This window comes from Oncorhynchus clarkii, chromosome 29, assembly GCF_045791955.1.
Source record: "Oncorhynchus clarkii lewisi isolate Uvic-CL-2024 chromosome 29, UVic_Ocla_1.0, whole genome shotgun sequence".
Taxonomy (NCBI): domain Eukaryota; kingdom Metazoa; phylum Chordata; class Actinopteri; order Salmoniformes; family Salmonidae; genus Oncorhynchus; species Oncorhynchus clarkii.
In genome coordinates, this window is record NC_092175.1 from 2,108,967 (window position 1) to 2,181,055 (window position 72,089).

General features: G+C 43.8%; 1 pseudogene; it reads right to left on the bottom strand.

Moving 5' to 3' along the window:
- Positions 1-16,648: 16,648 nt before the first annotated feature.
- Positions 16,649-53,370, bottom strand: LOC139387788 (protein crumbs homolog 1-like; annotated as a pseudogene).
- Between the last annotated feature and the right edge of the window lie 18,719 nt (positions 53,371-72,089).

Below are 72,089 nucleotides of genomic sequence, written 5' to 3' on the forward strand. Positions count from 1 at the left end.
GAGTTTGCTAGTTAGCTTCAGTGTTGTTAGCACCGGTTAGACATGGCAGCGAACATTCCCCCTCCCGCCGTTATGAAGTTCAGTGGGGATTGGAGCACGAACTGGGATACGTTTAGAGGTGAATGGGAGGACTATGCGCTAGCAACGGGACTTGGAAAAGGAAAAGGAAAGATGAGGTAGTGGCTGCCACTTTGAGGACTATAATGGGAACTGAATGCCGACACGTATACAAACACAACCTGAACCTAACAGCAGCACAGCAAGGTAACGCTATAGCTATTCTTGATGCTCTTGAACATTACTTTACGCCAGCAAAGAACGTCATCTACGAGCGTTATGTTTTCGGTCGTTGCAAACAGGAGGACGGGGAGTCCATTGACAGCTTTGTCACTAGGTTAAGGGAAAAGGCAGCTGCATGTGACTATGGTGCTTTAAGAGATGAACTGATCAGAGATACGATTGTGCTTGGCATAACGGATGAGGGCACCCGCAGACGTTTGCTGAGAGAACGTGACCTGACGCTGGCCTTGGCAGTGGAGACATGCCGTGCAGCAGAGCTTACTGACATACGGATGAGGTCCATGGAGCTAGAAAGGCAACATACGGACAATGTAAATGCTACATTCAGGCAGCCAGTAAAGAAATTCCCCTTTGCCACAGCTAATGCTAATACTACAGCCAACTCTGCAGTAGACAACCCCAATACATGCCGATATTGTGGCATTTCTCATGGACGAGGAAAAGAACACTGCCCAGCCTATGGAAAAATATGCAAATCCTGTGGTACAGCTAATCACTTCGCAAGGGTCTGCATGAAAAGCAAGAGAAAGGAGGGTAAAGTGCACTCCATGGAAACAAACACAGATGAAGGGAACGACAGCACAGAGGATGTATATGCTAGCGAGTGCATAGGGGCAGTGAGGGCAAAAGGACAAAAGTGGTTTGTCACTCTGCTACTTAATAATAAACCACAGCAATGCCAGCTAGATTCAGGGGCCACATGCAACGTTATGAGCCTTAAAGACAAAAGGAGGCTCGCGCCCAGAGACAAACTCACACAGAGTAGCACCAAGCTGAAACTGTATTCAGGCCAGTTCATGACCTCTTTAGGCCTGTTTGTGACAGAGTGTGTTTTACGTGGCCAGAAATACACCCTTGAGTTTGAAATAGTTGAGACTAGTCAACAGCCATTACTGTCAGGTTCTACATGCGAGCGCCTTGGACTTATTAACTTCACCATCCCAGCTGATCTTAACATTATAGACAAAGTCCAGGCTGGGCCCCTGAGCAAGGAGACACTCCTAAGCAAGTACCATGATGTCTTCAACGCACCGGTCGAGTCAGTTCCTGGGGAAGTCCACTTTGAGTTGGACGCAGAAATCCAGCCTGTCCAGTGTGCACCCCGCAATGTACCAGTGGCCATGAAAGCAGCTACGAAGGCTCAGCTTGACAAATACGAAGCAGATGGCCACATCATATCCGTCACCGAGCCTACGGACTGGATAAGTAATATGGTTATCGTCAAGAAACCAGACAAGCTACGGATATGCATTGATCCTAAACACCTCAACCGGGCTCTGCGACGTTCACATTACATTATGCCCACGTTGGAGGATGTTCTTTACAAGCTCCCAAAGGCCAGAGTCTTCACGCTCGTGGATGCCAGAGATGCCTTTCTGCAGTGCAAGCTCGACGAGCCCAGCAGCTACATGACCACCTTTTGGACACCCTGGGGCAGGAAGAGGTGGTTGAAGCTTCCGTTTGGTGTCTCCATGGCTCCAGAGGTGTATCAGCGAAAACAGCATGAGCTGTTGATGGGACTTAGTGGCGTGGAACCCATAGCAGATGACATTCTCGTAGTGGGCTGTGGGGACAGTGATGAGGAGGCAGAATGTGACCATGACGCCAAGCTACTGGCCCTGATGGTCAGATGCAGACAGGTCAAGCTAAGGCTAAGCATAAAAAAGCTTCAGTTTAAAGTGCCAGAGGTCCGCTTTCATGGGCACATCTTGTCCTCCACCGGATTGAAGGCGGATCCTGAAAAAGTGAAGGCTGTCTTGGAAATGCCCCACCCATCTGACGTGAAGGGAGTGCAGCGCTTCGTCGGATTCGTCACCTACCTGGCCAAATTCCTACCGCGGCTCTCTGAAGTGTGTGAGCCACTGAGGAGGCTCATGGACAAGGACACCATCTGGCATTGGCTCCCAAAACATGACGCAGCGGTGAGGGAAATAAAACAACTGGTCACCCAGACACCTGTACTGCGATACTACAATGTGTCAAAACCTGTCACGATTCAGAGTGACTCAAGCCAGTATGGACTTGGCTGTTGCCTCATGCAGGAGGGCCAGCCTGTGGCATTCGCCTCTAGGGCACTCACCCCAACAGAGCAGAACTATGCCCAGATAGAGAAGGAGTGCCTCAGCATTGTGTTTGCATGCCAACGCTTCCACCACTACCTGTACGGGCGCGACAATATTACCGCAGAGACCGATCACAAGCCCCTTATTGCTATATTCAGCAAGCCTCTCCTGAATGCCCCAAAACGACTGCAGAGCATGCTACTGGCCCTACAAAACTACAACCTCAAGGTGGTGTATAAGCCAGGGCCAGAGATGTATGTGAGTGACACGCTCAGCAGGGCTACTGCATCAGGCACTCACACACGCTCCATGCATGAACAACAGGCAGTGTGCAGCTTGCAAACAGAGCAAGTGGATGTTGAACACATCAACCAGGCTGACTACCTTAATGTTACGGACCAGCGCTTTATACAAATCAGACAGCACACAGACAGGGACGGGCAACTCCAGGCATTGAGGTCTGTGATTCTGATGGGCTGGCCCGACTGCAGGGAAGAAACTGCTTTAGCCGTCAGAGAATATTGGCCAATCAAAGAGGAGCTCAGTGTTCAAAACGGAGTGATATTCAAGAGTCAGAGAGTCGTTATTCCCCGGTCTCTGCGCCCTGAGATGTTGGCACGCGTGCACTCAAGTCACATAGGAGGTGAGGCCTGTTACAGACAAGCGCGTGACACACTGTATTGGCCAGGAATGCAGAGTGAAATTAAAGACTATGTCAGTAAATGCACAATCTGCAATGAATATGCCATTGAGCAACAGAGAGAGACGATGATGTCCCACGAGCTACCGATGCGCCCCTGGCAGATAGTGAGTCTAGATCTCTTCCAGCACAGTGGCAAAGACTTTCTGCTGGTAGTCGATCATTACTCAGACTTTTGGGAGATCGACCTCCTCCCCGACCTCTCAGCAGAGACAACGATCAAACGCTGCAAGGCTCAGTTTGCCCGCTATGGCCAGCCAGATAGGGTAATTTCAGACAATGGACCCCAATTCTCCGGAGTTGAGTTCCGAAAATTTGCTGCAGGATGGGAATTCGAGCACGTCACTTCATCACCACGACACCCAAAAGCTAATGGGAAGGCAGAGTCCGCAGTAAAAATCGCAAAGAACCTCTGCAAAAAGGCTCTGCGAGAGGGCAAAGATGCCTGGAAAGCAATCCTGCAGTGGCGCAATACCCCGACAGAAGGCATGGACAGCAGCCCGGCACAGCGCCTCATGGCACGGCGCTTAAAAGCAGCTCTGCCAGTAGCCAGCACTCTCCTGGAGCCATGTGTGGTGACAGACGTGCTGGTGAAGCTACGTCACAGAAGACAGGTCTCCAAGTTCATCTACGACAAATCAGCAAAAGACTTACCTGAGCTCAGGGTGGGTGAAACGGTGCGAATGAAGCCACTACCAGGGGACCGGACAGGCCTCTGGAGACTCGGATCCTGTGTACAGAAAGTGGCACCACGTTCCTACTTGGTCGAAGTGAATGGATCACTGTACCGTCGTAACAGGGTTGACCTTCGGATTGCTGAGCCAGCACCTACTCAGAACCCTGATGGTCAAAGGGGTCGCATGACAAAAGACAGAACCCCAGCAAGTCACATGGGGCCTGAGGCACTGGGCGAAGAGCCAGGGGATCACAGGTCGGCCGCTCCCTCGCCCATCAATTCTCCCCTTAGACATTCAGGTGACACGCCTGTGCGGGAACCCGCAGTCCTCGCAGACAAGCCCCCTGTTTTTTCACGATGCGGGCGTCTGTCCCAGCCACCAAAAAGACTTAATCTGTAGGTTTCCCATCAGGGATTGTTGACAGAGATAAAGGTGAAGAGAATATCAAAATGTGTTGTTGTTGTGGAAAAAAAAAAAAAAATACTAAACTGTTCATGTTGGAAATTGTTACTAGGTTTGTTTTGTTAGTGAATTGACACCTCCTGTCCTATTTTATTAAAGGGAAGATGTTATGGGTGGAAGATGGCACAGTGATGCCATCTGTTGGTAAATGTTCATTACTGCAACTCTTGGGTTTTACCGGGGTGCTTGAGATACCCGGATGTGTTGTGATGTACTGACTGGTTACTCGCATCAATGCCTCTGTCTCGTCATTTAGCATTCAAACAGTAAGTTGTTGTATTGTTCAGTATTTATCAATGAAGAACAATATGTCACCAACTAAGACTGAGCGTGGTCTTTCTGAAACCATCTCTCCTTTCCACTTATTCAATCATCTCTCCCTTTCTCTCACCTCATTGAAAAACAAAGTAATTGTTTTATCAGTATACTGTTCTATTCCATATCTATCAGTTCTACATACATGAATGAACAATTATGATTTTTTTAAAGATCAAATATCAGACAAAATCTGAAGATGATCCAGCTACAACTCTGTCTGTCTTTCCTTCTCCCCCTCTTCTCTCTCTCTGATCTGTGTGTGATATGGGATCTCTCTTTCTCTCAGTTGTGTCCGTCCCACACGTCACTACAGTCTTTCTGTCCGAGGACTCCTCAGGCGACGAGCTGCAGCACAACGACGACTCCATCACTGGCTTCCCCGAAAGCTTTCTCTTCTCCGTCCTGTTTGAATGGTCACCCCTGTACGCTTCACTCCTACCAATGATAATGCATTTGCTTCATTATAGTACTTTGTTAATTGACTTCTCGGCCCAGTTGGAAGCATGATTGGGTGGCTGGTCTGCACTCTTCCTTTGTTTTCTCTTTGATTGATTTCCAATTGTCTAAAGACATCTCTTTCTGCTGTCGGCTGAGATGAGGTCCATCTCTCAAATGTTTTTTTCACCCCTTTGCAAGCAAATGGTTTTATCTGCTGCAATAGTATCTTATAATGTAGCTAAAAAAAAGCAGGCCTGTCATGCAAGTGTAGATACAATCAACGTAAATTCTGTATCTCTATGCTGGGACTATAATAATGTAATTGCTAGAGCGTCATGTCAACAGTTTATTGTACTGTATGTGACAATATTATTGTCACATTGTAACTGACGGAACAATATTTCCAACAGGCCGCAGCCTTAACGCTCCCTGGAGGAGGCAGAGTTTGCAGAGGAACCCAGCAGTGGCCCCTCCTACACGGCCCCACCCAGCCCGGTGATGGAGAAGTTTGCGTGACATCAACCTGCTACGGACATGTTCAGCTGCTTGGATGAGACCGAGGGCCAGCAGCTCAACCATGCCAGGAGCCTGGAGGACCTCCGCATTCCCAACGACCACTGGGAGCAGCAGAAATTCACCTACCAGGTAGCACTCGGAGGCTACAGACCTGGTTCAAATATCTATTTCAGGGTCTGAAACCGGGCCACGGTCCACTTCTGTTGTCCAATATCTATACTTGTGATGTTACACAGCTCTTGATAGTACTGGTTATCAGCTGTTTTGTTTTCTTGTGTCTTCCCTCTGTAGCGCATGGACCTGAGCGGCAGCGAGCACACGTGCACCCTCCCAGGCCTCAAAGACCCCAACCCTTACAGCAAGATGTGGAGTGTGCATGTGCAAGATCACATGGCCGTGGCCAGCCGGTTGTCGCAGAACTGGGACGGACCCCTGTCGGTGCCCCCACCTGAGCTTGAGGAGCCACTGCCCCCCCCAGCCGAGAAAGCTTCGGTCCCAGGGTCCCTGAACTGCCAGATCCCTCTACCACCCCTAGCCAAGGGGGGTGCATAACCATCCCCCGCCCCCAGGGGAGGAAAACCCCAGAGCCATGGAAGGTCTTGGCTGCGCCACCAGTGCACGAGCCACAAAACAAGCCAGGAGTGGCGGGAGGGTGGGACCAACACGGCAGGGGGTCAGGAGTTCCGGCAGGCCCTTGGGATGGGGGGTAACCTGACGCTGCAGCCCACCGAGATAGACTTCAGCGAAGGTGAGGACGTGGATCTGCTCAGCCTCCTTGACCCCCTGAACAACCCAGCCCAATCCACCACCACCCCAGCCTCGGCAGGGGAAGGAGCAGACACCCTGCCCCTCCATCCTCCAGGACCATTTTCCCGTCACGGCGCTATCCCCAGAGCCTGCCCCCCTTCCACCAACACATGCCGCTCAACCCCTTCACCACTCCCCTCGGCTACCCTACCCACAGACCCTACTTGCCCACCGTGGCGGGGAATCCCTTCAGTGGAGGCGCATGCAGGCCTCCTGCCTCTGCCTATTTCCATGCCACCCCCCATGGTCATCCTCCTCACCTTCTCTCCACAATTCCGGGGCTCTACAGACTGTCCTCTCCTGTAGGGTCGACACTCCCCCCTGGCAATGGCTCTATGCGGCCTGCCTTCCCCAATCATGGCGGTCCTCCCCCCACCTCTTCAGACAACCTGTTGAACTCCCCCCTCAGCCCCCAGCCCTAAGCCTCCCAACACTACAGAGGACTCTGAGACTCAGGATCCCTTTGGGGACCTACTGGCCATGGCCACGCCGGCCATAGCACTACCTATAATGAGGGACCTTCGGGGGAAGTGGGAGACTTTTGACTAACCCCCCCCCAACGCCACTAAGTGACTTTCCACTTAGTGGCATTGTCTTATTTACCCCTTCCCTGCACCAGCTTATGCTGCTGATCAATGAGGAACAGAGTCTGTGTGTCAGGTGACAGATCGAGAGGCTGGTTTCCACACGGTCCCCTTCCCCAGTCACTTGGACAAGTCCGTTTCCCCCTCTGCTGAGCCTCTTTCCTTTTCTCTTTGTCTGTCTCTCACCCTCTATCACTCTCTTTCGTCCTTTAGCCAGGAATGGGACTCTAAACCTGGCTTTACTTATTTCAGTATGCTGATACATCAACCTTGCAGAGCCCATGCTAGCGCGCTCTTGCACATTGTCTTGCACATTGTCTTTTAGCTTAGCCTATAGCTTTGCTTAGCTTGTGTGGCCTCTAAAACGCATCTTGACTCTATCCTGAGACCAAGCACCAAAAGGCCAGCACGTCTCAGAAACTGTCAGAGCCGTGTCTGTCACTACAATGAAAATGCTAATCATTAGAGTAGCCAGTAGTCTGCATTTGTGGATTGCCCAGGTTAACAGCGCATTCCAAGCATGCAGTCAGTCTACCCTCGATGTCTTCAGCTGTGTCATGCTAAACAATTTATTTTAGAGGAAACACTTAAACGATACATGATTTTGTTTGTCTGGACTCACCTCTGTACAAACTAATAGACTGTACTCATTCACTGAAACAAATCTGCCGGAAAATATCCCACATTTAAAAACATTCTAAGGTTTAATACAGTTGAAGTCGGCAGTTTACATGCACCTTAGCCAAATACATTTAAACTCAGTTTTACACAATTCCTGACATTTAATCCTAGTAAAAAATCCCTGTTTTAGGTCAGTTAGGATCACCACTTTATTTTAAGAATTTGAAATGTCAGAATAATAGTAGAGAGAAGGATTTATTTCAGCTTTTATTTCTTTCATCACATTCCCAGTGGGTCAGAAGTTTACACATACACTCAATTAGTATTTGGTAGCATTGCCTTTAAATTGTTTAACTTGGATCAAACGTTTCAGGTAGCCTTCCACAAGCTTCCCACTATAAATTGGGTGAATTTTGACCCGGTTTGTAGGCCTCCTTGCTCGCACAGGTTTTTTCAGTTCTGCACACACATTTTCTATAGGTTTGAGGTCAGGGATTTGAGATGGCCACTCCAATACCTTGACTTTGTTGTCCTTACGCCATTTTGCCACAACTTTGGAAGAATGCTTGGCGTCATTGTTCATTTGGAAGACCCATTTGCGACCAAGCTTTAACTTCCTGACTGATGTCTTGAGATGTTGCTTCAATATATCTACATCATTTTCCAACCTCATGATGCCATCTATTTTGTGAAGTGCACCAGTCCCTAATGCAGCAAACCACCCCCACAACATGATGTTGCCACCGTGCTTCACGGTTGTGATGGTGTTCTTTGTCTTGCAAGCCTCTCCCTTTTTCCTACAAACATAACGATGGTCATTATGGCCAAAGAGTAAAAATTTTATTTCATCAGACCAGAGGACATTTCTCCAAAAAGTATGATCTTTGTCCCCATGTACAGTTGGAAAACGTAGTCTGGCTTTTTTATGGCGGTTTTGGAGCAGTGGCTTCTTCTTTGCTGAGCGGCCTTTCAGGTTATGTCGATATAGGATTCGTTTTACTGTGGATATAGATACTTTTGTACCTGTTTCCTCCAGCATCTTCAGAGGGTCTTTTGCTGTTGTTCTGGGATTGATTTGCACTTTTCGCACCAAAGTACGTTCGTCTCTAAGAGACAGAACGTGTCTCCTTCCTGAGCGGTATGACGGCTGCGTGGTCCCATGACGTTTATACTTGCATACTATTGTTTGTACAGATGAGCACGGTATCTTCAGGCATTTGGAAATTGCTCCCAAGGATGAATCAGACTTGTGGTGTACAATTTTTTTTCTGAGGTCTTGGCTGATTTCTTTTGATTTTCCCTTGATGTCAAGCAAAGAAGCACTGAGTTTGAAAGTAGGTCTTGAAATACATCTACAGGTACACCTCCAATTGACTCAAATGGTGAAGATTAGCCTATCAGAAGCTTCTAAAGCCATGACAAGATGTTTTCCAAGCGGTTTAAAGGCACAGTCATCTTAGTGTATGTAAACTTCTGACCCACTGAATTGTGAAACAGTGAATAATAAGTGAAATAATCTGTCTGTAAACAATTCTTTGAAATATTACTTGTGTCATGCACAAAGTAGATATCCTAACCAACTTGCCAAAACTATAGTTTGTTAACAAGAAATTTGTGAAGTGGTTGAAAAACGAGATTTAGTGACTGCAACCTAAATGTATGTAAACTTCAGACTTCAACAGAGTATAATTATGTAGTTTTCTGTAGAATACTATACTACACACTATTGTATCCCTCGATCATGTGTAGTACTTGGTGTATAATTTTGTTGTATACTGTAGAATAGTATAGTAAATAACACTGCAGTCTGCAACAATATATTTTTTTTAACTATAGTAAATACAGTATTTCATTTGTATATACCCTGTCCATTATCCTCCCCCAAATTTGTGCCACCTGTAAGTGAGAAACCTATACTGAACAACAATATAAATGCAACATGCAACAATTTAAACGTTTTTAGTGAGTTACAGTTCGTATAAGGAAATCAGGCAGGGGCACAGCCATGGGTGGGCCTGGCAGGGCATATCAGAATGAGTTTATCCCCACAAAAGGGCTTTATTACAGACAGAAATACAGTTTCATCGGCTGTCCAGGTGGCTGGTCTCGGACGATCCCGCAGGTGAAGAAGCCGGATGTGGAGGTCCTGGGATGGCGTGGTAACATGTGGTCTGCGGTTGTGAGGCCGTTTGGACATGCTGCCAAATTCTCTAAAATTACGTTGGAGGCGGCTTATGGTAGTGGAAATAACATTAAATTCTCTTGCAACAGCTCTGGTGGACATTGCTGCAGTCAGCATGCCAATTGCACGCTCCCTCGAAACTTGTGGCATTGTGTCACAAAACTGCACATTTTAGAGTGGCCTCTTATTGTCCCCAGCATCAGGTGCACCTGTGTAATTATCATGCTGTTTAATCAGCTTCTTGATATGCCACATCTGTCAGGTAGATGGGTTATCTTGGCAAAGTATCTTGGCAAAGTATAAATTCTCACTAAAAGGGATGTAAACCAATTTGTGCACACAATTTGACAGCAATACACTTTTTTCTGAGTATGGAAATCTTCTGGTAGCTTTTATTTCAGCTTATGAAACATGGAACCAACACTTTACATGCTGCATTTATAATTTTGTTCAGTATACATGCCAAGCATGGTTATAGAAAAGAGCAGAAGCTCTGAACTCTTCTTTTAGAAGCTAGTCCTAACTACTTACCGGTTATAGAACATTTCTTTTTTTAGTATTTCTCCTCAAGGAGAAAGCCCCCCCACTTGCAAGTGAACGATAATACACTGCTCAAAAAAATAAAGGGAACACTAAAATAACACATCCTAGATCTGAATTAATGAAATATTCTTATTCAATACTTTTGTCTTTACATAGTTGAATGTGCTGACAACAAAATCACACAAATTATCAATGGAAATCAAATGTATCAACCCATGGAGGTCTGGAGTCACACTCAAAATTAAAGTGGAAAACCACACTACAGGCTGATCCAACTTTGATGTAATGTCCTTAAAACAAGTCAAAATGAGGCTCAGTAGTGTGTGTGGCCTCCACGTGCCTGTATGACCTCCCTACAACGCCTGGGCATGCTCTTGATGAGGTGGCGGATGGTCTCCTGAGGGATCTCCTCCCAGACCTGGACTAAAGCATCCGCCAACTCCTGGACAGTCTGTGGTGCAACGTGGCGTTGGTGGATGGAGCGAGACATGATGTCCCAGATCTGCTCAATTGGATTCAGGTCTGGGGAACGGGCGGGCCAGTCCATAGCATCAATGCCTTCCTCTTGCAGGAACTGCTGACACACTCCAGCCACATGAGGTCTAGCATTGTCTTGCATTAGGAGGAACCCAGGGCCAACCGCACCAGCATATGGTCTCTCAAGGGGTCTGAGGATCTCATCTCGGTACCTAATGGCAGTCAGGCTACCTCTGGCGAGCACATGGAGGGCTGTGCGCCCCCCCCAAAGAAATGCCACCCCACACCATGACTGACCCACTGCCAAACCGGTCATGCTGGAGGTTGTTGCAGGCAGCAGAACGTTCTGCACGGCTTCTCCAGACTCTGTCACGTCTGTCACATATGCTCAGTGTGAACCTGCTATCTGTGAAGAGCACAAGGCGCCAGTGGCGAATTTGCCAATCTTGATGTTCTCTGGCAAATGCCAAACGTCCTGCACGGTGTTGGGCTGTAAGCACAACCCCCACCATACCACCCTCATGGAGTCTGTTTCTGACTGTTTGAGCAGACACATGCACATTTGTGGCCTGCTGGAGTTTATTTTGCAGGGCTCTGGCAGTGCTCCTCCTGCTCCTCCTTGCACAAAGGCAGAGATAGCGGTCCCGCTGCTGGGTTGTTGCCCTCCTACGGCCTCCTCCACGTCTCCTGATGTACTGGCCTGTCTCCTGGTAGCGCCTCCATGCTCTGGATACTACGCTGACAGACACAGCAAACCTTCTTGCCACAGCTCGCATTGATGTGCCATCCTGGATGAGCTGCACTACCTGAGCCACTTGTGTGGGTTGTAGACTCCGTCTCATGCTACCACTAGAGTGAAAGCACCGCCAGCATTCAAAAGTGACCAAAACATCAGCCAGGAAGCATAGGAACTGAGAAGTGGTCTGTGGTCACCACCTGCAGAACCACTCCTTTATTGGGGTTGTCTTGCTAATTGCCTATCATTTCCACCTGTTGTCTATTCCATTTGCACAACAGCATGTGAAATTTATTGTCAATCAGTGTTGCTTCTTAAGTGAACAGTTTGATTTCACAGAAGTGTGATTGACTTGGAGTTACATTGTGTTGTTTAAGTGTTCCCTTTATTTTTTTGAGCAGTGTATAACAAAAACACTTCAGTAAATACTACAGCAATGTTCCCAAAAACACTACAGTAAATACTAAAGTATACTACACTAGTCTGCAAAAAAGACTACAGTAAATACTACAGTTCGCAAAAAACTACATTAATTACTAGTATATTATTAGTATATATTACTCTTTATTTACTACTGTGTATATATACTATAGTTAACTGTAAATACTATAGTATACTGCAATAAATACTACAGTATTCACTGTATTTCTTTGCAGACTATTTTTAATGTGGTATATCGTTTGGGCTAAAGGAGGTTGGTTGTGGACCTTCAAATGGGCATCTTTAATTTATGTCATGTCTGTTACTGCAATCTTTCAGGTGAAAAACATTTGATAATTAATTTGTCAAAATCAATTCCTTAGTAGTAGGGGAGGAATATAGACCCACCGTGTTTGCTATTTCAACTCATCCCATGTATTCCCTTTTCCCCTTTGTTTATTTAGGATTATTATCATGTTTTCTGTGTCTGAGGACAGTGATCACCTACTACTGAGTCACTGGCTGCTTGCTGAGTGTTTTGCTACTATGTGTGCAAGATTGTAAAGTACATTCTGAAAAAATGGGTACCATTGTCGGTTACGATTGTAATTGCTTGCCAGTGCACTTCCGGTTTGACTGAAATCAGGGCCTACACTAGTCTGTGACACTACCGATCATTTGTCTAGAGAGCTGCTACAAATGTCTCCCCCCACTGCCTTGTGAGTATTCACACAGATGGAGTCATAGCTTTCAGCATTAGCATGAAGCCACTAACTGTGTGCAAGAAGATTACAGAGGAAAAATACAGAGGAATGTTTTCTTAAGCATGGTGTTAGTGACATATTGATTAACTAGTCATAAATTACCCAAAGTGCCGATATTTAGCTGTCTATTTACCTAGCTATATCTAGACGTACTTAAGTATTAATTGTATTTATACTGAAATAAACCTTGGATTGACCAGAACCAAGAATCATTAGTACTGCGCTCACCCCTAGTATTCATTCAATAACTTCAAACTTTTCCACTCTCCATGGTTTGTACGTACCTTTCTTCAGGGCTATGGTTACTTTTGATCGACAATACATTGTAAGTGTGCTTTAAGAATCAGAGCAATGCATTAAATTAAATCTCACTCACACTTGATCAAGACACTAGCAGTATTTTATTGAATCACTGAGCTTTCAAATAACAGTTGTTGCCTTACCGTAAAGGATAATCTGATGTTTTGATCCATATCTACGTTGGAAAAATACCTTTGTGTGTCTATTTGTTGCTGATGTAGATTGTGTCCATACCCCCACCTCCCCTCCCTTCTCAAATAATGTTTCCTATAGAAATGTGATGATATTTTTATGTACAATTGAGCTCTCTTTTTTGAGTTTGGATTGATTTTGTTCTGTTTTCTTTTCCTCATTTGTGTATCCCTCACGATTAAAAAGAGCAGTCACACGATCACTGCCTGGCTTATTTTGATTCACTTCTTGGTAGCCCTGGTCGTTGTACTGACTTTGATTTGCTGCTTAATGTTCTGTTTAAGCTCAAATATTTTTCCATGTTTCCACTCATCTGTCTGTTATTTAGTTGACAAAACTCTCTCAATTCAATGTAATTGAAATGGGCTCGCTCTCTCTCCCTTCTCTCGAGCCATGTTTCTGTCTCTCACTCTTTTTGGATTTGCAGTGTGGTCTGGTCATTCATCCCTGAAGTCCAGGACAAGTGTAACTATTCTGGGGGTAATGGCTCTTCTAAAGACTCTTTGTAAAACAGTCTAGCATAGTGTCTCTTGGACCATTCTCACCCCACGCAGATCCTGTTGGCATGGGTCCATATCAGAAGAGCGGCAAGACCCAGATATTCAGGTATGCTATCTACAGTATATTCTTGAGTTTATACAGTACGGGTGGCATTTCCTTCGCAAATCTGAACCAACAAAATGACCAGGTTTTACTAAGTTCAGCAAAGCTAGGCTGATGCTAAAAGCTAAGCTAGGCTAACGCTAACTAACTTCAAGTCCTCGTTAAGTTGAAGTGACACTTGAGTGACCCATCGACTAAAATGTGCTGACTCAGATTTCCCTTCAGTGTTTTATTACAAGAATCTACACATTTCACACATTTTTACAGTTTAATAAAAACAAGGTTATGTTTGTGTAGAATCCTCTACAGCGCTGTCTTTATTGGATATTTTGAATGCTTTTAATGCGAAACCTATGAACAGTATCAATATTTGAAACGGCCAGCGTCATTGAGGCTAGAATGCCAAAACAGTGTAAACTAATGCAGATATCGAACAACCCAGCAATTAACAAGTCATATCAATTAACATTCACGTGTGAACAATGAAATACAAATGTTTAGCTTTCACTCAGTAGTTAAAAGAACAAAGAAATATGTACAGTAGTATTTTCTGTTTACAGTTCATATTTGTATCACATTGCTTTTCTCTAAGAGATTTGATGGAACTCATGCCTGTTATTTTTCAATTGGTCTTGCTGAGATTTGATGTTTGCATTAAGAAACAGTGTTTCATACGAGACAGTCAAGAGTCCGAGGGACAATGTTTGAGAATGGGACAAGAAGATAAAGGCATAGTGGAATTTGGCTTACTTTTGTCATTTCCAGTCACATACAGTACCCTATATTTTGGTGAAAGGAACAATTTTAAGCCAAATAAGGACAGATGAATTTACTGTACCATCGCAGGCTTTATCACAGATATCTACAGCACCAGTTTGAGTGCCATACATTTTTTTTATTCTAAATCAGAAACTTTCATCAAGTTATCTAGCTGCTCAGATACACGGTTGTCTTATCCTCTGTTTGGAAACAAAAGTGAGCATGCCGCGTTAAGTCTAACCAAAATTGGGTGGAAGAGCTCTCTCTGTGAGGTACTTAAAACCTGTTAAGTCTACCCCCTCCTTTTTCGAACATTCTGTTAAAAATCGCGCAACTTTTCAGCGTCCTGCTACTCATGCCAGGAATATAGTATATGCATATGATTAGTATGTGTAGATAGAAAACACTCTGAAGTTTCTAAAACTGGTTAAATCACGGCTGTGACTATAACAGATCGTGTGTTTCATTGAAAAGCGCAAGAAAAACTGCTCTCTGAAAGCTAAAAATTATTTCCATGCGTCACTTTCATGGGTTGTTAAAAGGGCACAAAATTTATTATCGACCTGCATGCAATTCCTACAGATTCCACACGATGTCGCCATTGTCGTCATTTTCAAGGGAGTTTTTTCTTGGAAAATCCAACTAACTGGATTCCGTTTCTTCCGGTCTCCACCAGGATGTTTTGAATGTGCACATTGGCAGCCATTGATTTGAAAACGAGGAGCTATTGAATATACATCGCCCTGTAATCATTTTGATAGATTATAAACGTTTACTAATACCTAAAGTTGGATTACAAAAGTATTTTGAAGTGTTTTGTGAAAGTTTATCGTCGACTTTTTTAATTTTAAAAAATGACGCAGCGTTTAAAAACAATGTTTTTTTCTGAATGACACAGCTTCCATAGAAAGCTATTTTGGGTATATATGGACCGATTTAAACGAAAAAAAGACCCAATAGTGATGTTTATGGGGCATATAGGAGTGCCAAGAAAGAAGCTCGTCAAAGGTAATGAATGTTTTATATTTTATTTCTGCGTTTTGTGTAGCGCCGGCTAAGCTATATCTTTGTTTACATCGCATTCAGGCATTTTGGGGTGTTGCATGCTATCAGATAATAGCTTCTCATGCTTTCGCCGAAAAGCATTTTAAAAATCTGACTTGTTGGCTAGGTTCACAACGAGTGTAGCTTTAATTCAATACCCTGCATGTGAATTTTGATAAAGGTTTGAGTTTTAACGAGTACATTTAGCATTTAGCGTAGCGCATTTGCATTTCCAGGTGTCTACTTGAGACATCTGCGTCTCAAGTAGGAGCAAGAAGTTAAAATGTCAACCTATAATCAAACAACCAAAGTTGGTGATTGGGATTGTAGAGTGCGACAGAACGATTTCTCGTAAGGCTTCATTTATTCTCCAAAATGCATACTCTGCCATTTTTGCAGCGGTTATAGAACTGTGTAACCTTGAGTGCATAGCAATACCACAATTTGAGGATGCATGAGTCTTAGGAGCAGAGTTTTTTGGGGGGAAATGTGTCCTTACGAGGCAGTGCATCGTGGGGTATATTGTTTGCTAGCAGAGACTAAAGTTAGCTGAAGTTTGTAGTGGCTGTTTTAAAGAAAACCAAACCATGGATTACAGTTTCTTTTGAACCATAGACTGGAAAATACTCCCCTTTAATACCTCCCCTTTAAGATTGTTGCCCTACCTAGAGTAAAACTGTTTATCAAAACATGAACCAAAAAGTGTAAGGGTGGGGGTAGTGGGTGCCCACTGTTCATGTATTTCTTAAAAAAGAAAAGTCCATCCAGTCCATCTTCAACGCTCGATCGAATGGCATATGCCGGTGTTACACTGGAGCCTCCTCTGTCTATCGGAGACCAAAGGTTGTCCTTGGACCTTTGACTTCCCGCCCAGTTTTCAATGACTTTGGAACGCCCCCACCACCAACCGGGATGCTCCTTCAGACATCCAACTCAATTCTTTACCAACCACCCCGCACTGCCCACCCCCACTACTCCAACCTCTACTCCCTCCCCAAGATCCTCCAAACTACTCACACATAAGATTAGGGCAAACAAAACACAAAAATAAAAAAAAATAAAATATGGCACCACTGGGCCAGTAACATATCCATCCAGCATGGGGCAGCAGCTCATGTCGTCTCCCCTGTGTCTCCCTCCAGCGAGCTAGACCGACTATAGAGTCTATTGTCTCAGTGAGTCTTGCGCACCTGCCAGCAGTGCTGTGCTCTCAGATGAGCTTTTGCAGATTTTTGCGTGACGCAGCCAAGCCACATGTCCCGAGCACAGTTCTTGGATCAGATCTAGACTGATCAGATGAGTTGCCCCTCAGTGGGGACGTTAAGCATGCTGTCCGTTTCCAGGCGCGCCCCGGCCACCTCCTGAGCGCTGGGGCTGTAGGATCCCCCCGACTGGCGCTTCTTGCCTACTGTGAACACCAGAGCACCAAGGCACACCAGGGGGATGGCCATCACCAGCCACGGCACCCACTCTTTCTGGGGCTGTTTCTGCAAGGAGGAAACAAGCAAGGAACCAAGGGATAAATGTCAGTGATGAGTGACTAATTCTAAAATTACCGTAATGCTAAAAATATACATTACAAGTCTTAATAGTCTTCATGAATAAACCAATATAAATCCAGAGATTTGAATGAATAACTAACTATAAATGCATTGGAAAGACAATTTGTTGTTTACTAATGTTTACTAATAATTCACTATTTTTTTATTGTGTATACATAGACGATGAATGCAAAATGACTTGGAAGAGGAGGAGAAGAATGAAGAAGTCAATAGTTCTTACTTTTGTATGGCAGAATGGGCCGCTGTAGCCAGGTAGGCACACACACCAGAACCTATTGAGTCGATCGATACAGGATCCACCATTCCGACAGACTCACACTCATTTATCTCTGTTTCACGCCTGAGGAGGAAAACACAATGAGGACATTTTAAACAGACAGAACAAGCATGATATACAGTGGGGTCTGAAATGATTGACACCCTTGATAAAAATGAGTGAAAATTACTATATAAAATAAATGATTCAAATACCTTTTGTATATTGTTGGGAAATTATTTTATTGCTCACAGAATGAGAAATTGTTTAATAAGTAATACTTTTCTTCTCTCAAAAAGGTATTGTAGGGGTCATAATTTCCAATGCCTTTCAATACCTCACCTTTCAATGATAATGGCACTGAACCTTTTTCTAAAATGTTTTATGAGATTGGAGAACACGTTGGGAGGGATCTTAGACCATTCCTCCATGCAGAATCTTCCCAGATCCTTGGTATCCTTTGTCTGTGCTGGAAGTGCCAATGCCGTTTATTAAACTCCTGACGGTGCTATGGTCAGATGACATGACATGACATGAAAATCATCTAGCAAGACAATAACCGCAAGCACTAATCAAAATCCGCAAAGAAATCAATATTTTTCTATGGCCATCTCAGTCTCCAGACTTGAACCCCATTGAAAACGTATGGTTTGAATTGAAGAGGGCAATGCATTGTGGGGTATATTTTGAGATAGCAGAGACTAAAGTTAGTAGTGGCTGTTTAAAGAAACCCAAACCATTTCCACGTACGGGAACATAAGAGCAGACAAAGGATATCAAGGAGCTGGAAAGATTCTGTATGGAGGAAGGGTCTAGGATCCCTCTCAATGTGTTCTCCAACCTCATAAAACATTTTTATCGAATATCGAATCATGCAACTTATATTTATAATATCTGTTTGTCACTTCAATTCAATGTATTTGATTTGAAAGGATTAGCAACTCAATATAAAACTTGGTATAAAACCTAAATATATGCTAGCTAGATACAAATGGTCTGAGCATCTATTATTCCACGTGACAATGGTCCCTGACCACTTACTGTTACACTATTTGGTTGGCATAAAGAGGGAGGCTACTCACTGGCAGAGTGGGCCGACAAAGTTATCTGTGCACTCACATCCACACAGGTGCCCCCGTTTTCACAGCTGTGTTCCTCGCACTTATTCAGGTCCTCCTCGCAGGTATCACCCCCCGAACCCCGGGTCACATGCGCACTTGAAACCTGCCAACTCATCAGTGCAGATGCCGTAGACGCAGGGCGCAGTCATCTGTGTCCACCTCACAATGCTCTCTCTCTCCCAACCCGGCTTGCATACGCAGTCAAACTTGTTAAAGAGATCCTTGCACAAAGCTCCGTTCCGGCAGGGGTCCGAATGGCATACATCAGCACTCGTACAATCCGTTTGGATATCCTTGTCGCCTGTTCTGTGGAAGCGGGCAGGCTGCAGCGGGTATTGGGCATCCACGAATGGTAGATAGACCCCAGCGACTCGCATGGCGCCCAGGCAGCCCAAGAAGCTCTCGGTGATAGCAACCTCTGCCCCTACCTCGTTGAGGAAGTGCAGGACACCCTCCTCCACAGGGGTGCTGCTGTAGTCGGTGATGCCATTCACGGTGATAACCCAGTGGGAAGTCTCGCTGTCCGGGTCGGCCATGGATATGTGCAAGCGGTGCCATCGGCCCCATGGCGCACGTCAGAGAAGGTCAGCACCTCCACACTGAGCCTCCCATGCATCTCAACGCGGATCGAGGAGTCCAGCAGTCCCATCAGCAGGAGCTTCAGAACAGCACAGTCTTCTCTGAGCCGGTGCGGAGCTCCAGGTACTTGGGTCAGCGGCAAGCCCAGGGAACCCTCTGCACTGAGCTGCACTGGGTTGATCTCGAAGGTAGTGTTGGTCACACCTGAGGGTTAACAGACGGGTTAGACATTAGACAACAAAAAAACTCACTATATAACGTAAACTCACCCCATTCCGTACAAATGTGCACAACCGCGACATTCAAACGAGGCTGCAAATGTAACGGATGTGAAACGGCTAGCTTAGTTAGCGGTGTGCGCTAAATAGCGTTTCAATCAGTGACGTCACTTGCTCTGAGACCTTGAAGTAGTTGTTCCCCCTGCTCTGCAAGGGCCGCGGCTTTTGTGGAGCGATGGGTAACGATGCTTCGTGGGTGTCAGTTGTTGATGTGTGCAGAGTCCCTGGTTCGCGCCCGGGTATGGGCGAGGGGGCGGTTTAAAGTTATACTGTTACATTTGCAAAGAAAACTAATGTTTTGACTTCAAAATCGGGGGTGTGAACTACGTTTCTATTCAAGCGTTGATCGGCATGGTAATGGCTCTATAGTATTGGAGAAAAGTTGAAAAAATGGACTCTCTGTTACATCATGACGTGTGATGCCGTAACTTACAGCACGAATAAAGCAACTATTTCTGTCTTACAATCTCTCTCCACCAGGTGTAGCACTTCTCTCATAATTTAAAAACAAGAAATGGACAGTGACGGGGGTAAGGGGGGGATACCGACTCCTTTTTTCCGTTATCACTGCAAGCATCATGACTCTCAAAGCCGCTGTTCACTTCTGAAGATCACTTTAGCACCGCACTAAAAGCCTGATTCAAATTCGACACAAACCTTCATTATATAAACTCTTTATCGTGTTTTATTTACATTTTAGAGGCGATAAGGTGATAAATTGGACAGATCGAGTGAAAAAAAAAAAATTTCCCACACGATATCTGTCCTTCTCACGCATTAGTTTTTCTTCCCCGCCCACCATTTTTAAAAAGACTCGACGGAGCTCATTGCCTTCTTGAATTATGCAGAAACTGGCAGCGGGAGCTCATGTCATTGATTTTGTTGGAAAGGGGAGAAATTGTGCTTTACAATGGTATTGACATTATGTTTTTGGGGCGCTAAAATAAGGTAAATTGTACAGACCAAGGCGATGTACAAAAGTGAGTGAGTTTACGTTATATAATATAATATACTAATAAACCTATCTAGTATACATTTTGTGCGTGTGGGAATTGTTTTATTCATGCAAAGACAGATACACACACATTTTTTTTATTTTTAAGGCTTTTGCAAGAAAGCAAATGTGAAGAAACCCTAAAGCGCTTTTCTGACAGCCAGCAGAATATCACAGAGTACTCCACTAGTACACTACTTGTCACCCTAGTCACACACAAGGCGACAGCACACAGTCTATGCGAATGTCGGCGGTGATAATAGTAACAAAATAAAAAAAAGAATATCACTATAAAACCCTAAGCATGCATACAAACGTAATTACATATAACAGCAATTGTTAATCCAAAAATGGATTAACAATTATTTTTATTGTTAAACGTAACTCTGTCAACTGATAGTATTAGCCACCTAGCTAGCTAGTGGGCAAGTTAGCTGGCCCTGCTGTTGTTTCGTTCCCCACCCCGTCCAGTGATGCCAACTTAGCAATTTTATTGCTAGATTTAGCAACTTTTCAGACTATCCTGGCAACTTTTTTTTCAAACAGCACCTAGCAACAAATGTAGCTACTTTTAAAAATGTATTTGGAACTTTTAGCAACTTTTGAAAAGTGACTCAAACACTAAAATGCACACGTTTTCCCTCTAAATGACACAACAACTATTTTCTCTGTCACACACCAGGCTGCAAAAATACATTGTGAGTGACGTCAGCAGCAGGCGCTCAGCCAGCAGAAGGCCAGCAGCAAATTGCAAATCATTGTTGGCTGACTGCAGCAGCAGTAGTACGGGTTCGACTTGCCAAACCCAATGAATATAGTTGGTCACAAATGCTTGAACTTACAACATCAATCAACATGTCTCAATTAAAATTGTACAGCCAGAAGTACAGAAAAGAATCGGAGTCTGTACCTGAACAAATGTCAAATCATATATTTTGCCGAGATGGCCAGTCAATTTGAGCAATGTTATTGTGTATTTCACGTAATGACGTAGACTTACGTTATCACGCAATGACATCACAACGTCATTTAGCAACTTTTAGCAACAAATCAACCTGCCTCTTAGCAACTAACCCCGAAAATTAGTTGGCAAAACTGACCCCGTCCACCATGCACTGTCTGTCAGCACCCTAAGAAGTGTTGCTAGTCTTGAGTTCTTTTATTTCAACCTAAGAATTTGCTTAATATTTACTCACACTCATATCCGTCAGCCAGGTCCACACAATGGCCACCATTGACACGTGTCTCGCAGGTCTTCCTGGTGAAAGCAACACGAACACACAAAGTAATTCCATGTAGTAGTACACTCTCCTCCGTTCTGGCAATGCTCCGCCTTTAGACCAAAACAACATTTAGTCCATTATACCCCAGTCACAAACTACTGATTTGTCTTAATTTGCTACTGACCATGTCTTTCCATTTTTTTATTAATCCGAATTGATACAGTTGACATTATTTACATTTACTGCCTACGCCTAATGTCTAATATTTCCCTCTAATGTTGATAATCATAGGTCAGTATGGAATATTAAAACCTCTTAGAGCTACCCCCTACTTTTTTAAATTTACGCCTGAAGACATACCCACATCTAACTGCCTGTAGCTCAGACACAGAACCAAGGATATGCATATTCTTGGTACCATTTGAAAGAAAACACTCTGAAGTTTGGGTAAATGTGAATTGAATGTAGGAGAATATAACACAATAGATCTGGTTTAGATAATACAATGAAAAAAAAGTTTTTTTTATTTTTATTGTTGTATCTTTAAAGTGAACAAGATAAAACAAACATTCAGATAGGATGGTGAGGACAATTTCAGTGAAAAACATAAGAGGGCAACAGTACTTGTGCAAAGTTTCAGAATGATAACTTCCAAAATTAGTGTGCTACATGACATTTATCATGATGTCACCCAGGTGTCCCACACAAGTAGCCCAAATGTACCCAAGTGGCCAAATTGGTGAAGTTATACATTTTGAATGGAATAACTATATACAAAATACCAAAATGGTATTCTAACAAACCAGACTGTTACGGATACAGTTATCCTGTGTGTGTGTGTGTATCCTGTGTGTGTTTCTTTTCTCTCCTTCTCCCCTCACAGGTGAAAATCATCTCTCCCCAATCAGTCAACAATCAACCCATCAATCAGAAGACACACCTCCTCCTGTTTCCTACCCTATCACAGTTCCTTCCCCATGGTTTAAAAACCCCATAATTTGTTTGCTCTAGAGCTCAATCTCTTTGTAGATCTCTGTTCTTCATAGATTTCAGTAGCTCAATCTCTTTGTAAATGCCATGTTTGTAGATCTCTGTTTTTCGACTCTCTCTTTGTGTCTTAACCTCTCTTTTGTTGGAGCACCTCCAAATCACTTTGTCATCTCCTGTGAGTATTGTTTTGGTTATGGTGTTTGTTTGTTGCTGGTGGGAAAAGGGGAAACCAAGACAAGTCGCCCATGGGCATACACTACCCGTAGGTGAACTTTTGTTAAATACACTAGTTAGAACTGGGCGGACCACCCACTGTATTTTTGGTTAGTTAGTTAGCTGTTGTTAAAGTAGGCTAGTCTAGCTTAGGGGTGTTTTTGTATACTTGTTTCTTTCCTTGGGTCCAGCTCAGCCCCTTTTCCTGCTCCCCCCATTACCGTGTGTTTATAAATAAACCCTGAGTTTGACGGTATTATTTCAGTTGTCGTGGTTATTTCGTTCACACTTACTTTGTCACAACTATAATTTGCATGAGATATGTTACGGGTCTCATTACCATCCCCCCTAGACTGTCGGGCCAAAAGGGATTCGTAACACACCCCCTCAAATTTAGAAAAAACAAGAAATAAATATACATTTACAAAATAACACTTTCAATATTTGGAAGACCCTCAGTCCTCTACACAATATTGTGTTGCTGATGCCAGGTGCCATAGCAGTCTCTTTCTGCTGTAAAGCAGAGGGTCACCAAGCATGTGGTGCAGGTGATGGGGGACTTCATTTTGCAAAGAACACAGCGACGCCTCCATGCTGTGCCGTTTTGGCCCTGAGGCACATCCATGCCTGCAGAAACCAGCTTCAATGGGGGATGGACACCTTGGCACTGGGGGCTCCCATTCGGAGTCAGTGTCACTGTGAAAGAATTTTCAGTTAGAATAGTTTCACATATGAGCCCTGTATAAACAGATATAATAAACAGATATATAGAGCGTACAGGGAACATAAGGTTGAATATATTATTATAGACCTGCTAGATCTACTGTCTCATTTATATTATGACATTTCAGCTAGATCAACTGTCTCTATTATATTACAACAGACCAGCTGTATCTACTTTCTCCATTTCACTTTGGCCATTGTTGTGGGCCTGCCCTCCCCTCAACAGCCTCAAATAGGCTATTTCATTTCACAAATAATATTTTATATTATTAATTTCAAACAACGACATTAGCATGAGAAGAACTTACCAGTCCAAAACGATGTCCTGTCCGTTCAAAAAATATTCCTCCATTTTGGAATCGCTAAATGAATCGTCCTCGATCAATTTCTTCTAAAATTGTGTGTACATCTGGATATCTAGACTTAGATTTAGCTTTCCCTGACTTAGTCGCCATACTGATTGATATATAAACAGCTGAATATGCGCCTTACCAAAACAATGCTGTGCGTAACAATCGTTGGTCCTTCCGGTATGAATCGTCAATGGCGGATGAACCTCTTTACACCGGCATTTACTACATGGATTGGTCTTCCAACACACAAACATTACATATTGCCGTTTACCTCAGCTCATTGGCTATCTACCCAGCTAGATTTCAAGACGATCAGTGGTCATTGGGTTAAAATACAGTCAATCAACGAAACAGCGGTCTTATCATTGGTGCACAATGATGTCATTACTTGTCTTCAAATCGGTTTCTTTCAGTCAATACGTCCCGTGAAATGACCTATCAGGTTTGGTTGTGTTACAAACAAACCAGTTGATTGCAATGAAACCAAACATGACTGGAAAAGTCATGTTTTGTGTGTGTATTTCGTCAAATAGAATGAGATGGAATTCACGACACAAGCGGTTCACAAAATGTTTTGTGTTCGGCTATAAAAATGTTTATCAAACAAAAGACCATTCATTGTATAACAATGAACATTGGGATTGCAAACAGAGGAAGATCGTCAAAGGTAAACAATTAATTTTATTGCAGTTTGTGATTTTGTTACGCCTGTACTGGTTGAAATAGTTGTTTTTATGGGGCTCTATCCTCAGATAATCACATCGTATTCTTTCGCAGTAAATCCTTTTTTTAAATCTGACAATGCAGTTGGATTAGCAAGATTCTAAGCTTTCGAAACATGTAAGACACTTGTATTTTCATGACTGTTTAATATGACTTTATGTAGCGATCACCGTATGTGGTCGAATTTTCTGTGCGCAGAGAGGTTAATATGTTAACAGGTTAATTCTCAGCATTGGTGGGGATGTACAGCTCTCCTGAGTTATTTAGTGTGCTGTTCCACACGTCCATGTCCAGATGCACCCCGTTCAGACGCAGGTCCTGCGGACAGCCCTTGAAGTGTCCTTCCCATGCCTGCGTCTCCTTCTCCTCCCCGGGGAGACCCCTACATAGGCCAGGTCTCCATTGTGCACCTCCACCTCAGGCACCTCGCCTATTCCGTAGCGCAGGCCGGTGTGCTCAAACAACACTCGTCCATACTGGACCTCGAATTGGAGAAGTTGCTTTTTGCCCGTGGTCACGACGATGGGCAACGTCAGTGCATGGCTTTCGGTCAGGGAAGGACTCTCCCCATGCCTACTTCTCCGTCCTCCCTGGGTCGCCTCAGCTGGAAGAGCAGGCCTTTGGGCTTCAGTGAGAGCAGGAAAAAAGGAGATACTGAAGTTGGTGCCATGGAAGCTCCCGATGTCATAGGCACTGTAGCTCACAGTTTTCTCATGACGGTACATCCAGGAGGTGACCTCTGTCAGAGTGGAGATGGAGTTGTTATAGAAGGAAAGCAATACTATGGATGACAATCAAGCAGTCATGTGTACCTATTTCACACAGGGTAAATCACTAATCTAGCAGTGAAGACAAAAATATTTGACAAAGAAAAATGCTTTGACAAACCCAAACACAGCCCTCAAACAAAATTGCAAGTGTGGTTCCACTTTGCACTTTCCCACCTGGACAAAAGGAACACCTATGTGAGAATGCTGTTCATTGACTACAGCTCAGCGTTTAACATCATAATGCCCACAAAGCTCATGACTAAGCTAAGGACTCTGGGACTAAACACCTCCCTCTGCAACTGGATCCTGGACTTCCTGACAGGCAGCCCCCAGGTAGCAAGGGTAGGTAACAACACGTCTGCCACCGCAGGACCTGACTCCAGGGATGAGAAGCAGGTACGGGGAGTCAAACATTTATTCAGGAACAGACATAGAACACGACAGCGCCAGCACATGGGTAAACAAGGACATATGACAAACAATCCCGAAGCATTGAATAGAGCTAGGAAACAGACAGGTATATGGAAGGAAATTACACAAGCAATTGAGTCCACATGAGTCCAATGAGCGCTGACGAACGTGACGGGGAAAGGCAAGTGTGCTTATTGAAGGTGGCTTGAGTGCGTAATTTTGGGGAGTCTGGCGCCCTCGAGCACCAGAGGGAGGAAGAGCGGGAGCAGGCGTGACAGCCACGCTGATCCTCAACACTGGGGCCCTTCAAGGGGTATGTACTTAGCCCCCTCCTGTACTCCTTGTTCACCCACGACTGCGTTGCCGAACACGACTCCAACACCATCATTAAGTTCGCTGACGACACAAGAGTGATAGGCCTGATCACCGACAACGGTAAGACAGCCTTCATAGATCTGTAGGATTTTTAAAATTGTAATCCCTTTTTAGATTACATTTTAAGGCAACAAAATGTGACAACTGTGCAAGGGGTGTGCACACGTTTACTAGGCTCTCTATCTTCGACAGACTTGAAAGCATTTAAATCCCAGCACTTCACCACTGTATCTGTTTGTCAATAACTAATCTCTGCCCTTAGGATAATACTGAAAGAAAGTATAGTGGACAGTAAATACAAGAGTGGTCAATTAGTACTCTCTGGTGTTTGTTTCTCTAACTAGAAATAGGCAGTAGCATGGAAACTGCTTGTGGATGCCTCTAGATAGCACAGTTGCTAATATAAAAATGCCTAGTTCATCATTTTAACCAGTTCCTTGAAAATCTCCATCAGCACTGTCATGCTGACAAATGAATGCATTACTGCTGACCTTTCCCAACCCATTAGAGATAAGGATGAAGCCCCTAGACAGACCAGGCCTGCTGAGAAAATAAAGGAGTGTAAGAAAATAAGTACACAAGAGGTGGAGTGTTTTCTCTCACACAGCGGGAGACCTATCCACAGGAGCCAAACTGAAGCTAAGGCTTAAACTTAAACCAAACACTTAAGGTGGTACAGTTAGTAAGATGGTACACTTAGTAAGGTGGTACAGATAGTAAGATGGAACAGTTAGTAAGATGGAACAGTTAGTAAGATGGAACAGTTAGTAAGATGGTACAGTTAGTAAGATGGTACATTTAGTAAGTTGGTACAGTTAGTAAGGTGGTACATTAGTAAGGTACACGTAGTAAGATGGTACAGTTAGAAAGGTGCACTAAGTAAGGTGGTACAGTTAGAAAGGTACACTTAGTAAGATGGTACAGTTAGTAAGGTGGTACAGTAAGGTGGTACAGTTAGTAAGGTGGTACAGTTAGTAAGGTGGTACAGTTAGAAAGATGGTACAGATAGTAAGATGGTACAGTAAGTAAGATGGTACAGTTAGTAAGATGGTACAGATAGTAAGATGGTACAGATAGTAAGATGGTACACTTAGTAAGATGGAACAGTTAGAAAGGTACACTTAGTAAGATGGTACAGTTAGTAAGAAGGTACACTTAGTAAGGTGGTACAGTTAGTAAGGTGGTACAGTTAGTAAGGTGGTACAGTTAGTAAGGTGGTACAGTTAGTAAGATGGTACAGTTAGAAAGGTACACTTAGTAAGGTGGTACAGTTAGTAAGATGGTACAGTTAGAAAGGTACACTTAGTAAGGTGGTACAGTTAGTAAGGTGGTACAGTTAGTAAGATGGTACAGTTAGAAAGGTACACTTAGTAAGGTGGTACAGTTAGTAAGATGGTACAGTTAGAAAGGTACACTTAGTAAGGTGGTACAGTTAGTAAGATGGTACAGTTAGAAAGGTACACTTAGTAAGGAGGTACAGTTAGTAAGGTGGTACAGTTAGTAAGGTGGTACAGTTAGAAAGGTACACTTAGTAAGATGGTACAGTTAGAAAGGTGCACTTAGTAAGGTGGTACAGTTAGAAAGGTACACTTAGTAAGGTGGTACAGTTAGTAAGATGGTACAGTTAGTAAGGTGGTACAGTTAGTAAGATGGTACAGTTAGTAAGATGGTACACTTAGTAAGGTGGTGCAGTTAGTAAGATGGTACAGTTAGAAAGGTACACTTAGTAAGGTGGTACAGTTAGTAAGGTGGTACAGTTAGAAAGGTACACTTAGTAAGGTGGTACGGTTAGAAAGGTACACTTAGTAAGATGGTACAGTTAGTAAGGTGGTACAGTTAGAAAGGTACACTTAGTAAGGTGGTACAGTTAGTAAGGTGGTACAGTTAGTAAGGTTGTACAGTTAGTAAGGTTGTACAGTTAGTTAGGTGGTACAGTTAGTAAGGTGGTACAGTTAGAAAAGTACACTTAGTAAGGTGGTACACTTAGTAAGGTGGTACAGTAAGTAAGGTGGTACAGTTAGAAATGTACACTTAGTAAGATGGTACAGTTAGTAAGATGGTACAGATAGAAAAGTACACTTAGTAAGGTGGTACAGTTAGTAAGATGGTACAGTTAGTAAGGTGGTACAGTTAGTAAGGTACACTTCGTAAGATGGTACAGTTAGTAAGATGGTACAGATAGAAAAGTACACTTAGTAAGGTGGTACAGATAGCAATGTGGTACAGATAGTAAGGTGGTACAGTTAGAAAGGTACACTTCGTAAGATGGTACAGTTAGTAAGGTTGTACAGTTAGTAAGGTGGTACAGTTAGAAAGGTACACTTAGTAAGATGGTACAGTTAGTAAGATGGTACAGTTAGAAATGTACACTTAGTAAGGTGGTACAGTTAGAAAGGTACAGTTAGTAAGGTGGTACAGTTAGTAAGGTGGTACAGTTAGTAAGGTGGTACAGTTAGTAAGGTGGTACAGTTAGTAAGGTGGTACAGTTAGTATGGTGGTAGGGTTAGTAAGGTGGTACAGTTAGTAAGGTGGTACAGTTAGAAAGGTACACTTAGTAAGGTGGTACAGTTAGTAAGTTGGTACAGTTAGAAAGGTACACTTAGTAAGGTGGTACAGTTAGAAAGGTACACTTAGTAAGATGGTACAGTTAGTAAGGTGGTGCAGTTAGTAAGATGGTACAGTTAGTAAGATGGTGCAGTTAGTAAGATGGTACAGTTAGTAAGATGGTACAGTTAGAAAGGTACACTTAGTAAGATGGTACAGTTAGTAAGATGGTACAGTTAGAAAGGTACAGTTAGTAAGGTGGTACAGTTAGTAAGGTGGTACAGTTAGTAAGGTGGTACAGTTAGTAAGGTGGTACAGTTAGTAAGGTGGTACAGTTAGTAAGGTGGTACAGTTAGTAAGGTGGTACAGTTAGTAAGGTGGTACAGTTAGTAAGGTGGTACAGTTAGTAAGGTGGTACAGTTAGTGAGGTGGTACAGTTAGTAAGATGGTACAGTAAGATGGTACAGTAAGGTGGTACAGTTAGTAAGGTGGTACAGTTAGTAAGGTGGTACAGTTAGAAAGGTACACTTATTAAGGTGGTACAGTTAGAAAGGTACACTTAGTAAGATGGTACAGTTAGTAAGATGGTACAGTTAGTAAGATGTACAGTTAGAAAGTTACACTTAGTAAGATGGTACAGTTAGTAAGATGGTACAGTTAGAAAGGTACACTTAGTTACGTGGTACAGTTATTAAGGTGGTACAGTTAGTAAGGCGGTACAGTTAGTAAGGTGGTACAGTTAGTAAGGTGGTACAGTTAGTAAGATGGTACAGTTAGTAAGGTGGTACAGTTAGTAAGGTGGTACAGTTAGTATGGTGGTACAGTTAGTAATATGGTACAGTTAGTAAGATGGTACAGTTAGTAAGGTGGTACAGTTAGTAAGGTGGTACAATTAGAAAGGTACACTTAGTAAGAATGTACAGTTAGTAAGGTGGTACAGTTAGTAAGGTGGTACAGTTAGTAAGTTAGAACAGTTAGTAAGGTTGTACAGTTAGTAAGTTAGAACAGTTAGTAAGGTGGTACAGTTAGAAAGGTACACTTAGTAAGATGGTACAGTTAGTAAGTTGGTACAGTTAGAAAGGTACACTTAGTAAGGTGGTACAGTTAGTAAGGTACACTTAGTAAGATGGTACAGTTAGTAAGATAGTACAGTTAGTAAGATGTACAGTTAGAAAGGTACACTTAGTAAGATGGTACAGTTAGTAAGATGGTACAGTTAGAAAGGTACACTTAGTTACGTGGTACAGTTATTAAGGTGGTACAGTTAGTAAGGTGGTACAGTTAGTAAGATGGTACAGTTAGTAATGTGGTACAGTTAGTAAGATGGTACACTTAGTAAGATGGTACAGTTAGTAAGTTGGTACAGTTAGAAAGGTACACTTAGTAAGATGGTACAGTTAGTAAGGTGGTACAGTTAGTACGGTGGTACGGTTAGTACGGGTAGTACGGTGGTACGGTTAGTACGGTGGTACGGTTAGTAAGGTGGTACGGTTAGTAAGGTGGTACGGTTAGTAAGGTGGTACGGTTAGTAAGGTGGTACAGTTAGTAAGGTGGTACAGATAGTAAGGTGGTACAGTTAGTAAGGTGGTACAGATAGTAAGGTACACTTTGTAAGATGGTGCAGTTAGTAAGATGGTACAGTTATTAAGATGGTACAGTTAGTAAGATGGTACAGTTAGTAAGGTGGTACAGTTAGTAAGGTGGTACAGATAGTAAGGTACACTTTGTAAGATGGTGCAGTTAGTAAGATGGTACAGATATTAAGATGGTACAGTTAGTAAGATGGTACAGTTAGTAAGGTGGTACAGTTAGTAAGGTGGTACAGTTAGTAAGGTGGTACAGTTAGAAAGGTACACTTAGTAAGGTGGTACAGTTAGAAAGGTACACTTAGTAAGGTGGTACAGTTAGTAAGGTGGTACAATTAGTAAGGTACACTTAGTAAGATGGTACAGTTAGTAAGGTGGTGCAGTTAGTAAGGTGGTGCAGTTAGTAAGATGGTACAGTTAGTAAGATGGTACAGTTAGTAAGATGGTACAGGTAGTAAGTTGGTACAGTTAGTAAGTTGATACAGTTAGTAAGGTGGTACAGTTAGTAAGGTGATACAGTTAGTAAGGTGGTACAGTTAGTAAGGTACACTTAGTAACGTGGTACAGGTAGTAAGGTGGTACGGTTAGTAAGGTGGTACAGTTAGTAAGGTGGTACAGTTAGTAAGGTGGTACAGTTAGTAAGGTGGTACAGTTAGTAAGGTGGTACAGTTAGTAAGGTGGTACAGTTAGTAAGGTTTTACAGTTAGTAAGGTTGTACAGTTAGTAAGGTGGTACAGTTAGTAAGGTGCTACAGTTAGTAAGGTGCTACAGTTAGTAAGGTGGTACAGTTAGTAAGGTGGTACAGTTAGTAAGGTGGTACAGTTAGTAAGGTGGTACAGTTAGAAAGGTACACTTAGTAAGATGGTGCAGTTAGTAAGGTGGTGCAGTTAGTAAGATGGTACAGTTAGTAAGATGGTACAGGAAGTAAGGTGGTACAGTTAGTAAGGTGGTACAGTTAGTAAGGTGGTACAGTTAGTAAGGTGGTACAGTTAGTAAGGTGGTACAGTTAGTAAGGTGGTACAGTTAGTAAGGTGGTACAGTTAGAAAGGTACACTTAGTAAGGTGGTACAGTTAGTAAGGTGGTACAGTTAGTAAGGTACACTTAGTAAGGTGGTACAGTTAGAAAGGTACACTTAGTAAGATGGTACAGTTAGTAAGGTGGTGCAGTTAGTACGATGGTACAGTTAGTAAGGTGGTGCAGTTAGTAAGATGGTACAGTTAGTAAGATGGTACACTTAGTAAGATGGTACAGTTAGTAAGTTGGTACAGTTAGAAAGGTACACTTAGTAAGGTGGTACAGTTAGAAAGGTACACTTAGTAAGACGGTACAGTTAGTAAGTTGGTGCAGTTAGTAAGATGGTACAGTTAGTAAGATGGTACAGTTAGTAAGGTGGTACAGTTAGTAAGGTGGTACAGTTAGAAAGATACAGTTAGTAAGGTGGTACAGTTAGTAAGGTGGTACAGTTAGTAAGGTGGTACAGTTAGTGAGGTGGTACAGTTAGTGAGGTGGTACAGTTAGTGAGGTGGTACAGTTAGTGAGGTGGTACAGTTAGTGAGGTGGTACAGTTAGTAAGGTGGTACAGTTAGTAAGGTGGTACAGTTAGTAAGGTGGTACAGTTAGTAAGGTGGTACGGATTGTAAGGTGGTACGGATTGTAAGGTGGTACGGTTAGTAAGGTGGTACAGTTAGTAAGGTGGTACAGTTAGTAAGGTGGTACAGTTAGTAAGGTGGTACAGTTAGTAAGGTGGTACAGTTAGTAAGGTGGTGCAGTTAGTAAGGTAGTACAGTTATTAAGATGGTACAGTTATTAAGGTGGTACAGTTAGTAAGGTGGTACAGTTAGTAAGGTGGTACAGTTAGAAAGGTACACTTAGTAAGGTGGTACAGTTAGTAAGGTGGTACAGTTAGTAAGGTGGTACAGTTAGTAAGGTGGTACAGTTAGTAAGGTGGTACAGTTAGTAAGGTGGTACAGTTAGAAAGGTACGCTTAGTAAGATGGTACAGTTAGTGAGGTGGTACAGTTAGTAAGATGGTACAGTTAGAAAGGTACACTTAGTAAGGTGGTACAGTTAGAAAGGTGGTACAGTTAAAAAGGTACACTTAGTAAGATGGTACAGTTAGTAAGGTGGTACAGTTAGAAAGGTACACTTAGTAAGATGATACAGTTAGTAAGATGGTACAGTTAGTAAGATGGTACAGTTAGAAAGGTACACTGAGTAAGGTGGTACAGTTAGAAAGGTACACTTAGTAAGATGGTACAGTTAGTAAGATGGTACAGTTATTAAGATGGTACACTTAGTTATGTGGTACAGTTAGTAAGGTGGTACAGTTAGTAAGGTGGTACAGTTAGTAAGATGGTACAGTTAGTAAGGTGGTACAGTTAGTAAGGTGGTACAGTTAGTAAGGTGGTACAGTTAGTAAGGTACATTTAGTAAGGTGGTACAGTTAGAAAGGTACACTTAGTAAGGTGGTACAGTTAGTAAGATGGTACAGTTAGTAAGGTACATTTAGTAAGGTGGTACAGTTAGTAAGGTACATTTAGTAAGGTGGTACAATTAGTAAGTTGGTACAGTTGGTAAGGTGGTACAATTAGTAATATGGTACATTTAGTAAGGTGGTACATTTAGTAAGGTGGTACAGTTAGTAAGGTGGTACATTTAGTAAGGTGGTACAGTTAGAAAATTGGTGCAGTTAGTAAGGTGGTACAATTAGTAAGATGGTACAGTTAGTAAGGTGGTACAGTTAGTAAGGTACACTTAGTAAGATGGTACAGTTAGAAAGGTACACTTAGTAAGGTGGTACAGTTAGTAAGATGGTACAGTTAGTAAGGTGGTACAATTAGAAAGGTACACTTCGTAAGGTGGTACAGTTAGAAAGGTACACTTAGTAAGATGGTACAGTTAGTAAGGTGGTGCAGTTAGTAAGGTGGTGCAGTTAGTAAGATGGTACAGTTAGTAAGATGGTATAGTTAGTAAGATGGTACAGGTAGTAAGGTGGTACAGTTAGTAAGGTGGTACAGTTAGTAAGGTGGTACAGTTAGTAAGGTGGTACAGTTAGTAAGATGGTACAGTTAGAAAGGTACACTTAGTAAGGTGGTACAGTTGGTAAGGTGGTACAGTTGGTAAGGTGCTACAGTTGGTAAGGTGCTACAGTTGGTAAGGTGCTACAGTTGGTAAGGTGCTACAGTTAGTAAGGTGGTACAGTTAGTAAGGTACACTTAGTAAGATGGTACAGTTAGTAAGGTGGTACAGTTAGTAAGGTGGTACAGTTAGTAAGGTGGTACAGTTAGAAAGGTACACTTAGTAAGATGGTACACTTAGTAAGATGGTACAGTTAGTAAGATGGTACAGTTAGAAAGGTACACTTAGTAAGGTGGTACAGTTAGAAAGGTACACTTAGTAAGGTGGTACAGTTAGAAAGGTACACTTAGTAAGATGGTACAGTTAGTAAGGTGGTGCAGTTAGTAAGATGGTACAGTTAGTAAGGTGGTACAGTTAGTAAGGTGGTACAGTTAGTAAGGTGGTACAGTTAGTAAGGTGGTACAGTTAGAAAGGTACAGTTAGTAAGGTGGTACAGTTAGTAAGGTGGTACAGTTAGTAAGATGGTACAGTTAGAAAGGTACACTTAGTAAGGTGGTACAGTTAGTAAGGTGGTACAGTTAGGAAGGTACACTTAGTAAGATGGTACAGTTAGTAAGGTGGTACAGTTAGTGAGGTGGTACAGTTAGTAAGGTGGTACAGTTAGTAAGGTGGTACAGTTAGAAAGGTACACTTAGTAAGATGGTACACTTAGTAAGATGGTACAGTTAGTAAGTTGGTAGAGTTAGAAAGGTACACTTAGTAAGGTGGTACAGTTAGAAAGGTACACTTAGTAAGATGGTACAGTTAGTAAGGTGGTGCAGTTAGTAAGATGGTACAGTTAGTAAGATGGTACAGTTATTAAGGTGGTACAGTTAGTAAGGTGGTACAGTTGGTAAGGTGGTACAGTTGGTAAGGTGGTACAGTTAGAAAGGTACACTTAGTAAGGTGGTACAGTTAGAAAGGTACACTTAGTAAGGTGGTACAGTTAGTAAGGTACACTTAGTAAGGTGGTACAGTTAGTAAGGTGGTACAGTTAGTAAGGTGGTACAGTTAGTAAGGTGGTACAGTTAGTAAGATGGTACAGTTAGTAAGGTGGTACAGTTAGTAAGATGGTACAGTTAGAAAGGTACACTTAGTAAGGTGGTACAGTTAGTAATGTGGTACAGTTAGTAAGGTGGTACAGTTACTAAGGTACGCTTAGTAACATGGTACAGTTAGTGAGGTGGTACAGTTAGTGAGGTGGTACAGTTAGTAAGGTGGTACAGTTAGTAAGGTGGTACAGTTAGTAAGGTGGTACAGTTAGTAAGATGGTACGGATAGTACGGTGGTACGGTTAGTAAGGTGGTACAGTTAGTACGGTGGTACAGTTGGTAAGGTGGTACAGTTGGTAAGGTGGTACGGTTAGTACGGTGGTACAGTTAGTAAGGTGGTACAGATGGTACAGTTAGTAAGGTGGTACAGTTAGTAAGGTGGTACAGTTGGTACAGTTAGAAAGGTGTTACGGTTAATAAGATGGTACAGTTAGTAAGGTGGTACAGTTAGTAAGGCGGTACAGTTAGTAAGGTGGTACAGTTAGTAAGGTGGTACGGTTGGTACGGTGGTACAGTTAGTAAGGTGGTACAGATGGTACAGTTAGTAAGGTGGTACAGTTGGTACAGTTAGTAAGGTGGTACAGTTACTAAGGTACGCTTAGTAACATGGTACAGTTAGTGAGGTGGTACAGTTAGTGAGGTGGTACAGTTAGTAAGGTGGTACAGTTAGTAAGGTGGTACAGTTAGTAAGGTGGTACATTTAGTAAGATGGTACGGAGTGTACGGTTAGTAAGGTGGTACAGTTAGTACGGTGGTACAGTTGGTAAGGTGGTACAGTTGGTAAGGTGGTACGGTTAGTACGGTGGTACAGTTAGTAAGGTGGTACAGATGGTACAGTTAGTAAGGTGGTACAGTTAGTAAGGTGGTACAGTTGGTACAGTTAGAAAGGTGGTACGGTTAGTAAGGTGGTACAGTTAGTAAGGTGGTACAGTTAGTAAGGCGGTACAGTTAGTAAGGTGGTACGGTTGGTACGGTGGTACAGTTAGTAAGGTGGTACAGATGGTACAGTTAGTAAGGTGGTACAGTTAGTAAGGTGGTACAGTTGGTACAGTTAGTAAGGTGGTACAGTTAGTAAGGTGGTACAGTTAGTAAGGTGGTACAGATAGTAAGGTGGTACAGATAGTAAGGTGGTACAGATAGTAAGGTGGTACAGTTAGTAAGGTGGTACAGTTAGTAAGGTGGTACAGTTAATAAGGTGGTACAGATAGTAAGGTGGTACAGATAGTAAGGTGGTACAGATAGTAAGGTGGTACAGATAGTAAGGTGGTACAGTTAGTAAGGTGGTACAGATGGTACAGTTAGAAAGGTGGTACAGTTAGTAAGGTGGTACAGTTAGTAAGATGGTACAGTTAGTAAGATGGTACAGTTAGTAAGATGGTACAGTTAGTAAGATGGTACACTTAGAAAGGTACACTTAGAAAGGTACACTTAGTAAGGTGGTACAGTTAGTAAGATGGTACAGTTAGTAAGATGGTACAGTTAGTAAGATGGTACAGTTAGAAAGGTACACTTAGTAAGATGGTACAGTTAGTAAGGTGGTACAGTTAGTTAGGTGGTACAGTTAGTGAGGTGGTACAGTTGGTACAGTTAGAAAGGTGGTACGGTTAGTAAGATGGTACAGTTAGTAAGGTGGTACAGTTAGTAATATGGTACAGATAGTAAGGTGGTACAGATAGTAAGGTGGTACAGATAGTAAGGTGGTACAGTTAGTAAGGCAGTACAGTTAGTAAGGTGGTACAGTTAGTAAGGTGGTACAGTTAGTAAGATGGTACAGTTAGTAAGGTGGTTCAGTTAGTAAGGTGGTACAGATGGTACAGTTAGTAAGGTGGTACAGATAGTAAGGTGGTACAGATAGTAAGGTGGTACAGATAGTAAGGTGGTACAGATAGTAAGGTGGTACAGATAGTAAGGTGGTACAGATAGTAAGGTGGTACAGTTAGTAAGGTGGTACAGTTAGTAAGGTGGTACAGATGGTACAGTTAGAAAGGTGGTACAGTTAGTAAGGTGGTACAGATCATAAGGTGGTACAGATGGTACAGTTAGTAAGGCGGTACAGTTAATAAGGTGGTGCAGTTAGTAAGGTGGTACAGATGGTACAGTTAGAAAGGTGGTACAGTTAGTAAGGTGGTACAGTTAGTAAGGTGGTACAGTTAGTAAGGTGGTACAATTAGTAAGATGGTACAGTTAGAAAGGTACACTTAGTAAGGTGGTACAGTTAGTAAGGTGCTACAGTTAGTAAGGTGGTACAGTTAGTAAGGTACACTTAGTAAGATGGTACAGTTAGTAAGGTTGTACAGTTAGTGAGGTGGTACAGTTAGTAAGGTGGTACAGTTAGTAAGGTGGTACAGTTAGTAACGTGGTACAGTAAGTAAGGTGGTACAGTTAGTAAGGTGGTACAGTTAGTAAGGTGGTACAGTTAGTAAGGTGGTACAGTTAGTAAGGTGGTACAGTTAGTAAGGTGGTACAGATGGTACAGTTAGTAAGGTGGTACAGTTAGTAAGGTGGTACAGTTGGTACAGTTAGAAAGGTGGTACGGTTAATAAGATGGTACAGTTAGTAAGGTGGTACAGTTAGTAAGGTGGTACAGTTGGTACAGTTAGTAAGGTGGTACAGTTAGTAAGGTGGTACAGTTAGTAAGGTGGTACAGTTAGTAAGGTGGTACAGTTAGTAAGGTGGTACAGATAGTAAGGTGGTACAGTTAGTAAGGTGGTACAGATGGTACAGTTAGAAAGGTGGTACAGTTAGTAAGGTGGTACAGTTCATAAGGTGGTACAGTTGGTGCAGTTAGTAAGGTGGTACAGTTAGTAAGATGGTACAGTTAGTAAGATGGTACACTTAGAAAGGTACACTTAGTAAGGTGGTACAGTTAGTAAGGTGGTACAGTTAGTAAGATGGTACAGTTAGTAAGATGGTACAGTTAGAAAGGTACAGTTAGTAAGGTGGTACAGTTAGTAAGGTGGTACAGTTAGTAAGGTGGTACAGTTAGTTAGGTGGTACAGTTAGTTAGGTGGTACAGTTAGTTAGGTGGTACAGTTAGTGAGGTGGTACAGTTAGTAAGGTGGTACAGTTGGTACAGTTAGAAAGGTGGTACGGTTAGTAAGATGGTACAGTTAGTAAGGTGGTACAGTTAGTAATATGGTACAGTTAGTAAGGTGGTACAGATAGTAAGGTGGTACAGTTAGTAAGACAGTACAGTTAGTAAGGTGGTACAGTTAGTAAGATGGTACAGTTAGTAAGGTGGTACAGTTAGTAAGGTGGTTCAGTTAGTAAGGTGGTACAGATGGTACAGTTAGTAAGGTAGTACAGATAGTAAGGTGGTACAGTTAGTAAGGTGGTACAGTTAGTAAGGTGGTACAGATAGTAAGGTGGTACAGATAGTAAGGTGGTACAGATAGTAAGGTGGTACAGTTGGTAAGGTGGTACAGATAGTAAGGTGGTACAGTTAGTGAGGTGGTACAGTTAGTAAGGTGGTACAGTAAGTAAGGTGGTACAGTTAGTAAGGTGGTACAGTTAGTAAGGTGGTACAGTTAGTAAGGTGGTACAGTTAGTAAGATGGTACAGTTAGTAAGGTGGAACAGTTAGTAAGATGGTACAGTTAGTAAGGTGGTACAGTTAGTAAGGTGGTACAGATGGTACAGTTAGTAAGGTGGTACAGTTAGTAAGGTGGTACAGTTGGTACAGTTAGAAAGGTGGTACGGTTAATAAGATGGTACAGTTAGTAAGGTGGTACAGTTAGTAAGGTGGTACAGTTAGTAAGGTGGTACAGTTGGTACAGTTAGTAAGGTGGTACAGTTAGTAAGGTGGTACAGTTAGTAAGGTGGTACAGTTAGTAAGGTGGTACAGTTAGTAAGGTGGTACAGATGGTAAGGTGGTACAGTTAGTAAGGTGGTACAGATGGTACAGTTAGAAAGGTGGTACAGTTAGTAAGGTGGTACAGTTCATAAGGTGGTACAGTTAGTAAGGTGGTACAGTTAGTAAGGTGGTACAGTTAGTAAGATGGTACAGTTAGTAAGATGGTACACTTAGAAAGGTACACTTAGTAAGTTGGTACAGTTAGTAAGGTGGTACAGTTAGTAAGATGGTACAGTTAGTAAGATGGTACAGTTAGTAAGATGGTACAGTTAGTAAGATGGTACAGTTAGTAAGATGGTACAGTTAGTAAGATGGTACAGTTAGTAAGATGGTACAGTTAGAAAGGTACACTTAGTAAGGTGGTACAGTTAGTAAGGTGGTACAGTTAGTAAGGTGGTACAGTTAGTAAGGTGGTACAGTTAGTTAGGTGGTACAGTTAGTTAGGTGGTACAGTTAGTTAGGTGGTACAGTTAGTTAGGTGGTACAGTTGGTGAGGTGGTACAGTTAGTAAGGTGGTACAGTTGGTACAGTTAGAAAGGTGGTACGGTTAGTAAGATGGTACAGTTAGTAAGGTGGTACAGTTAGTAAGGTGGTACAGATAGTAAGGTGGTACAGATAGTAAGGTGGTACAGTTAGTAAGACAGTACAGTTAGTAAGGTGGTACAGTTAGTAAGATGGTACAGTTAGTAAGGTGGTACAGTTAGTAAGGTGGTTCAGTTAGTAAGGTGGTACAGATGGTACAGATAGTAAGGTAGTACAGATAGTAAGGTGGTACAGTTAGTAAGATGGTACAGATAGTAAGGTGGTACAGATAGTAAGGTGGTACAGATAGTAAGGTGGTACAGATAGTAAGGTGGTACAGTTAGTAAGGTGGTACTGATGGTACAGTTAGAAAGGTGGTACAGTTAATAAGGTGGTGCAGTTAGTAAGGTGGTACAGGTGGTACAGTTAGAAAGGTGGTACAGTTAGAAAGGTGGTACAGTTAGTAAGGTGGTACATTTCATAAGGTGGTACAGTTGGTACAGTTAGTAAGGTGGTACAGTTAGTAAGGTGGTACAGTTAGTAAGGTGGTACAATTAGTAAGATGGTACAGTTAGAAAGGTACACTTAGTAAGGTGGTACAGTTAGTGAGGTGGTACAGTTAGTAAGGTGGTACAGTTAGTAAGGTGGTACAGTTAGTAAGGTGGTACAGTTAGTAAGGTGGTACAGTTAGTAAGGTGGTACAGTTAGTAAGGTGGTACAGTTAGTACTGTGGTACGGTTAGTAAGGTGGTACAGTTAGTAAGGTGGTACAGTAAGTAAGGTGGTACAGTTAGAAAGGTACACTTAGTAAGATGGTACACTTAGTAAGATGGTACAGTTGGTAAGGTGGTACAGTTGGTAAGGTGGTACAGTTGGTAAGGTGGTACAGTTGGTAAGGTGGTACAGTTGGTAAGGTGGTACAGTTGGTAAGGTGGTACAGTTGGTAAGGTGGTACAGTTGGTAAGGTGGTACAGTTAGAAAGGTACACTTAGTAAGGTGGTACAGTTAGTAAGGTACACTTAGTAAGGTGGTACAGATAGTAAGGTGGTACAGTTAGTAAGGTGGTACAGTTAGTAAGGTGGTACAGTTAGTAAGATGGTACAGTTAGAAAGGTACACTTAGTAAGGTGGTACAGTTAGTAAGGTGGTACAGTTAGTAAGGTGGTACTGATGGTACAGTTAGAAAGGTGGTACAGTTAGTAAGGTGGTACAGATCATAAGGTGGTACAGATGGTACAGTTAGTAAGGTGGTACAGTTAATAAGGTGGTGCAGTTAGTAAGGTGGTACAGATGGTACAGTTAGAAAGGTGGTACAGTTAGAAAGGTGGTACAGTTAGTAAGGTGGTACATTTCATAAGGTGGTACAGTTGGTACAGTTAGTAAGGTACGCTTAGTAAGATGGTACAGTTAGTGAGGTGGTACAGTTAGTGAGGTGGTACAGTTAGTGAGGTGGTACAGTTAGTGAGGTGGTACAGTTAGTAAGGTGGTACAGTTAGTAAGGTGGTACAGTTGGTAAGTTGGTACAGTTAGTAAGATGGTACGGTTAGTACGGTGGTACGGTTAGTAAGGTGGTACAGTTGGAAAGGTGGTACAGTTGGTAAGGTGGTACAGATGGTACAGTTAGTAAGGTGGTACAGTTGGTACAGTTAGAAAGGTGGTACAGTTAGAAAGGTGGTACGGTTAGTAAGATGGTACAATTAGTAAGGTGGTACAGTTAGTACGGTGGTACAGTTAGTAAGGTGGTACAGATGGTACAGTTAGTAAGGTGGTACAGTTAGTAAGGTGGTACAGTTGGTACAGTTAGTAAGGTGGTACAGTTAGTAAGGTGGTACAGTTGGTACAGTTAGAAAGGTGGTACAGTTAGTAAGGTGGTACAGTTAGTAAGGTGGTACAGTTAGTAAGGTGGTACAGTTAGTAAGGTGGTACAGTTAGTAAGGTGGTACAGTTAGTAAGATGGTACAGTTAGTAAGGTGGTACAGTTAGTAAGGTGGTACAGTTAGTAAGGTGGTACAGATGGTACAGTTAGTAAGTTGGTACAGTTAGTAAGGTGGTACAGATAGTAAGGTGGTACAGTTAGTAAGATGGTACAGTTAGTAAGGTGGTACAGATGGTACAGTTATAAAGGTGGTACAGTTCATAAGGTGGTACAGTTGGTACAGTTAGTAAGGTGGTACAGTTAGTAATATGGTACAGTTAGTAAGATGGTACAGTTAGAAAGGTACACTTAGTAAGTTGGTACAGTTAGTAAGATGGTACAGTTAGTAAGGTGGTACAGTTAGTTAGGTGGTACAGTTAGGTGGTACAGTTAGGTGGTACAGTTAGTTAGGTGGTACAGTTAGTGAGGTGGTACAGATAGTAAGATGGTACAGTTAGTAAGGTGGTACAGATGGTAGAGTTAGAAAGGAGGTACAGTTAGTAAGGTGGTACAGATCAAAAGGTGGTACAGATGGTACAGTTAGTAAGGTGGTACAGTTAATAAGGTGGTACAGTTAGTAAGGTGGTATAGATGGTACAGTTAGAAAGGTGGTACAGTTAGTAAGGTGGTACAGTTCATAAGGGGGTACAGTTGGTACAGTTAGTAAGGTGGTACATTTAGTAAGATGGTACAGTTAGTAAGATGGTAAAATTAGAAAGGTACACTTAGTAAGTTGGTACAGTTAGTAAGGTGGTACAGTTAGTAAGATGGTACAGTTAGTAAGATGGTACAGTTAGAAAGGTACACTTAGTAAGTTGGTACAGTTAGTAATATGGTACAGTTAGTAAGGTGGTACAGATAGTAAGGTGGTACAGTTAGTAAGACAGTACAGTTAGTAAGGTGGTACAGTTAGTAAGATGGTACAGTTAGTAAGGTGGTACAGTTAGTAAGGTGGTTCAGTTAGTAAGGTGGTACAGATGGTACAGTTAGTAAGGTAGTACAGATAGTAAGGTGGTACAGTTAGTAAGATGGTACAGATAGTAAGGTGGTACAGATAGTAAGGTGGTACAGATAGTAAGGTGGTACAGATAGTAAGGTGGTACAGATAGTAAGGTGGTACAGATCATAAGGTGGTACAGATGGTACAGTTAGTAAGGTGGTACAGTTAATAAGGTGGTGCAGTTAGTAAGGTGGTACAGATGGTACAGTTAGAAAGGTGGTACAGTTAGTAAGGTGGTACATTTCATAAGGTGGTACAGTTGGTACAGTTAGTAAGGTGGTACAGTTAGTAAGGTGGTACAGTTAGTAAGGTGGTACAATTAGTAAGATGGTACAGTTAGAAAGGTACACTTAGTAAGGTGGTACAGTTAGTAAGGTGCTACAGTTAGTAAGGTGGTACAGTTAGTAAGGTACACTTAGTAAGATGGTACAGTTAGTGAGGTGGTACAGTTAGTAAGGTGGTACAGTTAGTAAGGTGGTACAGTTAGTAAGGTGGTACAGTTAGTAAGGTGGTACAGTTAGTAAGGTGGTACAGTTAGTAAGATGGTACGGTTAGTACTGTGGTATGGTTAGTAAGGTGGTACAGTTAGTAAGGTTGTTCAGTAAGTAAGGTGGAACAGTTAGAAAGGTACACTTAGTAAGATGGTACACTTAGGTAGATGGTACACTTAGTAAGATGGTACAGTTAGTAAGTTGGTACAGTTAGAAAGGTACACTTAGTAAGGTGGTACAGTTAGTAAGGTGGTGCAGTTAGTAAGATGGTACAGTTAGTAAGGTGGTACAGTTAGTAAGGTGGTACAGTTAGTAAGGTGGTACAGTTGGTAAGGTGGTACAGTTGGTAAGGTGGTACAGTTGGTAAGGTGGTACAGTTAGTAAGATGGTACAGTTAGAAAGGTACACTTAGTAAGGTGGTACAGTTAGTAAGGTACACTTAGTAACGTGGTACAGATAGTAAGGTGGTACAGTTAGTAAGGTGGTACAGTTAGTAAGGTGGTACAGTTAGTAAGATGGTACAGTTAGAAAGGTACACTTAGTAAGGTGGTACAGTTAGTAAGGTGGTACAGTTAGTAAGGTGGTACAGTTAGTAAGGTACGCTTAGTAAGATGGTACAGTTAGTGAGGTGGTACAGTTAGTGAGGTGGTACAGTTAGTGAGGTGGTACAGTTAGTGAGGTGGTACAGTTAGTAAGGTGGTACAGTTAGTAAGGTGGTACAGTTGGTAAGTTGGTACAGTTGGTAAGATGGTACAGTTAGTAAGATGGTACAGTTAGTAAGATGGTACGGTTAGTACGGTGGTACAGTTGGTACAGTTAGAAAGGTGGTACAGTTAGAAAGGTGGTACGGTTAGTAAGATGGTACAATTAGTAAGGTGGTACAGTTAGTACGGTGGTACAGTTAGTAAGGTGGTACAGATGGTACAGTTAGTAAGGTGGTACAGTTAGTAAGGTGGTACAGTTAGTAAGGTGGTACAGTTGGTACAGTTAGAAAGGTGGTACAGTTAGTAAGGTGGTACAGTTAGTAAGGTGGTACAGTTAGTAAGGTGGTACAGTTAGTAAGGTGGTACAGTTAGTAAGATGGTACAGTTAGTAAGGTGGTACAGTTAGTAAGGTGGTACAGTTAGTAAGGTGGTACAGATGGTACAGTTAGTAAGTTGGTGCAGTTAGTAAGGTGGTACAGATAGTAAGGTGGTACAGATAGTAAGGTGGTACAGTTAGTAAGGTGGTACAGATAGTAAGGTGGTACAGATAGTAAGGTGGTACAGATAGTAAGGTGGTACAGTTAGTAAGGTGGTACAGTTAGTAAGGTGGTACAGTTAGTAAGGTGGTACAGTTAGTAAGGTGGTACAGTTAGTAAGGTGGTACAGTTAGTAAGGTGGTACAGTTAGTAAGGTGGTACAGTTAGTAAGGTGGTACAGATGGTAAGGTGGTACAGATGGTACAGTTATAAAGGTGGTACAGTTCATAAGGTGGTACAGTTGGTACAGTTAGTAAGGTGGTACAGTTAGTAATATGGTACAGTTAGTAAGATGGTACAGTTAGAAAGGTACACTTAGTAAGTTTGTACAGTTAGTAAGATGGTACAGTTAGTAAGGTGGTACAGATGGTAAGGTGGTACAGATGGTACAGTTATAAAGGTGGTACAGTTCATAAGGTGGTACAGTTGGTACAGTTAGTAAGGTGGTACAGTTAGTAATATGGTACAGTTAGTAAGATGGTACAGTTAGAAAGGTACACTTAGTAAGTTTGTACAGTTAGTAAGATGGTACAGTTAGTAAGGTGGTACAGTTAGTTAGGTGGTACAGTTAGGTGGTACAGTTAGTTAGGTGGTACAGTTAGTGAGGTGGTACAGTTGATAAAGTTAGAAAGGTGGTACGGTTAGTAAGGTGGTACAGTTAGCAAGGTGGTACAGTTAGCAAGGTGGTACAGTTAGCAAGGTGGTACAGTTAGCAAGGTGGTACAGTTAGTAAGACGGTACAGTTAGTAAGGCGGTACAGTTAGTAAGGTGGTACAGTTAGTAAGGTGGTACAGATAGTAAGGTGGTACAGATAGTAAGGTGGTACAGATAGTAAGGTGGTACAGATAGTAAGGTGGTACAGATAGTAAGGTGGTACAGATAGTAAGGTGGTACAGTTAGTAAGGTGGTACAGTTAGTAAGATGACATCATCAACAACAGGACAATAAACAATCATTCAACTCTGCCAAAACTCATTAGCTCTGCACAATTTGCATCATTATTTTTGGCACGCCCACATTGAGTAAAATGAAATCGTCCCGCTGTGTATTATGTCATCTTGCTTAGTGCACCTTTAATGTGAACAAATTATGGCATAGTGAATGAAGTACAGTGGTTCTGATGAATCAATGAGATGTTTATTTTCACTGAATCTCCGTTTGTGCATTGATTAGACTCCCACTAGGGTGTGGGAAGGTTAGGATTATTTTGCTCTTAGTACAGTAGCCAACTCCCGACCGGTCACGTTGTACACCATATTTTCCTAACGGAAACCCTGAGGTTTTCCTTTTTGTTGGAATAATTAATAAATTCAAGTCAATCCCATATGCTATGATATAGTAGTACATTCTCTTGTACAGCCAACATTAAAAAAGTAAAATGCTACTCAAAGATGCCCTCTGGTGGTCAAACCAGCACTAACTAGCAATAATGGCTGACACTTAAATAACGTGCCATAGAATTATGCGGCAGCCTGCAAGGTGTGCTGCATTACGACACAACTTTTAAAGAAATAACCACTGTACTATGAGACCTGAATCTTGCTGATACATTTAGTTAAGACACATTAACACGCAAAGCATCAGATCTCCCTCCACACTGGAAGAAGTGTTAGGCAGAGGTATGAATGATGTGTGGGCAGAGGTGTGAATGATGAAAAGGCGGAACAGCGTACCTGTGAAACCTGCGAGGCACTCACATTCATACTGGTCCTTCTTATTGATGCAGGTTCCGTTATTCTCGCGGGGCCATGAGGCACACTCATTGATATCAATCTCGCAGTTGTAGCCCTGGAAACTGAGCCAAGCCCATCCATGCAGATAGCCCCATTCTGGCAAGGGTGTGATGCACACTCGTCCAAGTCCTCTTCACAAGGATCCTCTTCGAACCCCAGTGGCACTCGAATCCAAGTCCCATTGTTTAGACACGGCTCGTCAATACAGTCGGTCACTTCCTCTTGGCAGTCCTCTCCTCCGTAGCTGAGCATACGTCACACAGTTTGTTGCAGTCTTTGCCCATGTAGCGGACCTCGTCGCGAGGAGAGCAGAGGTACGCGTAGTTATCCATGGTGTCCACACAGGTGAAACCATTCTGGCCCAGACAAGCACTTGAAGAATAGGAGATGGTTATTGTTGTGAAAAATGATGGACAGTTCTGGATGGCAGCAATGCTTGATTGAAACATTATACAGTATAATAATACCCTAATACAGTTGAGATGGCATAACAAGTCATTACAACTTTTATTTGTCATATGTCACAATTGAGAGCCGTTTACATGTTTGGAGGGATAAGTTGGTTGTGATGGTCTGTTATGACATCATGATATGGGGTGACACCAGTACACTTCTGAATTTCTCCCATATAGCCACACTGTGCTGGCACAGTGTTTATTGAGTGCCACTCTTAATGCGAATCACAACCATCTTTGGTCCAGATTGTAGGCCATTTGGTTTTGATACAAAAACATTGGCAATAACAATAAATATTATTGTTATATATACAGTACCAGTCAAAGGTGGACACACCTACTCATCCAAGGGTTTTTCTTTATTTGTACTATTTTTTACATTGTAGAATAATAGTGAAGACATCAAAACTATGAAATAACACCTTTTGGAATCATGTACAGTAGTAACCAAAAAAAGTGTTAATAAAATCAAAATATATTTTGCACTTTAGATTCTTCAAAATAGCTTGGCCTTGTTTGTTAAGTAATTGTTGTGCTAAAGCTCCAGGAGAGGGGAGAGGTGTCTGGCTTGAATTCCAGCCATGAACCCTTGATGGGTAGAGCAGATAAAATGCATATCAGATGCGTGGTCTGCAGGCTATCAAGTATCCAGTCCACAGGTGAGATATATGGGGGTGGATAACTACTGGTTAGTGTGCTTCTCCAGGTTGTTAGCTTGGCTAAACATGATCCATTACCACCTCTTCCTCTCATTTAACACTCCAACACTAACATTTCTTCTCAGGAAGTGTCAGAGAGCTCTGACAAAAAAATTATCTAATCCCACATATTCTAATCCATGTTTACTACAGTACATTACGTTCATTTACACAATGCAGTTTTTATGATGCACATTGTCATTGACTGGCAGGGCTTTTTCACAAATCATGCAATTATCACATAGGGATACAACCAGTACGATGATACTTGTATGATCACAATCACTATCAAAACTCAACTATGGCAGTTAATAACTTGACTGTCATCAAGTTTGAATTGGTTATGTTTTCCACAGACAACGGAAAGAAAATCTGCAACACTGAATGTATTGTGCTCGACCCCTCTCCAGCCAGACCCCTCTCCTGGCTGGGGCTTTTGGGGCCCTCTGTATGTATATGGAACTGAAAGGAACAGAATGCTTTGGGAGGGGGTATTTTCTGTCCATCTATCTCCCTGCACTAGCCAATCGTGTGAGCCCAGTGTGAAATCAGTCCACATTCCACAAATTGAACAGATCCCAATCCAAACAAATTCCCCCCATCCCCCACCTCCACCGGCCAACCCACCATTCCAACCATCCCATGGCCTCACATCCATGCCCCACACTTTCATCATTGTTCTGTTCAGAAATGAGAGAAGGAGGAATGTTGCAGACACTGGTGGTGTGGAGCACGAGCTATGATATTTACCTCGTCTCGCACGCAACGTTAGTGATGTTGGCTAGAAGTTGGCCAGGTTTCCCTTTGGGACAGAGTTACACAGTAGGTAGATCAACCCAACAATGTTTGGCTGGGAGCACGGTTGGAAACGGTTTCGAGCGTCGTCCTTTTTATAGCTGCGTCTGACAAATGGCCTTGGACATAAGCTCTTAACACCCCTGAACCTGCCACTGTCACCTGACGAGGTTAAGTGAGGGAGGGCGACAGACAAAGAGAGCACTGGGCATCTCAGAGCAGGAGTGCTGATCTAGGATCAGTTTTGTCTTTCTTTTAGATCATAATGAATAAGAGACAAGAAGGACCTAACCCTAGATCAGCACTCCTACTCTGAGACACTTTATGAATGCAGGTCCTGTTCTCAGCCGTGACCACAGGTCCACTCATGATATCGCCGGCTCACACCTCTGACCCCTTCATCACCCCCCTCTGACACAAACAAAGGCGTTCAGGGAACACCCACAGTGCAAGGGTGACACTCGTGATTAAGCAAAGAAAAGAGAAGGGGGGAGAAGTTCAGTTATTAGGTAAAAAATAAAGGCAGTTAGGTAGTGCCTGTCAGTTTTATTGAATATCCGAAACATACAATATATTTGCAGTGAAGCCGCTCAACAACTACACCATATCAGTCATCCAACAGACACCCATTCAGAGCGACACACAGAAGCATCCAGGGTCAATGCCCTGCTCAAGGGCACGTTGACAGAGAAAGAACGTGAACCCAAACCCTCCAAGACCCCCCCCCCCCCCCCCCAGTTCCCCAATAGCTGTCCCTCAACCATTCGAGACCCCGTTCCCGTACAATTCTGATAACTCCATGAAGGACATAAATTATTTTGTCAATTGGAATGGTAAAGTTGAGAGAAAAATACCCTTTTCAAACATCTTTCCTATAAATACAGGAATTTTATCAACCAGCACATTTGAGTTCAGCCATAGTATTTGTTGTAATATTAGTTATATATTTTCAGGGGGTGAAATTTAAATTGTAGCCAGCTCTGCAATGCTTGTTTGAAAAAGAGAGTTACTTTGAAAAAAAGTAAAATTTTAATTTAATCGAAAATTAGATAAGGCAATCTGCAAAAAGGCAAAAAGGCCATTTTTAAACAATGGATGCGCTTTTCTTAGTAATCTACTTGAGAACCATTTAGGGTTCAAATAAAACTTTTGAATGAGTGAAGCTTTTTGAAAAAGAGGTTTAGTGCTTTTATATTTAATAATCTCAACCCACCCAATTCATATTCATTATATAGATAGGCACACTTTATTTTGTCTGGTTTAATAGATTTTAATAGCTAGCTTTTCGATGGCCATAACGAATAGACATGGTGACAGTAGACACCCACACTGTTTAACTCATCTTGACAGTTCAAAACTCTGAGAAGTAACCATTATTTACTATTTCACACCTATACATTACTTTTACCCATTTTAAAAGAGAATCACCAAAATTGAAAAAAATACAGGCATTTATAAAATCCAGTCTTGCTTTATCAAATGCATTTTCAACATCTGCTATAAATACCGGGCCTGGTTTCTTAGATGTTTCATGATGTATTATTATTTCTAATAGTTGTCGTATCTCCAATGTATCGTCCATGTAAAATACCTGTCTGATCAGGATGAACAATACCTGGTAAAACCCTTTTAATTCTGAGTGCTATGCATTTTACTAGTATTTTTGCATCACAACATTGAAGTGTAAGGGGCCTCCAGTTTTTTAGATAGACTGGGTCTGTAATGCTCCGGGTGTCGGGGATGTGGAGTCAAACGCAGGAGACAGAGAGTGGAATGCTGTGCTTCTTTAATTGCACCAAACGCACCACAGGGTGCTCACAATAGTAACGGCACCAAACACAGGGAATGAAAAATGTACAGCTGAAATGCACGACCAGGCACTAACACGTACCTCTACAACAGAGCCGAAGGTTACAACGAATAATCCCGCACAACAACCAGGCGGGCCGGCTGTCTAATAAAGACAAACTAATCATTCATAAACAGGTGCTACCAATAAACATACAAGAAGGGGGAGGAAAGACAATCAGTGGCAGCTAATAGGCCGGTGACGACGACCGCCGAGCGCCACCCGCCCGGGAAGGGAAGCCACCCTCGGTCGGACTCGTGACAGTACCCCCCCCCCCCCCCCCCCCCCCTCCTGACGCGCGGATCCCGCGCGTCGGGGGGGGGGGTACTGTCACGACGCGCTGACACCGACCTCGAGGTCGCCCCGGAGGACGTGGTGCAGGGCGATCCGGATGGAGGCAATGGAAATCCCTCAACATGGATGGATCCAAGATGTCCCCCACCGGTACCCAGCACCTCTCCTCCGGAACGTACCCCTCCCAGTCCACGAGGTACTGCAGGCCCTTCTCCCGGCGTCTTGAGTCCAGAATGGCCCGGATCGTATACGCCGGGAACCCCTCGATGTCCAGAGGGGGGGGAGGGACCTCTGGCACCTCACTGTCCTGCAGGGGACCAGCTACCACCGGCCTGAGGAGAGACACATGAAACGAGGGGTTAATACGATAATAGGAAGGGAGTTGTAATCGATAACACACCTTGTTTATTCTCCTCAGGACTTTAAAGGGCCCTACACACTGCGGACCCAGCTTCCGGCAGGGCAAGCGGAGGGGTAGGTTTCGGGTCGAGAGCCAGACCCTGTCCCCTGGTACAAACACGGGGGCCTCACTGCGGTGGCGGTCAGCACTCCTCTTCTGCCGTCCACTCGCTTGTTGTAGAGATTCCTGGACGGCCCTCCAGGTCTCCTTGGAGCGCTGTACACATTCCTCCACTGCAGGAGCCTCGGTCTGGCTCGGATGCCATGGTGCCAGGACCGGCTGGTACCCCAATACACACTGAAAAGGGGACACGTTAGTAGAGGAGTGGCGTAGTGAGTTCTGGGCCATTTCAGCCCAGGGAATGTATCGTGCCCACTCCCCTGGCCGATCCTGGCAATACGACCGCAGAAACCTACCCTCCTCCTGGTTCACTCTCTCCACCTGCCCATTACTCTCGGGGCGATAACTGGAGGTCAGGCGACAGAGACCCACAAACGTTCCATGAACGCCCTCCATACTCGAGACGTGAATTGGGGGCCCCGATCAGAAACGATGTCCTCCAGCACCCCGTAGTGCTGGAAGACATGGGTGAATAATGCCTCCGCAGTCTGTAGGGCTGTAGGGATACCGGGCAACGGGAGGAGACGGCAGGACTTAGATAACCGATCCACAATCACTAGAACCGTGGTGTTCCCCTGAGACGGCGGAAGATCGGTCAGGAAATCTATGGACAGATGTGACCATGGCCGCTGTGGAACGGGGAGAGGTTGTAACTTCCCTCTAGGAAGGTGCCTAGGAGCCTTACTCTGGGCGCACACTGAACAGGAGGAGACATAACCCTTAACGTCCTTAGCCAAAGTAGGCCACCAATACCTCCCCTGAAGGCTCCCCACTGTCCTCGTCACCCCAGGGTGACCCGAGGAGGGTAGGACGTGAGCCCACCGAATCAGTTTGTCCCGAACACCAAGCAGCACGTACCTTCGCCCCGCTGGACACTGAGGAGGCGCGGCTTCCGCCCGTAACGCCCGCTCGATGTCCGAGTCCACCTCCCATACCACTGGTGCTACCAGCTTTGAGGCGGGAAGGATGGGAGTAGGTTCGGTGGACCCATCCTCCGTGTCGTAAAGGCGGGACAGTGGGTCAGCCTTTACATTCTGGGAGCCCGGTCTATAAGACAAAGTAAACCGGAACCGGGTGAAGAATATGGCCCACCTTCCCTGACGTGGGTTAAGTCTCCTAGCTGCCCGAATATACACCATGTTCTGGTGGTCGGTCCAGATGAGAAAGGGGTGCTTAGCCCCCTCAAGCCAGTGTCTCCACACCTTCAGAGCTCTAACCACCGCTAGCAACTCCCGGTCCCCCACATCATAGTTACGCTCCACTGGGCTGAGCTTCCTTGAGAAGAAAGCGCAGGGGCGGAGTTTTGGTGACGTACCCGAGCGCTGTGATAGCACGGCACCCACCCCAGCCTCAGACGCGTCCACCTCCACTATGAATGCTAGAGAGGGGTCCGGATGCGCCAACACGGGTGCATCAGTGAACAGCGCTTTCAACTTGTTGAATGCCCCGTCCGCCTCTGCTGACCACTGCAACCGCACCGTACCTTCAGCAGTGAGGTAATGGGAGCCGCTATCTGGCCAAAACCCCGGATAAACCTCCGGTAGTAGTTAGCAAAACCCAAAAACCGCTGCACCTCCTTTACCGTGGTCGGAGTCGGCCAATTACGCACGGCCCTAATGCGGTCGCCCTCCATCACTACCCCCGAGGTGGAAATGCGATAACCCAGAAAAGAGACGGCTCGTTTAGAGAACACGCATTTCTCAGCCTTGACGTATAGGTCATGCTCCAGCAGTCTACCAAGCACCTTGCGCACCAGAGACACATGCGCGGTGTGAGTGGCCGAGTAGATCAGAATGTCATCGATATAAACAACCACTCCCTGCCCGCACAGGTCCCTGAGAATCTCGTCTACAAAGGATTGAAAAACGGCTGGAGCATTCTTTAACCCATACGGCATGACGAGGTACTCATAGTGGCCTGATGTGGTTCTAAATGTGGTTTTCCACTCGTCTCCCTTCCGAATACGCACCAGACTATACGCGCTCCTGAGATCCAGTTTTGTGAAGAACTGCGCTCCGTGGAATGATTCCACCGCCGTAGCGATGAGAGGTAGAGGGTAACTATACCCCACTGTGATGGCGTTTAGACCTCTATAATCAATACACAGACGCAAGCCTCCCTCCTTTTTCCTCACAAAAAAGAAACTCGAGGAGACGGGTGAGATGGAGGGCCGAATGTACCCCTGTCCCAGCGACTCCGTGACATATGTCTCCATTGCCAACGTCTCCTCCTGGGACAGCGGGTACACGTGACTCTTGGGAAGCGCAGCGTCTACCTGGAGATCTATCGTACAATCCCTTCCCGGTCGATAAGGTGGTAATTTAGTCGCTTTCACTTTACTGAAAGCGATTGCCAAATCGGCATACTCGGGGGGAATGCACACCGTGGAACCCTGGTCTGGACTCTCCACCGACGTGGCACCGATTGAAACTCCCAAACACCTTCCAGAACACTCCTCTGACCACCCCTGGAGAAACCCCTGTCTCCACGAACTTTTAGGATTGTGCCGGGCCAGCCAGGGAATCCCCAGCACCACTGGAAACGCAGGCGAATCAATAATAAAAAAACTGATACGCTCCCTATGATTCCCCTGCGTCACCATGTCCAGTGGGACCGTGGTCTCCCTGACCATCCCTGACCCTAATGGCCGGCTATCTAGGGAGTGCACGGGGAAAGGAGAATCTATCGGCACCAGCGGAACCCCTAACTTAAGGGCGAGTCCGCGATCCAAAAAAGTTCCCAGCTGCGTGTGAATCGACTAGCGCCTTACGCTGGGAAGAGGGAAAAAAGTGAAGAAAAAAGGTTAAGACAAACGTGGCCAACAGGGGGTTCTGGGTGAGTTTGATGCTGACTCACTTGGGGTGACCGAGAAGCGTTCCGCCTGCCATCTCTACTCCCAGACGGACCCCCCCAGCACCGATCAGACGTGTGTCCTCTCCGACCACAGTTGGTGCATGGAAGGCCTCCTCCTCCGGTACCCCTCGGCACAGCCCCTCCCAACTCCATCGGAATGGGAGCGGAGGGGCTGGGTGGTGGAACGCACAGGACCCTCTCTGAACGCCCGTGGGCAGCCAGCAGATTGTCCAGTCGAATGGACATGTCAATCAGCTGATCCAGTGACAGAGCGGTGTCCCGACACGCTAACTCCCGGCGGACGTCCTCCTGGAGACTACACCAGGACTACATAAGGGCCCTGTCGTTCCACCCAGATCCTGCTGCCAAGGTCCTCCTCTCCTGCCTGAGATGAAATAGTGATTCTCCCACCGCTCTGCCGTCTAGAGGGTGATCAAACACGGCACGGAAGCGGCGGGAAAACTCTGGGTAGTGCTCCCGCGCTGAGTCTGGGCCATTCCAGACTGCGTTCGCCCACTCCAGAGCACGACCCTTGAGGCAGGAGATGAGGACACTCACCCTCTCCGCTCCCGAGGGAGTAGGTCTGACGGTGGCCAGGTATAGCTCCAGCTGAAGCAAAACCCCTGGCAACCCGCCGTCGCTCCATCATTAGCCCTCGGTAGCGTCAGACGGAGGGTGCTGGATTCGGGAGATGGGGAGTCCGGAGCCGGGGGTGCCGAAGGTGGAGAGAGGAGACCACTCCTCTCCCATCGGTCCATTCTCTCCATCACTTGATCCATCGCGGATCCGATCCGATGGAGGACGGTGGTGTGGTGGAGAACCCGTTCCTCCATCTATGGGAGAGGGTTGGCTGCTGCTCCTGCTGACTCCATTCAATTTGTGGTGCGGGATTCTGTAATGCTCCGGGTGTCGGGGGTGTGGAGTCAAACGCAGGAGACAGAGAGTGCAATGCTGTGCTTCTTTAATTGCACCAAACGCACCACAGGGTGCTCACAATACTAACGGCCCCAAACACAGGGAATGAAAAATGTACAGCTTAAAATGCACGACCAGGCACTAACACGTACCTCTACAACAGAGCCGAAGGTTACAACGAATAATCCCGCACAACAACCAGGCGGGCCGGCTGTCTAATAAAGACAAACTAATCATTCATAAACAGGTGCTACCAATAAACATACAAGAAGGGGGAGGAAAGACAATCAGTGGCAGCTAATAGGCCGGTGACGACGACCGCCGAGCGCCACCCGCCCGGGAAGGGAAGCCACCCTCGGTCGGACTCGTGACAGGGTCTTTATATTTGCCATCTGGGTCTTGTTTTAATAACAGAGAAATCAGACCTTTCTGCTGAGTAGTAGTTAAAACAATCAAACAATGGAGCTTTCAGTATATCGATACCTCTACCTGTATGCCCATCAAGCCCTGTTGTTTTTCAAGACTAAAAAGGATTTAATATCCTCAAAAAGTTATTCCTCTGTAATTTGGCCTTCACGCTGATCTTTCTGTACATTTGTTAATTTTCCATTTTATATATTATTTGGAAAGAATTCCTTACCGTAATCTTCATTCAGTGGGATGAGATGGAAAAGAGAACATCTGACTAATAATAAAATAATTAGCATCCTCTTAAAATAACATTTGGAGAATCATAGATGACTCAGTCTTCAGTAACGAGTTTCTGCAAATTATTTTTGTTATCGTTCCTGTATTGGAGATTCAGGAAGAATTTGGTGCATTTTTCTCCATAATCCATCCAGTGTGCTTTATTTTTTGTTATAGATTACATTAGATCGTTCTTGAATAAGTTCCTCAAGTTCTTTTTGTTTTTCCTCTAACTTATTTTGTATCTCTGTAGTATCGTTTTTATTGCTATCTACCTGTACTATTAGTTAATCTATTTCCCTTATTAGTCTTGTCTCTTTAGCCAGAAACTGCTTTTTCATTATAGAAGAATATTGAATGACCTCTGAAGGTACATTTAAAGGTTTCCCAAACAATAAGGGGATTTGCTGAACCTATATTATACTGGAGAAATTCAGTTATACATTTGTCTTATTTAAAAACAAATTGTCCTCCTGTAAACTTTGATTACATTTCCAATATACCCGTCAATGTGGACATTCTATAAGAGTTATGTGAAGGCCAATTAGATGATGATCCGATTGCATTCTGTCACCTATTAAAACTTTAACCTTTGATGCAGGAGAGAAAGAGACAAGAAAGTAGTCAAGACGACTAGCTTGATTAAGTCTCATCCATGTATATCTCACTAGGTCAGGGTTTTTTAGTCTCCAAATATCCACTATTTCTAATGTGTCCATAATATTTGTGATTACTTTAAGGGCACGGTGACTGTACTTTGTAGAGTGATTACCTTTAAGGTCCATTAAGGTACTTAACACTGTGTTATAGTCTCCTACCATAATGTGCCAGTCAGTTATAATTCAATGGAACTTCCTCCACTGTATAGAAAACAAGGTATTAGAGAGGCAGCCATTCAGATCTATATGGAGCAGGTGAACACGTGGTACGGAGAGAGTCACTTTGGAATGTGACCGCCATAGTGTCAGTAGGGTGAGTCTAAGTCACCATTATGGCTTTGCCAAAATGTCCATCAGTCTAGATATATAGTGCCTTCAGAAGGTATTCAGACCACTTTACTTTTTGTTACATTACAGCCTTATTCTAAAATTGATTTAATTGTTTTTTTCCTTATCAATCTACACACAATACCCCATAATGACAAAGCAAAAACAGGTTTTTAATTTTGCTCATTTATTATTATAAAAAAATATATATATCACATTTACATAAGTATTCAGACCCTTTACTCAGTACTTTGTTGAAGCAATGGCAGTGGCGGTGACAGTGATTACAGCATCAAGGATTCTTAGGGACAAACTTGGCAGACGCAACAAACTTGGCACACCTGTATTTGGGGAGTTTTTCCCCATTCTTCTCTGAGGATCCTCTCAAGCTCTGTCAATTTGGATGGGGAGCGTTGCTGCACAGCTATTTTCAGGTCTTTCCAGACATGTTCGTTTGGGTTCAAGTCCGGGCTCTGGCTGGAATAGCTGTGCAGCAAAGCTCATCTTTGCCTCACTGACTAGACTCCCAGTCCTTGCCGCTGAAAAACATCACCACAGCATGATGCTGCCACCACCATCCTTCACTGTAGGGATGGTGCCATATTTTCTACAGATGGTACATTTGACTTTCAGGCCAAAGAATTCAATCTTGGTTTTATCAGGCCAGAGAATTTTGTTTCTCATGGTCTGAGATTCCTTTAGGTGCCTTTTGGCAAACTCCAAGCGGGCTGTCATGTACCTTTTACTGAGGAGTGACTCCGGCTTGGCCACTCTACCATAATAGCCTGATTGGTGGAGAGCTGTAGAGATGGTTGTCCTTCTGGAAGGTTCTTCCATCTCCACAGAGGAACTTTAGAGCTCTGTCAGAGTGACCATCAGGTTCTTGGTCACCTCCCTGACCAAGGCCCTTCTCCACCAATCGCTTACTTTGGCCGGGTCGGCCAGCTCTAGGAAGAGTCTTGGTCGTTCCAAACGTCTTCCATTTAAGGATGATGGAGGCCACTGTGTTCTTGGGGACCTTCTATGCTGCAGTTTTTTTGTACCCTTTCCCAGATCTGTGCCTCGACACAATCATGTCTCGGAGCTCTACGGACAATTCCTTTGACCTCATGGCTTGGTTTTTGCTCTGACATGTATTGTCAACTGTGGGACCACACACAGGTGTGTGCCTTTCCAAATCATATCCAATCACTTGAATTTACCACAGGTGGACTCCAATCAAGTTGTAGAAAGGTCTCATGGATGACCATGGATGATCATGGATGATCAATGGAAACAGGATGCACCTGGACTTATTTGGGATGGACTGACGTGACAACTACAGGCTGTTTTGAAAACAATTCAGGGTGGTGATATATTCACTTTGGAAAGAGTTTTCTGTCCGTGATTTGGGGAGGATGTCTTTGTTACAAATCCTTGTTAAGGCCTGCAATTATTGCAAGTTATCAGCATGGTTCTGTCCCCCAACCTAGCAGTATGGGAATCCAGAATTTAGACACCATAACATGGGGGCTAGGCTTGGGACTTGGTTATCCGTAGTATATTATATGAAATACAAACCTAATTTGACAATGGAACCTCATGATAAAGTCCATGATAAAGTATCCTATTGTGAGACCATCTAATCAAACTCAGTGTTATTTTCCGGCCAAGAGACATCCCTTGATCAGCTTATCACCAAGCTGAACGCTTTGTCACAACAGGCAGAGCTTCCGGCTAGATCTGTAGCGTGAAGACATCTACAAATGTAAATAGCTCAGCAATAAGCAGGCAGCGTCCAAAAGGTTCTAACGAGACTCAAAGAGAAGCCACGGGGTGCTTCCTGGGGTCTCTACAGGCTATTGTGTATTTCATTCATTCTACTGTCTAGAGCAGCCACACACACACACTCTTTCATACACCTGCCACTGGCAACCCTTGGATACCGGAAAGCATTTAGGAACTCCTTTCTTGCGCGTGCATGTGGGTGTGCACTCTACCCCTGGGAAAGTGACTGGTAAACACATGACTTCCACCAAAACTCCCCCCAAAAGTGTCCAGCAGATTGGGGTTGCCATGGCAGCACCAAAAGTTATGCAGGGGCCTTCGGGAGGGCCAGCGACCTCTGCTGACAACCTCCTTCTCTAACTCTCCTGACAGCGTCATGGATGCTGGGATGGGTTGGTAGCAGCAGTGGTGGGGGTTGGGGCGGTAGTGGGTTAAGAAAGATGGAGGACCACTCATGGAGGAACACTTTGCTGGCTCGCCAGAAGGCAGGTTGTTGCATCTAATTTTGGTTTTAACGGGTCCTTGTCTCCCTTTGAGCCTTTCCTGCATGGGGCTTTCTGTGTGTTTGTAGGAACGCAGAGGATTACACTTCAGCTTCTGGCAGGTTTTAGCCTCCTGCATGGCAAAGCCTATTTGAGACCAGGCAGAGTAGTATTAACTAAGTCCGTAGTCTTAGTCAGTCTCCTGTTGAGGTGAAAAGTACCGTGGTAAAGAAAAAAAAGGTCCCAGAAGTTGGACCTCATTGCACACAACATTACACACCCATGAGCGAAACTAACTACATTTATGTCATTTGTTTTTATTTCAAAAGTTTAGAACCAAAACTATTTAGATTCTGTGATACATTTTTCCTGCATAATGCTCTAAGCACTAATTATGATAATGATGATATTCACACTAAATATGGAGTAATTACAGCTGTATAATGGAAGATTATGATAAGATATAACAGTGTTCTTCTTTCCTAGTCCTGGAGAGGCTCAGTGTGTGCAGGCTTTCCTTCCAGCCCAGTACTATAACAGTGGTTCAGATAATTCAAATCTCTATGATTAGTTGATCGGTTCAATCAGTGCTCTCGAGAACCAGAAGTGAAGACCCTGAGATGGACAGTAAATGTTACCCCATATCATGTGCATCCATGTCCCATGCACCTATTTCTCTATGCTCATCACATTAACATCTTATCATGTACCTGTTATTTAAGGCTAACTCTTATCTCTGACAATAAGTATATGGCCCACTACATGGTTAGGAACATAACATTTGTTTGGAGTACAGACTGTAAATCTGTATTAATATTGTATGTAAGGGGCCTGTAGTGAACCAGAAATGGTTCCAGAGAGCAGTAGAGCTATAGGCTATGACATAGGCTATTCCGAATTAAATGATTTTCATAAAATGCTGAAAGAAATTATACCGAAATGAGAATGGACTGAGTAGACAACCCTGACTCACACCCTTTTTCTAATTTTACAATTTTTTCCATGCAACCCTCTTTCACTCCTATCAAGGTCAGAACTGACCTGGGTGGGCATCTGTCCGCGGTGGCGGCTCTGGTGCTGGACGTGGCCCCCACTTCACCATAGTCTTAGTCCGCCACATTGTCCGCTTCCGTGGCCTCCTAACCACGGCGACCCTTCTAAATGGCCCCACTGGACTGAGGGGCAGCTCGGGACAGAGGGGCAGCTCGGGACAGAGGGGCAGCTCGGGACAGAGGGGCGGCTCCGTACTGGCTGACGACTCTGGCAGATCCTGGCTGACTGGCGGCTCTGGCAGATCCTGGCTGACTGGCGGCTCTGGCAGATCCTGGCTGACTGGCGGCACTGGCAGATCCTGGCTGACTGGCTGCACTAGCAGATCCTAGCTGACTGTCGGCACTGGCAGATCCTGGCTGACTGGCGGCACTGGCAGATCCTGGCTGACTGGCGGCACTGGCAGATCCTGGCTGACTGGCGGCACTGGCGGATCCTGGCTGACTGGCGGATCCTGGGTGACTGGCGGCACTGGCGGATCCTGGGTGACTGGCGGCACTGGCGGATCCTGGGTGACTGGCGGCACTGGCGGATCCTGGGTGACTGGCGGCACTGGCGGATCCTGGGTGATTGGCGGCACTGGCGGATCCTGGCTGACTGGCGGCTCCTGGCTGACTGGCGGCACTGGCGGCTCCTGGCTGACTGGCGGCACTGGCGGCTCCTGGCAGACTGGCGGCACTGGCGGCTCCTTGCAGACTGGCGGCACTGGCGGCTCCTTGCAGACTGGCGGCACTGGGGGCTCCTTGCAGACTGGCGGCTCCTTGCAGACTGGCGGCACTGGCGGCTCAGGACAGACGGGAGACTCTGATGGCGCTGGGCAGATGGGTAGCTCAGGCGACGCTGGACAGACTGGAGACTCCGGCAGCGCTGGAGAGGAGGAAGGCTCCGGCAGCGCTGGACGGAGGAGCTCTGGCGCCTCTGGACTGAGGGGCAGAAGCTCTGGCAGCACCGGACAGGCGGGAGACTCCGGCAGCGCTGGAGAGGAGGAAGGCTCCGGTAACGCTGGACAGGCGGGAGACTCCGGCAGCGCCGGAGAGGAGGAAGGCTCTGGCAGTGCTGGACAGGCGGGAGCACCTGTAGGGATGAGACGGAGAGACAGCCTGCTGCGGGGGGATGCCACCGGAGGGCTGGTGCGTGGAGGTGGTACCGAGCCTGCAGGCGCACTGGAGCTCTTGAGCACCGAGCCTGCCCAACCTTACCTGGTTGAATGCTCCCAGTCGCCCTGCCAGTGCAGCGAGGTGGAATAGCCCGCACTGGGCTATGCAGGCGAACCGGGGACACCATGCGCAAGGCTGGTGCCATGTAAGCCAGCACAAGGAGACGCACTGGAGACCAGGTGCGTAGAGCCGGCTTCATGGCACTTGGCTCGATGCCCACTCTAACCCGGCCGATACGCGGAGCTGGTATGTACCGCACCGGGCTATGCACCCGCACTGGGGACACCGTGCGCTTCACAGCATAACAAGGTGCCTGCCCGGTCTCGCTCGCCCTCCGGTAAGCACAGGAAGTTGGCTCAGGTCTCCTACCTGGCTTCGCCATACTCCCTGTGTGCCCCCACCCAAGACATTTTGGGGCTGACTCTCGGGCTTCCATCCACGCCGCCGTGCTGCCTCCTCATACCAGCGCCTCTCCGCTTTCGCTGCCTCCAGCTCTTCTTTGGGGCGGCGATAATCTCCTGGCTGTGCCCAGGGTCCTTTACCGTCCAATTCGTCCTCCCATGTCCATTCCTCTTTGCGCCGCTGTTGCTGTTGCCCGTTACCACGCCGCTTGGTCCTGTTTTGGTGGGTGATTCTGTAACTGGGTTCTTCCTGGGAAGGAGAGGCGGACCAAAATGCAGAGTGGTTATGATTTATGGTTCTTTAATAAAGAAACTATACATGAATAAACTACAAAAACAAGAAACGTGAAAACCCGAAACAGTCCCGTGTGGTACAAATACTGACACAGGAGACAATCACCCACAAAACCCAACACCAAACAGGCTACCTAAATATGGTTCCCAATCAGAGACAATGACTAATACCTGCCTCTGATTGAGAACCATATCAGGCCAAACACAGAAACAGACAAACTAGACACACAACATAGAATGCCCACTCAGATCACACCCTGACCAAACAAAACATACAAAGCAAACTATGGTCAGGGTGTGACACTGTCGTAGGTCAGTTAGGATCACCACTTTATTTTAAGAATGTGAAATGTCAGGGATAATAGTAGATATAATTATTTATTTCAGCTTTTATTTCTTCAATCACATTCCAGTGGGTCAGAAGTTTACATACACTCAATTAGTATTTGGTAACATTGCCTTTAAATTGTTCAACTTTGGTCAAAAGTTTCGGGTAGCCTTCCAACAGCTTCCCAGAATAAGTTGGATGAATTTTGGCCCATTCTTCCTGAGAGAGCTGGTGAAACTGAGTCAGGATTATAGGCCTCCTTGCCCGCACACACTTTTTCAGTTCTGCCCACAAATGTTCTATAGGATTGAGGTCAGCGCTTTGTGATGGCCACTCCAATACCTTGACTCTATTGTCCTTAACCTCTTGATCCTACTTGAGATGCAGACGTCTCAACTAGGCACCTGGAAATGCAAATGCGCTACGCTAAATGCTAAATGTACTCGTTAAAACTCAAACGTTCATTAAAATACACATGCAGGGTATTGAATTAAAGCTACACTCGTTGTGAATCTAGCCAACAAGTCAGATTTTAAAATGCTTTTCGGCGAAAGCATGAGAAGATATTATCTGATAGCATGCAACACCCCAATATACCTGAAGGGGACGTAAACAAAATAATTAGCGTAGCCGGCGCTACACAAAAACGCAGAAATAAAATATAAAACATTCATTACCTTTGATGATATTCTTTGTTGGCACTCCTATATGTTCCATAAACATCACAATTGGGTCTTTTTCCCGATTTAAATCCGTCCATGTATGCCCAAAATATCCATTTGTATAGCCTGTCTGGTTCAGGAAAAAAGCTCTCTTCCAATACGCAACGTCATTTTTTAAAATTATATAAGTTGCCTATATTCTTTGACAAAACACTTCAACCTACTTTTGTAACCCAACTTTAGGTATTTGTAAACGTTAATAAGCGATCAAATTGATCACTGGGCGATCTGTATTCAATAGCAGCTACTCAAGAAAACAATGTCCATTTTTCTCTCTTCCAAAATCGATTGCTGTAGGCTGGATGGAATGAAGGATCTATTGGTCATGACTCAAAGGATTTTTGTCAATGAAAATGACGTTTTTGGCGACATCGTGTGGAAGCTGTAGGAATTGCATCCGTGGTACTATTTAATTTGGTGTCCTTTAAACAATTCATGCAAGTGGCGCATGGATATTTTTTTCAGTTTTCAGTGACCAGTTTTTCTTGCGCTTTTCGATGAAACGCACGCTCTGTTATAGTCACAGCCGTGATTTAACCAGTTTTAGAAACTTCAGAGTGTTTTCTATCCACACATACTAATCATATGCATATACTATATTCCTGGCATGAGTAGCAGGACGCTGAAATGTTGCGCGATTTTTAACAGAATGTTCGAAAAAGGAGGGGGTAGACTTAAGAGGTTTTAAGCCATTTTGCCACAACTTTGGAAGTTTGATTGGGTTCATTGTCCATTTGGAAGACCCATTTGCGACCAAGCTTTAACTTCCTGACTGATATCTTGAGATGTTGCTTCAATATATCCACAATTTTCCTACCTCTTGATGCCATATATTTTGTGAAGTGCACCAGGCCCTCCTGCAGCAAAGCACACTCACAACGTGATGCTCCCACCCTCGTGCTTCAGTATTGGGATGGTGTTCTTGCAAGCCTCCCCCTTTTTCCTACAATCATAACGATGGTCATTATTGTCATACAGTTATATTTTTCTTTCATCAGACCAGAGGACATTTCTCCAAAAAGTACAATCTTTGTCCCCATGTGCAGTTGCAAACCGTAGTCTGGCTTATGGTGGTTTTCGAGCTGTGGCTTCTTCCTTGCTGAGCGGCCATTCAGGTTATGTCGATATAGGACTAGTTTTACCGTGGATATAGATACTTTTGTACCTATTTCCTCCAGCATCTTCACAAGTTCCTTTACTGTTGTTCTGGGATTGATTTGCACTTTTCGCACCAAAGTACGTTAATCTCTAGGAGCGGTATGACGGCTGCGTGGTCCTGTGATGTTTATACTTTCGTGCTATTGTTTGTACAGATGAACGTGGTACCTTCAGGCCTTTGGAAATTGCTCCCAAGGATGAACCAGACTTGTGGAGGTCTCCATTTTTTTCTTGGAGGTCTTGGCTGAATTCTTTTGATTTTGTGTCAAGCAAAGAGGCACTGAGTTTGAAGGTAGGTATTGAAATACATCCACTGGTACACCTTCAATTGACAGAGTCTGCAACACCACCTCTTGGTGCACCGATCCCTTTAGCGGGATAATTTTCGCCAACATCCGCTGAATTGCAGAGCGCCAAATTCAAATTATATTGCTAAAAATATTACATTTTCATAAAATCATAAGTGCAAAATATCAAAACACAGCTTAGCTTGTTGTTAATCCACCTGGCATGTCAGATTTCAAAAAAGCTTTACAGAGAAATCAAACCAAGCATTTATGTTAGGAGAGCTCTCTCAGCAGACAAAACATTACAAACAGCTAGCAGCAAAGTAGATTGGTCACGAACATCAGAAAAGCAATAAAATGAATATCTTACCCTTGATGATCTTCGGATATTTGCTCTCACGAGACTCCCAGTCACACAATAAATGTTTGTTTTGTTCGATAAAGATTATTTTTATATCCAAAATACCTCCATTTGGTTGGCACTTTTTGTTGTGTAATCCACAGGCTCGTGCAGGTCACGACGGGCAGATGAAAATTCCAAATAGTATCCGTAAAGTTTGTAGAAATATGTCAAAAAAAAATTATAATCAATCCTCAGGTTGTTTTTACAATAAATAATCGATAAGGCGGTAGCCTTTTCAATAGGAGAGAGAGAGAAAAGGTCTGCTCCAAGCTGTTGCGCATGCAAAACTCTGGCGACACACATCTATCCACTGATGCGATGTGATCATTCTTGCTCATTTTTCAGAATAAAAGCATGAAACTATGTCTAAAGGCTGCACACCTTGTGGAAGCTATAGGGAAAGGAATCTGGTTGATATCCCTTTAAATGGAGGACAGGCTTGCAAAGGAACAGAGAGGTTTCAAAATAACAGCATTTCCTGGTTGGATTTTCCTCAGGCTTTCGCCTGCAATATCAGTTCTTTACACTCACAGACAATATCTTGACAGTTTTGGAAACATTAGAGTGTTTCCTAATCTGACAATTATATGCAAATTCTAGCTTCTGTTCATGAGAAATAGGCAGTTTCATTTGGGTACGTTTTTCATCCAAACATCAAAATACTGCCCCCTAGTCTCAAGAGGCTAAGTAAGCAAGGGGTATCAGCAAGCAAGCGGCACCATGAAGACCAAGGAGCTCTCCAAACAGGTCAGAGACAAAGTTGTGGAGAAGTACAGATCAGGGTTGGGTTAAAAAATATCTGAAACTTTGAACATCCCACAGAGCACCAATTAAATCCATTTTTAAAAAATGGAAAGAATATGGCACCACAACAAACCTGCCCAGAGAGGGCCGCCCACCAAAATTCACAGACCAGGCAAGGAGGGCATTAAGTAGAGAGGCAACAAAGAGACTTACGATAACCCTGAAGGAGCTGCAAATCTCCACAGCAGAGATTGGATTATCAGTCCATAGGACCACTTTAAGCCGTACACTCCAAAGCTGGGCTTCGCGGAAGAGTAGCCAGAAAAAAATAAGCAAACACGTTTGGTGTTCCCCAAAAGGCATGTGGGAGACTCCCCAAACATATGGAAGAAGGTACTCTGGTCAGAGGAGACTAAAATGTGAGCTTTTTGGCCATCAAGGAAAACGCTATGTCTAGCATAAACCCAACACCTCTCATCACCCCGAGAACACCATCGCCACAGTGAAGCATGGTTGTGGCATCATCATGCTGTGGAGATATTTTTCTTCGACAGGGACTGGGAAACTGGTCACAATTGAAGGAATGATGGATGGAGCTAAATACAGGGATATTCTTGAGTGAAACCTTTTTCAGTCTTCTCAGATGCTGCCACCACCATGCTGAGACTGGGATGGAGGTTCACTTTCCAGCAGGACAATAACCCTAAGCATACCGCTAAAGCAACAGCCGAGTGGTTTAAGTGGAAACATTTAAATGTCTTGGAATGTTCTTGTCAAATCCCAGACCTCAATCCAATTGAGAATCTGTGGTATGACTTAAATATTGCTGTACAGAAGCAGAACCCATCCAACTTGAAGGAGCTGGAGCAGTTTTGCCTTGAAGAATGGCTAGATGTGCCAAGCTTACATACCCCAAGAGACTTGCAACTGTAATTTCTGCAAAAGGTGGCTCTACAAAGTATTGACTTTGGGAGGGGGGGTGAATAGTTAAGCACGCTCAAGTTTTAAGCACGCTCTTCAAAGTGGTAGGCATGTTGTGTAAATCAAATGATACAAACCCCTCAAATTATTTTTTATTCCAGGTTGTAAGGGAACAAAATATAAAAAATTCCAAGGGGGTGAATACTTTTGCCAGTGTGTTTTATTGTATTTTTTATCCAGTCGGATGAACACTCCAAACAGCCTACCCGATCGCTCTGGTCCTAAAGCACACCGTTGCCTTGTTTTGTATCACATTCCAATATTTAAACTGGGGGGGACAAAAATGTAAGTAAAGAATTGAATTTCAATTTCTCCCGTCCACAGTGAACGTTATGCCCGTGATAAAATAAATCATACAAATACTTAGCTATATTGTATACTCAGAAAGTGTCAGCCTCCTAGCAGAGGCAACCAGGTTTTTGGCAAAAATGTCCTGGTACTTGGTGTCATACGTAGTAGCCCTGTTGGGTGACGTTTATGACCCCCCCCATCAATACCTTTCCCCTTTTTCTCTCCACTCTACAGAATGGACTCTAGGAAAACCCTGTGTTACCACAGAGAAAGTATGGTAATATCAAAAGGTTGGGGAATGAAACAATATTTCCCTTTCTCAACCAGTTGAAAGTGTCCATTAGTACTTAAAGAATATGAACGTCAGATCAGTTGTTGTCTGACGATAGGATGACATAAATTGTATCTTGGAAATTCTACACATTCTAGTTCAGATTCACATGTTGTGCAAATTAAATATGAAACTATTTGTGACAAGATTAAATGTGATTTTAGCTTTTAAATGAGAGAACTGTTTTTATAAGTCAACTTATGCTCAGTCAGTGGCCACGTCCAAGTGAACAGACATTGGTTGAGAACTATGAAACACGCCCTTCTCTCCTCCAGTACAAAAGCCCGTTGACAAAAGTCAACACAGTTCTTGACGACGTGAGGACTGGTGAACATACATTTAAAAGGGCTAATTTCAACCACAAGCTAACAAAATTAACATTTAGTTCCCAATGACAAGTGGACTGGTGTCCATACGTTTCAAAGGGCTAATTTCAACATGGAGGTGACGATTGCCAGGATGGAATGGTGAATTTCAACTAGACCAGCCAGAATAAGGCATGAGCTGATTATGGCAACTTTGTATGAACTTTGAACGATTATTCACTAAAGAAGAAGTGATATCTCCGAGATGTGGAGTTATCAGCTGCAGCTGTAAACGTACGTGGCCTAGGAAAGGACAGACGATCTCCTGAGAACGACAGTGTACTGTAACGTGTCCGCTGTACAACACTACGACCAGAAAGATTCTTCAAAGGACAATGGCGATCTCTGCTGGGCAAATCAGTCTTCCATCTTTGACCCATCTATCGAAGCGCAGCTCAGAGTAAATATATGTAATTCATTTTCCTTATCCGAATGGGCGGTTATTTGTTTCTGGTGTCCTTTGACAGCTCTTTGGTCTTGGCCATAGTGGAGTTTGGAGTGTGACTGTTTGAGATTGTGGACAGGTGTCTTTTATACTGATAACAAGTTCAAACAGGTGCCATTAATACAGGTAACAAGTGCAGGACAGAGGAGCCTCTTAAAGAAGAAGTTACAGGTCTGTGAGAGCCAGAAATCTTGCTTGTTTGTAGGTGACCAAATACTTATTTTCCACCATCATTTGCAAATAAATTCATTAAAAATCCTACAATGTGATTTTCTGGATTTTTTTTCTCATTTTGTCTGTCATAGTTGAAGTGTACCTATGATGAAAATTACAGAACTCTCTCATCTTTTTAAGTGGGAGAACTTGCACAATTGGTGGCTGACTAAATACTTTTTTTGCCCCACTGTATATCTTTATGATTTTGGGGTCAATTACCTTATGTCAAGCCATAGAAATGTGATAAGCATGATGAGTTTGCCGTTTGTGAGAATAAGGATGTGTATTCCGTCAAGACACAAGGAACCTGAGTGGTATGGCTTGAATAGTCATTGAACATTTTGAAAAACATCTCAATGCAACATTCCCATTAAAGTGAGATGGGAAACTTATGGTTATATTAATATATTAATATAATATTTGATCCATTTTTGTCCGATTTAATACTGTAAAACAAAATACCTCTGTCTATATAACTCATCTACCTTAGGAATGGAACTACAGTTGCTAATGAATGGTAGAGGACATATATACGTTGATTCTCATAAAACATGGTATCGATCTCTGAGTAATTAGGAAAAAAACGAAACGTGTTACTTTCATCCCGGTTCTCCCGTACTTGTAAATTCGTGTGAGTGGTAGTAGGCCTAATCGTATATTTTTGATAGGCTAACGTTACTTGATGAAGACGTGCTATTAGCAAGTGTGTACTTTTGTCTTGAAGCTAAAATGTAATGTGTGTAGACTACAGACGAGAAAATAAACCCTTCATTGTCTGCACATGCTTGTAAATTGTTGCATTATTCAAGAGCATAATGTGGTTTGGTTCCATTTACAAATGTGTAACAAGGTTAAGATGAAAAGTCGCTTGCATAATTGAAGCATGCTCGGTAGTGGCTATACTGGGATATTTCATTGGAATTTTTACAGTAAATGTCCATTGCCAAGCGCTGAACCCTCCCGAACCCTCTGTTGCTAATGTGAATTGAAAAGTTAATTTACATATATTATGTAAATTAAAATGTCACTGTGCTGCCTCCTTCAACTTTACTCATGAAGAAAATACCCTTAGTTGTTGAGTCTGAGCAATGTACAGGTTGGTTTGCCACAATCCTGCATCTAATGTGGCTCTTCCTGGAGATCATCCTGATTGTAATCTTTATCTACTCTACTTGGGTCTAATCCCTACTCCGTTTCAATTGGCAATTTAGTCCATCTGGGTAGTCTATATCCACTTTCTGCAGACTTTCTAGGACTGCTCTGTCGTACTGACGTGTCTGGAAAGTCATTGACAAGGTATCCTGATGAAGACCATGTCGGTTGAAATGTTGTAGTGTCACAAAGGCTTGAATAAAAGGTGACATTCAAAGTCTTTTCAAGGTCTCTGTTTGAATCAGTTGCAAAGTGAGGTTAGGACATATGACATATGGTTGAATTTTTCTATCCTGTTTCTATAGACCTCGGTTGTGTAGGAAAGGTGTACTGTTACTACCTCGCTTTCCAACCAAGATGCATAAATAAAGGAGCCAATTAGGAACCGGGAAAACAGGGTTCATCGATAGGGTTTCCTGGCAGTGGTGCTTCCTCAACTTCTATCCTCTCCTCTCTTTTCACCTATCTACTGTCCTCCTTCCCCGAAAGACAAAGAACAGTCAACTACTTCTCTTCCTGCCGTCTCATCTCCTCTACTGATGCCCCTATACAGTAGGCTCCTTTCATCTTCTGATAATTTTTCACCCGACTGCTATCCTCTAGCTAGACCTCCCTTTCCTCTCATCTACCTCTCCTCTCTTTTCTTGTCAATTTCTGCCAACTATTCACTTCCCTTCAGTTCAAACAGACTGGAGAAAGTCAACAGGCTCCAGCGCATCAGTAAGCCCTCCTGTATCAGATGTCACCAATGGCGTACCACACAGCTCCCAAGGCGGGGGAGCCCATGGGTTCTGCGGGGTTGGCTCATTGCTTATTATCTAACAAATCACTTCAAAAAGTAGGTTACCTGCGCATGTTCGTCCACTCCAAAAATCATTCCAGCATCATTTAGGGTGGACTCATGTATCATTCAGACGGTCTGATACCCCCCTGGCCCCCCTATTATTCGCACTCTGGATGGTGGCATTTTTTTTTAGAGCCTGTGAGGGGATTTCTGACCACTCTCCTCTTTGTCTGGAACTGGGAATTAGATGTATCTCCTTCCCCTCCTAAATAAAACCCCCCAACCCCCTTTGGTCCTAGACCGGTCATTTCTGGTGATGATGGCGGTAGTTCCAGAGAATGAGAGCTACACATTGTCATTTCTGCCTTATTTTACTGTAAAGCCTCCAACCCTGCTCAATATGCCTTAGTTAGCCATGTTTATCCACCCCCGATACATGCGGTGACCACACCTGGCTTAAGTGGTGCATCTAGAGACAAAATGTCTCATCATCACTCATTGCCTAGGCTTACCTCCACTGTACTCACATCCTACCATACCCTTGTCTGCACATTATTCCTTGAATCTATTCTTCCATGCCCAGAAACTTGCCCCCTTTACTCTCTGTTCCAAATGCACTAGACAACCAATTATTTTAGCCTTTAGCTGTACTCTTATTCTACTCCTCCTCTGTTTCTCTGGTGATGTAGATGTCAACCCAGTACCTGCAACCCCCAGCACCACTTCCATTCCCCAGGCACTCTCATTTGTTGACTGGTTTCATGCATGTTAACATTAGAAGCCTCCTCCCTAAGTTTGTTTTATTCACTGCTTTAGCACACTCCGGCCAAACCCAGATGTCCTAGCAGTGTCTGAATCCTGGCTTAGGAAGGCCACCAAAACCCTGAAATGTCCATCCCTAACTATAACATTTTCTTTCAAGATAGCACTGCCAAAGGGGATGGAGTTGCAATCTACTGAAGAGATGGCCTGCAGAGTTCTGTCATACTTTCCAGGTTCTTGCCCAAACAATTCGAGCTTCTACTTTTAAAAATCCACCTTTCCAGAAACAAGTCTCTCATCGTTGCCACTTGTTATAGACCCCTTCAGCCCCCAGCTGTGCCCTGGACACCATATGTGAATTGATCGCCCCCAATCTATCTTCAGAGTTCGTACTGTTAGGTGACCTAAACTGGGACATGCTTAAAACCTCTTAGGGCTCCCCTGCATTTTTTCAACATTTTGTTAAAAATCGTGATACATTTCAACGTCCTGCTACTCATGCCAGGAATATAGTATATGCATATGATTAGTATGTGGATAGAAAACACTCTGAAGTTTCTAAAACTGGTTAAATCATGTCTGTGACTATAACAGAACGTGAACAGCAAGCGAAATCCCAAGAAAAACCTGGTCACAAAAAAAAAAAAAGTATTAATCCGCCAGTCTCTGAATTGTCTATGGCAAGAGAAAATAGATGGCGACCAGTTGACAGTTCCTACAGCTTCCACACGATGTCACCAGTACTGTCAAGGATTTAATCCTTGGTGGAATGAGAAATAGACCCTTCCTGTCATCCAGTATACAGGAAGAGGCTTATGAGAGAGAGACAATGGACGATGATTTCAAGAGGAGCTGCTATTGAATACAGATCGCCCCATGATCAATTTGATCGATTATTAACATTTACAAATACCTAAAGTTGGGTTACAAAAGTAGTTTGAAGTGTTTTGTCAAAGTTTATAGGCAACTTTTTTAATTTAAAAAAATGACGTTGCGTTTTGGATAGATGCTTTTTCCTGGATCAGACGGGCTATATAAATGGACATTTTGGGTATACATGGACGGATTTAATCGGAAAAAATACCCAATTGTGATGTTTATGGGACATATAGGAGTGCCAACAAAGAAGCTCGTCAAAGGTAATGAATGTTTTATATTTTATTTCTGCGTTTTGTGTAGCGCCGACTACGCTAATTATTTTGTTTACGTCCCCTTCAGGTATTTCGGGGTGTTGCATGCTATCAGATAATAGCTTCTCATGCTTTCGCCGAAAAGCATTTTAAAATCTGACATGTTGGCTAGATTCACAACGAGTGTAGCTTTAATTCAGTACCCTGCATGTGTGTTTTAATGAAAGTTTGAGTTTTATTGAGTACTATTAGCATTTGGCGTTGCGCACTTCCACTTCCTGTTGGCTAGGTGAGACGCTGGCGTCTCAGTGGCTGTAAGAGGTTTTAACACCCCGGCCATCCTACAAACTAAGCCAGATACCCTCAATCTCACACAAATTATTTTGGAACCTTCCGGGTACAACCCTAAATCCAAAAATATAGGCACCCTCTTAGAAATCACCCTGACCAACTTGCCCTCTAAATACACTTCTGCTGTCTTCAACAAGGATCTTAGCGATCACTGCCTCATTGCCTGCGAGCGTAATGGGTCAGAGGTCAAACGACCTCCCCTAATCACTGTCAAACGCCCCCTAAAACACTTCAGCGAGCAGGCCTTCCTAACCGACCTTACTCTTCAAAAGTGCTTTCCTCTCCATCTAAAATAGCATGCCCCATTCAAACAATGTAGATCTACGAACAGATATAGCCCTTGGTTCAACCCAGACATGACTGCCCTTGGCCAGCACAAACATCCTGTGGCGTTCTGCAATAGCATCGAATAGCCCCTGCGATATGCAACTCTTCAGGGAAGTTAGGAACCAATATACTCAGTCAGTTAGGAAAGCTAAGGCTAGCTATTTCAAACAGAAATTTGCTTCCTGTCGCACTAATTTCAAAAGGTTTTGGGAAACTAAGAGAATAAGAGCACCTCCTCCCAGCTGCCCACTGCACTGATGATAGGAAACACTGTCACCACTGAAAGATCTACGATAATCGATAATTTCAAGAAGCATTTTTCCAATGCTGGCCTGCTTCCCACCTGGCTACCTCTACCCCGGCAAACACCTCAGCATCCCATGCTGCAACTTGCCCATACCCCTCTTGCCCAATCTGGATCCCTACAAATCAGCTGGGCTAGACAATCTGGAACCTCTCGTTCTAAAATTATTCAACAAAATTATTGCAACCCCTATTACTAGCCTATTCAACCTCTCGTATCGCCTGAGATCCCCCAAAAATTGGAAAGCTGCCGCGGTCATCCCCCTCTTCAAAGGGGGAGACACCTTAGACCCAAACTGCTATAGACCTAAATCCATCCTGCCCTGCCTTTCTAAAATCATCGAAAGCCAAGTTAATAAACAGATTACCGATCTTTTCGAATCCCACCGTATCTTTTCCACTATGCAATCTGGTTTCAAGCTGGTCATGGGTGCACCGCAGTCATGCTCAAGGTCCTAAATGATATCATAACCGCCATCAATGAAAGACAGTTCTGTGCAGTCGTCTTCATCAACCTGGCCAAGGCTTTCGACTCTGTCAATCACTGCATTCTTATCGGCCTTGGCTTCTCAAATGACTGCCTCACCTGGTTCACCAACTACTTCTCAGACAGAGTTCAGTGTGTCAAATCGGAGGGCCTGTTGTCCGGACCACTGGCAGTCTCTGTGGGGGTGCCACA